The sequence below is a fragment of the Cajanus cajan genome, chromosome 8, assembly GCF_000230855.2.
Source record: "Cajanus cajan strain Asha chromosome 8, NIPB_CcT2T_4, whole genome shotgun sequence".
Taxonomy (NCBI): domain Eukaryota; kingdom Viridiplantae; phylum Streptophyta; class Magnoliopsida; order Fabales; family Fabaceae; genus Cajanus; species Cajanus cajan.
This window is the reverse complement of record NC_138524.1, coordinates 12,386,595-12,458,683: the sequence shown is the minus strand read 5'-3', so window position 1 is coordinate 12,458,683 and position 72,089 is coordinate 12,386,595. Positions and strand designations below refer to the sequence as shown.

The following is a 72,089-nucleotide window of genomic DNA, read 5'->3' as shown; positions in this document are numbered from 1 at the left end:
AAAATAATTTATATATTTTAAAAAAATTTATATATACAAATTTTAAATATAATTTATATATCTAAATGTATTATTTATTATAAATTTTAGTTATATATAATAAAGATTTAGAAGGTATAACTAATAATAAAATAAATTATGATAGAAAATCTTAATTATAAATGGGAAAAAATTGAGAGACTCGATGATAGCTAGAAGGAATAAAAAAAAACGAAATTACATGATTCCGATAAAGAGTAAAATATAATAAAAAAGTATAGATTCACATTTATGAGGTGTTAATTGAAGTGAGAAATTATATTAATTTTGATAAAGTGTAGATGTAAGTAATGCAGGTATAAGCGTAGGGGTTTTATAGGAGGAGTAGCCATCACATAGATTCCACGCTCCGTGATTAGTGTCAACTTGGCATAAAGACTAAAGAGATAAAGATGGCTAACCTTTTTTGCTTATTTTTTCTCCGTTGCTTCTTCCTTTTCAATTTTCATAACATAATAACGGTCACTTCCTACCAATTTGACTTCCTCATTCATCTTCCAACGTAATCAAATTATTATTATTATTATTATTATTATTCCTCCCACGTAATAATGACGTGGAAATTCTGCTTATACTTATCGTTTTTCATTGCTACTTGCTGCCAACGAATACTCACTATTTCATGAAAACAAACAGGAAAGTGACAAAATAACACCATTGTTTTTTAGCAGAAAATTAAATGAAACTATGGACTACCCAAACAAATGTATCAGATTCAATTAAGAATATAGTGTTAAATATATAAATTATGTTACAATTAAAATAATTTATATTATACTGTAAACTTACTTTTAATTACTAATATAATTAGTTCTCTTAAGATCATATTTATGTCATTATGTTTTCATAATTCAAAATCATATACTATCTTGATTAATGTGGTCTCTGTCCCTTTCTGGCATGTTCCCTGACACTATTTTCTCATATTCTATCATTGTTTTCAGGAAAATCAATGGTTATTGAAACTCAAAAGCCTTCGAGTTGAAAGCTTAAACGCAGTTGCTTATACGGTTTGTTTTACTATATTAATTACTCCAACAATTATCTTTATACATATCCATAAAAAATAAGAGGATGAATTCTTAAAAAAAACAAAGACTATCATAAATAAGTTGTCATATAAATATATAATGATTAAATTCAGTATCGAACCAATTATAGAAGTGGATATTCATAAAATTCAGTGGGCTTTTAAATTAGGCATCACGAAACCCATAACAATCATTCAATACTGCACGTGAAACTCTCTTTCAGAAACTGACGGCTCTCACAGTTTTACTTTCAAGATAGAGGATCAATTATTAAACATTTATTGTTTTGTTATTGCTTTCAAGTAAATGTTGTTTACTTTTATTTATTTTTTCGACAAACTATTATTATTAGAAATTATTTTACATATAATTAAATTTTAAAGTAATTATTACAAATATTAATAATTTTAATTATATGATCATTTATAATCAAACAATAGTGTGAAAATTTGTACATTATCTGAATATTTTAATTATTTTTTTATATTAATTATAATAATTAGTCTTGTATTACTTTTCAAAAATATTTTTCATATGATTTGCGTATTAAAATAAAATAGATATATGTAATTTTTATAGAACAAGTGTCAAGATATAAAAGTTAATACATACAACAAGAAAAGTATTTTAAAAATATAATATTAATTTGTGAAGATTTGAATTTTACTATCTTCTTTGATTGTTGGCATTTTTGTAAAGGAAAATTAAATATTATTAATTTACTTATTAAATTAAAGAAAGAGTATATAAATTATAGTTTCAATAGATAATAAAATAATTACAGTTTGGCAAATTACATAGTTTAATTATTCTAATAAATTGCAGCATCACGCCACGCGCAGCTGCAGCAAGTGAAAACTCTCCACCACGAGGACGCACGCAACAATCATCTGTGTTGTACTTACTTAACGCGGCTGCATACACAAGGTAAGATTCGAACTCCTGACCTTGCTCAAAGGGTGGGATAGCTGGCCCCAAGATTTAACCGGCTGCATATGCAAGGTAGGATTCGAACCCCTGACCTTGCTTAAGCGTGGATCAACCCCTACCGCTGAACCACACGCTTGGGGTTAAATGGATATGCTCACTATTGTTTACGTAAATCACATATTACATATTTGCATATTTCTTTCAGGTTTCATGTTTATATTATAAGATTATTAAATCCATCACTCCGATAATATTATAAGGTTTATAGGTGGAGAAATAAACTAATTATTACTCAACTTCATGTGTGCTAATTGAACTAGTGTGACATTTTTCTGTAATTTTACGACGATAATTTCTTATTTTGAACTGTAATTTAAGATATCTTAACTTTTAATGGAGTAGAGTACTATTTCGAAAGAAACGGTACATTATAAACTGCTAATATAACCAATCTGATTCATCTACAATTTTTTAGAAAACGTGATCTCATCCACATTCAATGTTTAAATCTATGACAAAATAAAAACCACAAATATAGTTTATTAAATGTCAATCATTTAATGTCTGTGTTTGTAAGCTTAATTTTAAATTATATCCTGATTTCATAAAATAAATTTTGATCAAAATTAAGTCTATAGAGTGATGTAATTTAATTTTAAAAATAAAGTAAAAATTAATAAAAGTTAATATAAAGCTGAGAAGTAACCAGTTTCTTGTGGAATTTATAGATAAATAAAATAAATTAAAAAGAACAGTTATTATTATTAATTTTATGACAATATATATCCAGAGTGTGATAATTTATATTTTATGGGTGAGAATATATACTAATTTGAAGAAGCAACTGACTTGTGCTATGACGAAGCAGATAAAAAGGTTGGAATCAAATTACCTTTTTCTCATGTCTTGTTCAAGGTTGGAATAATTTCCAACGACACAACACAAAGTCACACCATTAATGGGGAACATGTACATATATACACGTATTCCATGACAGAAGTGAAGCAAGAAACAAGTATTTATAAGAATTTAAGATTATGATTACAAATATCTTAAATTCTATCTATTCATGGAATGAAAATGCACGCGCCAACGAGGGCGCGTGGGAACGATAACTGGCATTCTGAAAAAAACTTTACAGGGTAGATAGATATATATGACTTGACTTCGTTTCTTGCACACCCTTTTCTTTTGTTTATAGAAAGAGAGAGAAATATAACAGTGAGACACAGCAGAGAGAGAGAGAGAGAGAGAGTTTCAGACAATCTCTTAATCTTCGTCATTGTACCTTTCCAAATTTGCCTTTGCCTTTTCTTTGTTCCCAGCTTCTTCTTTTACAAAGGTTAGGGTTCTATGCAAGTCTCAATTACTTTAATAATAATCACTGTTATTATTATTATAGCCAAATTCCCTTTTTTGATGCAATGCGATGTGTGCTTACGTTCCCTTCTCTTCCCACTCCTTTTATCATCACTCTTTTACGCCAAGTTTATTTTTCTTCAGCACTCCACCAACAACTGTAACTTATTCTTATTAGTACAATCTCAAAATAATTTCTCAGCATTTGCCAACTTTGTTATGCTTTTAATTTAATTTTTCTACAAGTAAGTTCATTTCAGTATTTTATTATGTTTTCAGATTTTATCATAGTGGTCATGTTTAATGCTTGAAATCAACGTGTTTTTAATTTTTTTTTAATCTTGGGGTGTGTTTTGGCATGTTTTTGGTGTCTGTGGAATCATGGGGTGTGCATTATTTTTTTGCGTTGGATTTTTGGATTTATTGAGGTGGTGATAGTAGCTTCAAGGGAGTTGACCTGATTCTTCTTTGTTAGGAGGATGCTTCTGTGATTGGGTTCACTGAGAGGAGTGTGCTGAAGATTAAGGTTGAGGTGGAGATCAATGGGTTGGAAGAGATCTGCTTTGGAGTGCGGGAGAGTAGAGATCTATGGACAAGTTCTATTGGGATTTTTGTTGATCTGCACAATTCAGATTTCAAGTGCAGTCACTGATCCCACTGATGGTAAGGATTCCAACTCTTTTGCCTTCTGCATTTTGCTTGGTCTCCCTCGTGAATGACTCAAGAGTCTGAGGTCACCCAAGTGTAGTGGTTAGCTGATAGTGCAATCTTCTGGGGCTTCTTTTTTAATATTATATTTTGTTTGTGTTTCTCAATGGTGGTTGAAGGCTATGTGCTTCTCTCATATCTACTGGCAATCAAACAGGATTTCACGTGTTCTATGATAATACTTTGGGCTTAATAGCCTACTTCCCCTTTAAAACTGAAGCATTGCAATTTGTTGCTGTCCCTATTTAGTCTACAGTTAACTGTTATGTTTGAAATGTCCCTGGTTTAATATTATAATTATACTATTTGCCCTGTTTTTTCATGTCTAACCGATCTGTTGATCTTAAACCGAGCTGAATGGTGTTGTGTGATTCATGTAGCCGATGTCACCTAGTGGGAAAAGACTTTTGTGGTTTGTTTTGTATGTCTTGTTGGACTGTTATTGAATGTTGGTAGTTCTATATTTAGAATGTTTTGTTTTGTCGTGATTGATGTGTGGAGGGTTACTTAATTGAGTGGCTGTGAACTAGAACAGAAGATTTATGAATTACTACTTTCAACATTTATCATGTTATGTATCTGAAGTCTATAGGAGTTCTAAAATTTCCTAATTGTATCAGTTGCTGCAATTAATAACTTGTATATCTCATTGGGATCCCCTGTTCTCCCTGGGTGGGTTGCTAGTGGAGGGGATCCATGTGGACAAGGGTGGCAAGGCATTCAGTGTAATGGATCATTCATACAAAAAATGTATGTAATATTGTTATCCCTTTGGTTTGACTCTTAATATTGATTTATTGATTGACATCTCTCAAATTAGATGAAGTTTTCTTTTCATCTTATTTTTGACAGAGTTCTAAATGCTGCAAATTTGGGAGGAGAACTGGGTGATACACTGTCAACTTTTGTTTCAATCTCTGTAATGTAAATATAATTTCCTTTCTCTTTCTCTGTGCATTTATCTGTGTGTGTGCATGCACATATGCATGAACTTGTGCATGTCTGTGCATCCATTGCATTTTCCTCAGCTCATGAATTTCAGTGGTCATTCTTCTCATAGTACAAACAAATTTCTTCTGCATCCTCTTTACTGTTTGCAATGTATTCTGGATGTAGTGATCTAAGCAACAACAACATTGGAGGAAATATTCCATCCAATTTGCCAGTGACCTTGAAAAACTTGTATGTAATAACCCAACTCTGTGATACTAGCTATTTCCAACGATTTGTGCAAAAAGGCATGATGGATTGTATTTGCAGTTTTCTTTCAGCCAACCAGTTCACTGGAAGCATTCCGATCTCTTTATCCACTTTGACTGGACTGACAGACATGTGAGTTTGTTGCTTCTCCTGTTCAATTAAATTTGTATGGTAGCTGATGTTAAATTTATGCAAGTTCATCCAAACTATATTTGAATCTTCTCCTTTCAGGTCTCTTAACAACAATCTTTTAAGTGGAGAATTACCAGATGCTTTTCAGTCACTTACACAATTGATCAATCTGTACGGCCCCATTTTAAATATTTATTTTAGACAATTGGGATGAAGATTCTTTGCTTCATTATACATTAAAAATATTTGATGGAGGCATTAACTGTTGTGCAGAGATTTATCTCATAATAATTTGAGCGGGGAATTGCCTCCTTCTATGGATAGCTTGTCGTCTCTGACCACCCTGTTAGTATTTTGTCTCAGTAAGATCAAGTTCTGACCTTCTATTTTCTATATCACACAAACTCACTATTTCCTTGTTGGCAGACGCTTACAGAACAATCAGTTGTCTGGGACACTTGATGTGTTACAAGACCTTCCTCTGAAAGATTTGTACTTCTCTTATTCTTTCATAATATATTATTTATATAATTGTTTTCATTATGGTCTGGAGTCCTATATGCATTCTAAAAGCTCTCCAAATTTGGAGAGCTTTTAGAATGCATATAGGATTAGACTCTATCTTTCTAATGTTAATACTACTTGATTCTCCGTTAAATTTATGATTTTCCCGCCTGTTTGAGCAGGAATGTTGAGAACAATCAGTTTGCTGGCCCAATACCTCCAAAGTTACTAAGCATCCCTAACTTCAGGTAAGTATGAAAATCAAGGACTTTATGTATTTTTTTCTTAATGCTTAAATGGGAGGATATCTTGAATTAGAAAATGTGAAGATGGACATGGAACTAGTTGGTTCGAACTGTCTTGTCTTGAAAAAATTTATGATTTTGTTAATTTCAGATTTTTGTGGTGTTGCACTTAAGCAAAATTAGGGACATATAAGGCTGAAAGACAATAAATGATATTTTGACATAGATATTTCTGCAGAATTTCAGAAGCACAGCAACTCTGTTAAATAACCAATTAGATGTTCCCTCTAGTTAATTGGCCACGAAAAAGAAACATGTTATTTATGATAAGTCTCAAGAGTCATGATTATACATAATTTCCAATTTGTAATATTCATTGTGCAATAGATAAGATACATTTCTTTTGCACCCTGGTTGATTGAGGTATTAGCTTGTGTGGTGTATACTGGTGCTTTAAATTTGGGATTCTGGGTCTGCTAAATTACATATGGTGTGAACTTCATAGTTTAAATTATACCGAAGAAGGATAATAATATTTAGCAATTGGAAATAAAAGGATAATGCTAATGCAAAGGTACATTTAAAAAAGTGGCGATCAGACTATTGTCCGATTGGCAATAGCAGGACTTAAGGTGGTGTTTTGGGTTATTTTATGTGGCTGAGTTGTGTTTGAGTTTGTTATTATGTTATATTTTCTGGCTATCTTGTAGCTTGCTATTATCTTGCAACTATTGAGAAAATTGATGTGTTCATTCCTTGTTTAAAGTTTTTTCATTCGTTATTAATTGATTTTGGTCACATCAGAAATTTGAATTTGAAGAACATATAGTTATTTTGTAGCTTTAGTTATTAAAGATGATATTTGTAATGCAGACAAGCTGGAAACCCATTTAATGTTAATGGTACTACAACTCCTGCTTCTTCACCTCGCTCCCCAGCAATAGTACCACCAGGATCTCCGGCTTCTGGGGCACCGACAGGAACTCCGGCTTCTGGGACACCATCTTCTGGCGGCCGTGTACCTACTAAACAAGCTGATGGACCAACTGCAGCAAATGAATCACATACCGGGAAATCCAAAAAAACCACAAAAAGGGTGGTTTGGATATCTATTGGTAGTGTATTGGGATTCATTATTTTGTTACTAGGATTCATTCTCTTTATTCCAAGATGTAGCAGAAGAGAACGGGATGACAGAAGGTCCAAGCGACATCAAATTGGTACATATGGTGGTGAAAGACAAAGTGCTAGGGATTACGGGACTGCAGTCCAACCGCCTAGTCAAATGGAAAAAGGCAAATATACCTTGGTTCTTCGTTTAATCATTTACCCAACATTTATTTATTCATTAGAAGGGATTATCCAATTTAAACGTTTAATTTTTAAAATTATAATTTATTATAAATAACAGCACCAGTAGCGGGTGTTTCAAGGCCAAAAGAGAATCATCAAGCAGAGACCAGGAGAGTTGGGGTTAATCCAAATCCACAGGGTGATCAAAAGAAGGATGTGCAGAGAATGGAGGCAATACCAAAGCCAAGAGATCATGAGATAGATATGAGTGCACTAGAAGTATATTCAGTGCCTCCTCCTCCACCCCCACCTCCACCTCCACCTCCACCTCCACCTCCACCTCCACCTCCGCCTCCCCCACCTCCACCACCTCCTACTACTGAGAGGGTGATTGTGGGGCCAGCCACATCCCGCAGAGAGACTAATGCCAATCCATCCATAAGAAGTTCAGTTCCTCCTCCCACTTTTGCAAAATTTTTCACCATTGCATCCCTTCAACAGTTTACAAATAGTTTTTCTCAAGAAAATCTTATAGGAGGAGGCATGCTGGGTAGTGTGTATAGAGCAGAGCTTCCTAACGGCAAGGTAGGACTGTTGCTTATTAATTACATTAAGTATGTTATGTCTGTCTTAATTTTCTATCACCCTTTAATAGCCAATAATGGTTACATTAATGTGATTGATGCTGTCTTTTCTTTTTTCTTTTTTGTCTGGTCATCTCTCAAATGTTCTTTCAGCTGAACAGATGATATTCATTTTGTCATCTTATATGTTCTTGTTTCTAGTCTGTGATATCAAATATAGTGTAGAAAGCATGGAAATTTTTTATTGGTGCAGTTTGTAGTTTCTTTTCTGATGATTATTCTTGCATGATAATGTGTTTTTCACACATTAGAACTTTTTTCTCTTAAAATCTTATATGAGAATGTGTCTTCCTGACATGAAGTATATATGTATCCATGGATCCATGGCTCCCTCTTCTTTTTGCTGACACAATACAATTGCTTAGGTCTCTGTTAGGTCCATGATTCTTGAACAACTTTAAGCTATGTAAGACTGTTTATTCAATAATTTGTGAGATATTTCTTGGATGACATGGTAAATGACTAAATACATATATTGATCTATCAAATCTTGATTCTATCTCTGTTTCTCTTTCACCTGCTAAAATAATCTTGGTGCTATCACTTGATTGGATTCATATTTGACACAAGCCTCCTCCTTTATAAACTGTTAGTTTCTAGCTGTGAAGAAACTGGACAAGAGAGCCTCTGATCATCAGAAGGATGATGATTTTCTTGAATTGGTAAATAGTATTGACAGAATACGCCATGCAAATGTTGTTGAGCTTGTTGGATACTGTTCAGAGCACGGTCAAAGGCTTCTGATCTATGAGTACTGCAGTAATGGGTCACTGTATGATGCACTCCACTCAGATGATGACTTCAAAACAAGACTCTCATGGAATGCTCGTATTCGGATAGCACTTGGAGCAGCTAGAGCTTTAGAGTAAGTCAAGTAATCATTATCATTTAGAAAAAAGAATTGCTCAAGCTTTTTATTGTAGCTTACAAGTTCAAAGTTTATTTATTTTATTATTATTTTTTTTAATTCTAGTTTGTCCTGCCTAAAATTTTCAATTTTCCTCAATGAATTCGTTTGATGCTTAAAGTATTTTTGAGAAAACTTGATCATTAATGAGGTAACCATGTTCCAACCTTACTAGAATTTTGTGAAGTATAAATTGGTAAAACATCATGTTTAGTTGCTTACCCTCAAATATCAATGCTTCTTGATGTAGATCTTACAGTTATTCAAAATACATTATGCTCTGTTCTCTGTATGAAAGAGATAATGAATAATTAAACACCACTTCAAGCCCCAATTGAACCAAAAGCACAAGCTATCGGTGGCGACCAAATATTGATTTATCTAACAATAAGAGATCTCTTGTTCAGTCTCTTTAGAGAGCTATAGGATTTTCTAGACAAATAAATGAAGCTTTTGCAAAAACATAATTGGAAGTTGAGGGGTGGAACCTTTTTCTTTACTTCTAAGATATTAAAAGATACAAGATTTGAAGGTTCTGAATCTAATACTCCTTGTCCTTTAACAAGATATCTGCACGAGCTATGTCAGCCACCTGTAGTACATAGAAATTTGAAGTCTGCCAATGTTCTCCTTGATGATGATCTATCTGTGCGAGTCTCTGATTGCGGTTTAGCTCCATTAATAGCTTCGGGATCTGTCAGTCAGGTAAGACATTATTTGTTGTTGTAAAAGCTGTTTTCAACATAATGAGGGAAATGAAATTTTTTTTATTGGGTTGATGCACCTCATGCTGTTGTTGAAGATTAATTGTTAAACAGTGTATCATTAAATAAGTATGTCAATGTAGTTTGCATTATAATTCTGCTAATGTTCTGTGCATTGTTAGCTCTCGGGGAACCTTCTCACTGCTTATGGCTATGGAGCTCCTGAATTTGAGTCTGGAATTTACACGTATCAAAGTGATGTGTACAGCTTTGGAGTGATCATGTTAGAACTTATGACTGGTCGTCAGTCCCATGATAGGTGAGAATACAGAATAAGCTAAGTACTTCACTAATCTTTTGGCTTTTTCTCCAGTTAATTCACTATTTGGAACATATTGGACAGGACGCGTCCACGAGGGGAGCAATTTCTGGTCAGATGGGCAGTTCCCCAACTTCATGATATTGATGCATTATCAAGAATGGTTGATCCTTCTTTAAATGGAGATTACCCGGCAAAATCATTGTCAAATTTTGCAGACATTATTTCTAGATGCCTTCAGGTAACACTCTTTGTCTGTGTGAACTCAAATCCCAGCTATAACGAATCTTTATTTCATGGAATTGATTTTTTGCCTTGAATGTATGTAAATGCAGTCCGAGCCAGAATTTAGGCCAGCAATGTCCGAGGTCGTCCTATACTTGCTAAATATGATAAGGAGGGACTCTTAGCAAAGTGAATCAAATGAAAAATGAGAATGGTAGAGATAATTTTTTGTGAATTAAATCATAATATGCGGAGATTCACTTGCTGAATATCGACTAGTAGAGACATCATGTCATCTGAGGGGAGCCCAATTTGTTGTCTCCACATGCTTCATTATTTCCTACTAACCGATTCAACATTCTCATGCCAAGTTCTTCCAAGAATTTTTGTCCAATCAATGTAAGAAGAGATTGAATTGTAGTGACCAAAACTCGAATTTGTAGTCGTATCATATCTGATAATTTCGTAGTTGATTAAACCATGCCATGTCAGTATCGTAGAGGCGTGTTAACTAACCCATTTATTTAATAATTGTTTCCTAATTCTTGATAATGATGTAATTCCTTTGTGGGCATTCTTGTGATTTTTAGGTTCATCCTTCATGATATAAGTTTGTTGATCATTTGTACTAAATCACAGACAAACATTGTAATTTGATATTGATTGTTCTTTGTACACTACAAAAAAGATATCTCTTGTTTCCTTGATTAGTGTACGTTCGGTCTATATTTTTGATTGAGAACATTGTATGTGAACCCTAAATTAATTCTTACCATCATTGAGTGTGTTTAGGAAGCGTGAATCCTTGTTTTGGTCAATGGAAGATCCGGATTTGGACATTTAGGTCCAAAATATTTTCTTTCGAGCTCTCTGAATCTTTAATTTGTTAGTAAAAGAAATGGTAGCCATACTTTATAATATTTAACATTCATTTTGAGAATTTGTTTTATTGATTAAAATTTATTAAAAATTACAACTTATTAAATTATTATTTTTAGGTCTTAACTTTTTTCACGCTCAGTAATCACAATGATACGATAAAAGAAGATCTTTCATTATAATAATAACCTGGCAAATGGCTACTAAACTTTGCTTTGATTTTTCTTTCAAGGATTTTCTTTCTCTAGACTAGCACTTCTCTCTCTCAAGACTCTTTGTAACCAGGAAGATACGTATAACACACATAATCTGGCTGGTAATCAGTGGGAAATTTCTAGGTGGGTCCTTGGGGACAGGTGGACAACACCCATCCACAGCATGATGGCCTCGCCAATGGGATGTATGGGCAGTACCTCTCAAGCACACAGTACCAGAATCCTGTGTATAAAATCCACTCAAAGGCCAACCACTGTTTGCTACTGCCAAGGGGTGAGTTTCAGCAGTGCTGCACTCTCCACACCAATGATCCCAAAACTAACGGAGAATGTGTGTGTTAGTAGCAAAGCCACACTTCGGATTCCTCTTACACTCCTTCCTTTTGCTACATCGTCTTCTCCTTTTACTTTTCATGAAAAATGCAAGTTTTTCACAAGAAATAACGTTAACTTATGTTTCTTTTTTCAAATTTTTTGAGAAATTTTCTGGAAACGAGATAATGGGGTGTTGAAATTAAGGACAAATGCTAATATCCCCTAAACACAAAATTTCTGTCAAAAAGCTTTTAAGTTATTAAAATCTATTTTAAATAATTAATTATTTGATGTCATTTTTTTAAAATAATTCATGAGAAGTTTAAACTGATGGGTATAGATTTCAGCATCAAAGGAAAATTGGCTGACGGTTTATGCAAGGTGTTGCATGATTAAACATGGAGGGAAAGAATGTCTGGTACGTGACGTTTCATGCTAAATCGAATTGACAGGTCCCTTATGCACCGAAAGGCTGATCTTACCAATTCTGGCCCACAAACAAATAATTGAGTATTTCCACTCATGGTTCGCAAGAGCTCTCTTTTTGTTTGAATACGATATAGAGCCAAAAAGTTAACCTTGGTTAACAAATTTCAGGGGGTGAACAATTTCCCTTTCATTGCCACTTTTACAAGATTTTTGCACCAAAAATCTACCATTTTTAGCATAAAATATATAAATATCATTTATGGAGTATTAACTATACTCTTTCAATCTTACACAAGAAAATAATCTATTTGACAAAAATCTCGTGTTTATCTTTATTTGATGTAAAAAAAAAAGCATTAAATTAGTGTCATTCATAATATCTTAAATGAGATTAGTTTCTGATTTAATGAATTAAAGATATTTATTATAAGGAAAAAATACTATTTCTTGTACAATTTTATTATTGATTAAAATTATAAAATATTATAAAATAAAATTGAATTAAAAAAATATACTTTCTTAATAAATTATAGTATATAGCTAAAAACTTAAAGTGTGTTAAAAAGTCCTTTTTAATAAATAAATTTTTAAAAACACTTATAAACTTGTATTTAAATAAGTTCATGCAACTAACATTTCTTGTTCTTAATTTAGACTTCAACCTAGATGAATTAAACTTATGAAGATCGACCTTTTAGAAAAATAAAGACTAATATCACAATAAATAAAAAATTTTAATTTTTAATGTTGGTGTAAAAAATTATATTTATGAATTCTAAAATTAAATTTTAAAACCAATAGACTTATTTTACATAATAATTTGTGATGGAATACTAATTAAATCCATAATTAAAAAGAATAGGCAAATCTTAAGTGAAGAACATATAAAAACTGGGTGTAAAAAAACGTATATAAGAACTGAAGGTAAGGAGTAAGGACCAAATCTCACATGCATAAAAATAGACTAATATTAAACAGATAATTATAAAAACTAAATTGTGTATGTTTATATTATACAAATCAAAATGCTATTCTTTAAAAAAGAAAAAAAAACTCAACAGGAAATTAAAGAAATGGTTTTTCTTTCAAAGGGCCATTATTAATATTTAAACCTGTCCACCCTCAATCTAAATCAATTTGACAAAATTTGTGTCTTTCTTAAACTTTTTAAATACTTTATGGAAAATCATTCTCAAGTTAATTAAGTATTATTTTAGAACGCCGTGAGTTATAACAATTATATGTCGGGAATTATGATAAAAAATAAATAAAATAACTACACCAAACTGCTGCCCTCTCTACATGCTAACGGTTATTACAATCTGACATTTGTTTTACTGATTTTTATATCGAGAAAATTTGAAGAATTAAAAATAAAAATAAAAATAAAATTCTAGAGAGAAAAAGAATTTATTATATTAACTAATGAGAAAAAAGTATTACGTGTTTATGTTAAAAAAGATAGAAAATATTAAAATTATTGTTATAATTGGTATCATTATTAGAAATTATGTATAATTTTCAAGGATAAAATGGAGAAGATAAAAGTGGACGTGAAATGAGATAATCTCTCTTGTTATTAGTATATTTAATGGTCCATTAGACCCCTATACTTAAGGTTAAACGACCATTGTAGTATACTTTTACAAACAAAATATCAAAATGGGACTGTTTTGAAACATTTTACACCTTTGGGGTAGTTTTCATGGGTGTCGTTATGGGCCATAGCGACACCCATAACACGTGGCTTTTTTTTTTTTTTGGCTTGGTGGGCTGGACCGGGCTGGACCACTGTCGCTATAGGCTGAAGCACCACACCTGATGGGCTAAAAAAAATTATATAGCCCATAGCGACACTAAGCAAAGAAAAAAAAAATACGAAATTAATAATAATGTAGAATAAATATAATAAACTGAAAGTTATTATTATATAATTATAAAAAGAAAACAAATTTTTATAAAAAAGTAATTTTAAATAAATAATATGTATTTTTTTAAACTAAAATAGCGCCCCAAATTTTTTTTTATTCGTTTTTAAATAATTTTTTATACATTATTTACTTCTTTTTTCAAATTTACATTATTTATTATTTGAATTATTTTATTCCCTTTTATCTGTTAATTTTTTATAAATTTGTAAACAATTTTTGTATTTATAAAATAATATATATAATTTCCTTAACTGGCGCTATGGGCCACAGCGCCTGAGTGGAGCTGTGGCCCACAACACCCCAAATTTTTATTTTTATTTTTTCATTTTTGAATTATTTTTTTACATTATATTACTTATTTTTTCAAATTTACATTTTATATTATATGAATTAATTTTTTCCTTTTATCCGTTGATTTTTGATAAATTTGTAAACAATTTTTGTATTTATAAAATAATATATATATTTTCCTTAACTGGCACTATGGGCCACAGCGCCTGAGTGGAGCTGTGGCCCATAGCGTCCCAAATTTTATTTATTTATTTTTCGTTTAGGAATTATTTTTTTACATTATATTACTTTTTTTTTAATTTACATTTTATATTAAATGAATTTTTATTTTCCCTTTTATCTGTTAATTTTTGATAAATTTGTAAACAATTTTTGTATTTATAAAATAATATATATATTTTCCTTAACTGGCGCTATGGGCCACAGTGCCTGAGTGGAGCTGTGGCCCATAGCGCCCCAAATTTTTTTTTTTTTTTTCGTTTAGGAATTATTTTTTTACATTATATTACTTTTTTTTTTAAATTTACATTTTATATTAAATGAATTTTTATTTTCCCTTTTATCTGTTAATTTTTGATAAATTTGTAAATAATTTTTGTATTTATAAAATAATATATATATTTTCCTTAACTGGCGTTATGGGCCACAGCGCCTGAGTGAAGCTGTGGCCCATAGCGCCCCAAATTTTTTTTTTTTCGTTTAGGAATTATTTTTTTACATTATATTACTTTTTTTTAAAAATTTACATTTTATATTAAATGAATTTTTATTTTCCCTTTTATCTGTTAATTTTTGATAAATTTGTAAACAATTTTTGTATTTATAAAATAATATATATATTTTCCTTAACTGGCGCTATGGGCCACAGCGCCTGAGTGGAGCTGTGGCCCATAGCGCCTCAAATTTTAATTTTTTTTTTCGTTTATGAATTATTTTTTTACATTATATTACTTATTTTTTGAAATTTACATTTTATATTATATGAATTTTTTATTTTCCCTTTTATCTGTTAATTTTTTTATAAATTTGTAAACAATTTTTGTATTTATAAAATAATATATATATATTTTTTAACTGGAGCTATGGCCCATAACGACTTAAAATTTTTAAATTTTTATTAAATAATTTATGCAGATGTCGCTATAGGTGATGGAGACTCTTGTAGTATATATACCCCCCTTCCGTTCTATTTAATCACATCGAAATCTCTACTTCATTTGTTGTTTTTGTTACTGTATTTGTTATTTATCCACTAAATCAGTCTGGTTGGTTCTTTGCTCCTGTTAAGTTGAGTTTTAAAATGTTATTTATGATTGAAATATTTTGTAGTTTAAATAAGTTGTATGTATTTGTACTAATATTTTAATTTTTCTGCAAATATTATGGATCAAATTATCGCTTATATTTACACTGGAAGGATGTATGACAGTCCAGAATGTGGTGTAACATTTGAGGGACCAAAAAAAGGGATGTATATTAAACGAGGTTTAACTTTGGATATATTAAAGAGAAGGATTCACAACAAATTTCATCTTAAGTCAAATCAAGTTATATTATCTATAACTTACAGATTTGTTGTTTCACAGCATGGTGAGAGCAGATATTCTTCATTGGAATTGAGTGACGATGATGATGTACAATGCATGATAGAAGCTTTTATGAGTCAGAATGTGATGCCAATAATGGAATTACATGCTGAAATAGGTAACTTAGAATCTTCAACAATTTCGTTAGAAAATTTGTCAATTCAACGATCACCGGTGATGACAAGAGACGAAGATGAAGATGACGAAGATGATGAAGACTATCATGTTTCATTGTCATATGAAAGCAATGATGAATCAAATGAAGATGAAATCGATAATTGTGAAGTATCTGATAGTGACGTGGAGTCAAATGCTATTGTTGAAAGTCCAATGGTTGAACCAATTTCAATGTATCCATCTACTGAAGGTAACATTTGAAAATTAAATTTGTCAACAATTTGTGTTATTTGTTTAAAAAATTTTGTTTAAATTAGGTGGAAGTGAATTTTGGGGTAATTTACCTCACTATACTAATATCAATTGGAGTCATCCCGATGAAGAAGAAATCCCAGGGATGGATGTGGCTAATAATTGGTCTATTGGCGAAGATTTATATGTTGGATTGGAGTTTGAGAATAAAGATGCAGTAAAAAATGCAGTAAAGCAAAACGCAATGAGAATGCATCAGAGTTTTTATGTAGTTGAATCGAAAACGACAAAGTGGGTTGTTAGATGTCCAAATGCGCATGATGGATGTCCATGGTACATGAGAGCTATTGAGTCAAAGAAATCTGACAAGTGGAAAGTGACTCAATGAGGTGGACGTCATACATGTTTGAACATGTCTTTGTCACAAGATCATAATAAGTTGGATTCTGAGCTAATTGCATCATTTATACAAGGTAAGTTTTGCAACTGCAACTTATGATATTATATTAATAATAATTTATATCACCGATTTTGAATATTTAATATGTAGGAATGGTTAACCAAGATCCAGCAACCAAGATTAGCCTTATCCAAGAAAGAATAACATCTCAAACTGGGTTTAAGATATCATATAAGAAGGCTTGGATGGCTAAACAAAAAGCAATTGTTAAAATATTTGGTGATTGGGAAGAATCTTATGCTTTTTTACCCCGGTGGCTTAAATACATGAAGGAAATTGCGCCTGGATCTTTTTATGATCTGTGTCATGATGAGTTTTTCGTTGGTAATCGTTGTCACCGTGGTTATCGTCAGTTTCACAGGTTATTTTGGACATTCAAGCCGTGTTGTGATGCATTTGATTATTGTAAACCCCTGATACAAGTTGATGGCACTCATCTGTATGGGAAGTATCGAGGCACACTGCTTATTGCCACAACACAGGATGGTAATAACAATGTTCTTCCTCTGGCATTTGCTGTGGTGGAAGGAGAAACATTACTTGCGTGGTCGTGGTTTTTGGCTCATTTGCGGCTACATGTTACAAATAAACAAGGAATATGCTTAATTTCTGATCGACATCGTAGCATTAAATCGGCCATTGACAACGAGGCACTTGGTTGGAGACCGCCAAATGCATATCACAAGTACTGCATTAGGCACATAGCAAGTAATTTTAATACTCGATTCAAGGATGCCAAGCTAAAACAACAACTTGTGAAGTTAGGTAAGGAAAATTATTTTAAAATTATTCGTAATTTCATTATTCTAATTGTGCATCATTCATAATTTGTATGCAGGGTATACACCATGTAAACACATTTTTGATCGTAATCTGGAAAAGTTTTGTCAATCTAGCCTTGATGTTCAAAGGTGGATAGGAGAAGTATCAAAAGAAAAATGGAGCATGGCATACGATGCAGATGGTCGGAGATACGGTCACATGACAACAAATTTGTCTGAATGTGTTAATAAAGTTTTAAAGGACTGTAGAAATCTGCCTATCACTGCATTAGTGCGATCGACTTATACGAGGTGCGCTGAGTATTTCAGTACTCGTGGTAGTCGTGCTTTATCTGAAGTTTCATCAGGGAAAGTTTTCGTTTCTAAATTGGTTGAGGCTTTGCAAAAAAATCAAGAAGAGGCTTGTTCCCACCAAGTTTGTAGATATGACATTCAAGCTTCAAAATTTGAGGTTGAAGAGGCATTTGATCCAGTAAGACAAACAGGGGGAAAGAAATGGGTAGTTAATCTAAACGAACGATACTGTCAATGCGGAAAGTTTACAGCATTTCACTATCCTTGTTCTCATGTTATAGCTGCATGTGGTGTCGTTAGCATTGATTACTACCAGTTTATAGATCCAGTTTATACAACTGATTATGTTTTAAGAGCCTATTCTGGTCTTTGGGAACCAATCAAAAATGAAGACTTAATCCCTCCAAGTGATGAGGACTGGATACTTGTCCCAGATCCAACATCTGTGCGTGGGAAAGGCCGACCAAAATCAACCAGAATTAGAAACGAAATGGACTGGGTTGAAAGCTCAACGCGACGACAAAAATGTGGTATATGTAAACAAGAAGGTCACAACAGGCGCAATTGTCCGAGAATATGTAACCATGATGAATAGTTTAATTTTTTTTCGATGATTACAATTTTTTAAAGTTAATCAAATAGTTCATAAATATACAATGTCTAATCATCATCCTCCTCATCCTCCTCATCTTCCTCCTCATGATGACCAACACCTCTAACAGTACCAGGAGTGAGAATGCATCGTCGTCGTCTTTCTCTTGCCGCCCTTTGAGGATTTCTACGAACATGTCGCTCCGATGGTGGATGACTAGCCTCAGCTGAAAACTGTGGTCGCAAATCAACCCCTGTAACATCAAATTTAAAATACAAATTTAAATTATTAATAATAAATAAAAGAATAAAATAATAGACAAATTAATTAAATTTTATATTACCTGATGTATAAGCATGAGTGATATAAGCATCATCATATGGAATATGATATGGGGCTTGCTGACTATGCTGCGTGTCATCCTGTGGCCCACTTGGTTGTGGAGTTGCAAAAGGAGATTGCCCAAATATGGCCATCATTTCTGACGAAATGAAGGGCTCGGGTGATGCTGCGGGCCTGTGCTTAGGTGATCCTGTGGGCGACTCTTCTAAACCAAGTGTTTGACAAATATCTGTCGTCGTCATCGGAACCGATGTCTCAAAACCTGGTGGGCGCGGTGGATGGTACCAATATGTGTTCTGGGAGACGGAAGGATAAGTGAAATCCTGTGAAGGAACATAATAAATCCCTTCCGGTCTGTCTGGCACGGCAGGGTATATCTGGTCCACAGCCTCAATTGGCGTTCTTCGTCGTCCTAATCCTGCTGCCTCCCTAGAGGATGGAGGAACATTGAATGTCCCCATCTCATATGACTCTGAAGGAGGGGGTGCTTCCTCAGCTGGCTCAACGACACGGGCGAGATAGTCATCAGATATCGATAAAAATCGATTAGTTTGCTCTGTGACTGCCTCCAATGAAAAGTCATCTCTGCCAGCAGGGGAAGTCAAGTATGCCAGACATTCAACTACATCTCCCTACATATACAACAAATGTCATAACAACTTTATATTTAGACAAAATATTGTATTCAAATATAATTACTAAACAGCACATACCAGAACTGACTCTTTAACTTCATCTGGATCAATGTGCGGCTTCCCTTTCCTCCGGTACCATCTCATATATTCTGAATTCGGACCTAATAGTCCGACATGTGGAGGAGTAGGTGTGAAGTGATATTCATATCGATGACCCCAATGTTGTAATGCTGGACTTAATATTGTAGCCCAGTCATCGTCTACCTTGCCGCGTAAGGTCAATGCATGCACATTTGCAGGAGTCATTGGAGGATGTGGAATTGGTTGTTGGTAACCAAATTGCCTCATCACCCTGTCCGGCTGATGCCATTCACAAATACACAGACAAAGTAAGGGGATTACAGAACCCCAAATCTGCATCCCCTGTGTGTAGTCAGCGGGCATCTGTTCAGAAGGGGGATATGGCTGCCAAATTATCTGTAAAATAAAGTTTTTAATTAGAAAATTAAAATACAATAAATATTTATAAAGTTTTTTTTAAAAGTACAAAACGTTAATTACTTACCGATTTCCTAGTACTACGATCAAAGTATTTGCGATAATATTTTATATCATCGCTCATACTTATTTTGGCCCCTGTGTTTGACCACCTGAAAAAACATATTATAAATAATTAAATAATGTTTTAATAAATGATTAATTGTCAAAATACAAAGTTCCAAATTTGCTCGTACCTTAAACCAATTGGACTGGCTGGAGGAATAGGTGGAAATGGTGAAGACATAATGGTTGGGAATCGTTCCCATGCCCATAACTGTAATAAAAGAGTAAACCCACCACAGGTTGGGGTTTTGTAATCGGTAGAGGTGCATAAATTCCGATACAAATATCCAAGCACAGCTGCACCCCATGCATAACTCCTAATAATGTCAAAATCGCGCAAAAACAGCAACCATCGTAAGGACACATACGCTGAAGATCTATCGGGAACAAGCACTCCTCCTAGATAACGTAATATCCAGGCTCTAGCATAACGAGCCAAGACATGTACATCATCTATGTCATCAGCAATGTCCCCAAAGACTGCTGCCAACCAAGATAGCCTAACGCGATGTCCTTTTATTTCAGACTGTGGTGGAACAACCCCTAACAGCTCGTCAGCTGCATAAAATCAAACCACAAAATTAACTATTATTAGTATTAACAATATACTATAAATTTACGAATAATTTAAAGTCAACTTATAATTACCTAATTCCAATATATTTGGATCGCCTCGAGATACTATTGGTTCACCGTCAACCGGAAGACCAACAAGCATGCCAACGTCTTGAAGAGTAATTGTGCACTCTCCGAAAGGCATGTGAAATGTATGTGTCTCTGGTCTCCATCGCTCTACCAAAGCCATTAGCAAACCTGGACTAACTTTGATATAATTCAGACGTGCTATCCATCCAAAACCAGCTTCATCTAGCAACGGAATTATTTGTTGTGGAACTCCTGCAATTCCACTGCGCGACGGAGCAGCACGTCGTGCTACTAGTCTCCTGTCTTCATCTCTGTTCCAAACATGCTGTGACACATGCATATTTTGCAACGATAATAAATCATCGTCGACTGGTCCACATGTCACACGCATGCCCGTAGAAGATGATGATGATGATGCCATCTATAACAAAATGTAATAAAATGAATTATTTTAAAAACATATAATTTATTTTGAAAATTTCATCGACATTATTATACCAAAATAATAAATAATAACATACTAACATCATATATAATTTTCAAATAAATGACAATAATTAATCAATTAAATAAATAATTTGATAAAACCTATACCGACTACTTAATTTTAAAAGAAAAACAAATATTCAAACTGAAAATAATAAATACCTGGTAATATTTGAGATGAGGAAATCCACCAATAAATTCAAATTAAATAACAATAATCTGAAAAAAAATAAAAAAGATAACATAAAAAACGTATCTTCAAAAAGGTTTTTAAAGCAATTTAAAATATAAATAAACTTATTTTCTAATTAAATAAAATTAAAACAGAATTAAATTAAATAAATTAAAAAATTTTAAAAAACTTTTTTCTAATTAAATAAAATTAAAACAGAATTAAATGAAATAAATTCAAAATTTAAATAAACTTATTTTTTAATTAAATAAAATTAAAAAAGAATTAAAATAAATAAATTCAATATTTAAGCAGAAATAAATTAAACGTATTTCAAATATAAATCAATTTTTTTTAATTAACATAAATAACACATAATTAAATTAAATCAATTTAGAATTTATATAAATTTAATGACACAGAAATAAATTAAATCATTTATAAATTTGTAATTATTTATTTTTTTAATAAACATAAATTACACAGAAATAAATTATATCAATTTATAATTTCAATATAATTATTTATGAAAAAAATTTAAATTAAGCAGAAATAAATTAAAGGTATTTCAAATATAAATAAATTTTGTTTTTAATTAACATAAATAACACAGAATTAAATTAAATCAATTTAAAATTTATATAAATTAAATGACACAGAAATAAATTAATTCGTTTTTAAATTATTTGTTACAATTTATTACTTATTTTTTAAAATTAACATTTTTAAAAATTTGAATCCTTTTTTTCCCTTTTATTCGTAATTTTTTTTCAAATTTCTATATAAATTTGATATTTAAAAAATATTTGCTATATTTTTCTTGTTGGCGTTATGGGCCATAGCGCCCAAGTGGAGCTATGGGCCATAGCGCCCCAAAGTTTTTTATTTTTTTTTGGTTTTTAAATTATTGTTTTTATTATATTACTTATTTTGTAAATTAATTTAAAAATAAATAATTTTTGAAATTTAAATAAATTATTTAAAATGATACAGGATTTCGTCACTTCACAAACAGAAAATATTAAACTCATAATTACTTTATTACACAGAATTAAATTATAAAATCTAAAATTTAAATAAAATATGTTTTTTAAATATTTTATTTAAGATGATATAGCCCATAGCGACTTTAAAAAAAATTACCCAAAAAAATAGAAAAATAACAAATTAAATTACAATAATTAAAAAAATAAAAAACTAAATAAATAACAAATTAAAATACAATAACTAAATAAATAAATACAAATAATTAAATTACAGAAAATAATCAAAAACAAAATACCTCTGGAGATCTACGAAAATCAAAAAAACAAAATTAACCTGCAATAATAAATATAATATATATACGTTACAAAATATTTATAAAAAAAAATAAACTATAATTAAATTAAAAAACGAAAAAAAATGCTCACCTTAACCAAGTTGGAGGAGCCTCTCACGGTGGGGGTGAAACAAAGAAGTGGGGACCAAAGGTAAAAACTGGTATATATAAAGAGGTTTTTTTATTCATTTTTTACTGTTTAATGCCATGTGTCAAATTACCATTGGTTGAAATCGCGGTAATTTCACATATGGCAACTGGGTAATTAAATTTTCTAACTGCCAACCAAACCGCTATTGGCCATAGCGCCTAACGCTATGGGCCCTAGCGCCCCACTTTTCAAATTTTTTTTTTCGTTTTTTAATTATTTCTCACATTATATTACTTCAGTTTTAAAATTTATTTTTTTAAATTTTCAATTATTATTTTACCTTTTATCAGAAATTTTTGTATAATTTATTTTTAAAATTTTATATTTAAAAATATTAGATATTATTTTAACACAGGCGCTGTGGCCCATAGCGCCTGAGTGGAGCTATGGGCCATAGCGCCCCAAGTAAATTTTTTTTTTTTTCGTTTTTTAATTATTTTTTACATTTTATTACTTATTTTTTAAAATTAACATTTTTTTCTTATTTCAATCTTTTTTTCCCTTTTACTTGTTAGTTTTTTATAAATTTGTAAAAAAATTTTAAATTTTAAAAATATAAGATATATTTTAAAAATATTAGATATATTTTTAACGCAGGCGCTGTGGCCCATAGCGCCTGAGTGGAGCTATGGGCCATAGCGCCTGAAATAATTTTTTTTTTCTTCGTTTTTTAATTATTTTTGACATTTTATTACTTATTTTTTAAAATTAACATTTTTTTCTTATTTCAATCTTTTTTTCCCTTTTACCTGTTAGTTTTTTATAAATTTGTAAAAAAAAATTAAATTTTAAAAATATAAGATATACTTTAAAAATATTAGATATATTTTTAACGCAGGCGCTGTGGCCCATAGCGCCTCAGTGGAGCTATGGGCCATAGCGCCCCAAATAATTTTTTTTTTTTTTCGTTTTTAGCCGATTTGAGTCGCTATAGGCTATAGCGATTCTTTGAAGGTCTCCGCCAGCTACAGCGACTCTACCAATATGGCGTTCATGGCTCATAGTCAGACCAAAAAATGCCACATGTCATGGGTGTCGCTATGGCTCATAGCGACACCCAGTAAAAGAATCCCAAAGGTGTAAAATGTTTTAAAACAGCCCCATTTTCGTAATAAGTTTCTAATAGTACCCCACAATGGTCGTTTAGCCCTATACTTAATGGAATCAATAACTAACAACAAAAAGACAAACTCAACTACTTATGATTAATACATAACAATTTCTAGATATGCAAGATATACTATATACATACATGTGAATACTTGGATATACATATATATATATATATATATATATATATATATATATATATATATAGTAATTATAGTAATCCAAAAATTGTAAAGTGTTAGTCTAGGTTGTCAGTCAAGTAACACCAATACCTATACAATAAGTTACATCAGAGTAACCCAAAAAAATCTGCATCAAGCCGTCTATCAGAATGGCCATATCAACAAGAACCTGTCTCTAGTTAACTCTGCCTCTACTCTCATGTAAACATGATCATCGCAGTCCAACCATCAAAAAATATGCAAGAGTAAGTTAGATTTTCCAAAAGAATAAACATATACAAGTATAGTGGAAATACAAATATACCATTAACAAAAACATGTAAGTCATCTAACATGCACCTCATGAGTTACATCATACAACATCCAACATGACATCAACAAGTTTGAAAGACAAATAGCTCAAGCAAATCAAGCTTACACCACAACCATGTCATACAATCATATAATCACCAAAACATATGAACAACAAGCACATCACACCACATCATATGCATACACCTCGATTAATATGTCGTCATACATTCATCTAGGGAGATCTCTTACAACATGATGAAAAGTCTAAATGGTTTGACCCTATCGAATCAACACGACCTTTTTACACTTGTTAGGTCAACAATCAAAATGAGATACCAATCCCTATAAATATGATTTTAGATGTTGTTACTTAAACTAAGAAGTGTAATATTCATGTCAGGATAGGATAACTTAGGTATAAGCTTATCACAATATTAATTTGCAATCTAAGCCCCTTATGAAATTAGTCAACTGATTACCCTTTAAATACTATGTCCCTCCAGTACTTAATTAGGGACTAAGTCTCCAATGTTGTATTTACACTATTGGTCATTTTACACACGTATGCCTCAACCTTACCCATATATGAATCAACATTGGTCTCTTATAGTCGTAATGCCTAAATTTGACCCACATACTACATCAATTAAGGTCTTAAAGGAGATTCAACAATTTACTCCAAGAGATAACATTTACTCAATGAGGGTTTTCTAGGGCTCATAGAGCACCATACCAATATCTACACGATGTAATATCTAACTTTTTCGAAAACAACATCTCCTCTAGTTCTAAGTCAATCAACATGCCTAAATGTCTATAACATTCTCAACATCAACACCTTAACAAAATTCATTTATATGCATTATCCCATGTCAATGTATATAAATTTATTAACATAAATCAATTTACAATATATCAATGCATTTCAACAAATTCAACCATACAACCATCTATATATATTATCCCAAATCAATATACATAAAAACAATTATCACCAATCAACATACAACATGTCATAGATTTTCCCAACTTATTCATGTTTACCATTTAATCATACAAATAACAAAAATTTTCAAAAGCAACCCTAATGCTACTGTGAATAATCAATTTTATCCAGACTCACAAAAATAATGAAATGCACATCTACTATATGAAGAGGAGGAACTCCCAAAGTATGTAGGCAACACCATATGACAACAAGAAAGTTTGAAAAAAAAAGAAAGTGTTATGTACCCAGAACGGGCCGTTCCACGTTAGAAAAAAACACAACAACCCTAATTTAGAACGGTCATTCCAAGATGGGAATGGGCCGTTCCAAGTCAGTTAAAAGACCTACAACCCTAATCAGGAGCAGGGCATTTCGATCTTAGAACGGGCAGTTATTAATTTAGAACGGGCCGTTCCAATATTGGAACGGGCCGTTCTAAGTGACTGAAAGGGTCTAAAATTCCTTACTCGGAACGAGCCGTTCCAAATTTCAGAACGTCCCGTTGCACGTTTAGAACGGGCCGTTCCAGAGTCATATTTTGCTTGTAACGGTATGATCTAGAACGGGCCGTTCCGATTTCGGAACGGGCCATTCTGGTCTGGTCTAACGTCTATAAATAGACGCGTTGGGCACAGTTTTCAGGACGGAAAAATTTCATCCAGTACTCTTCAGAGCTCGATTTTTTTTTTCTCTCTTCCCTCTCTCCTCTGTATTTCTTGAGATCTCTGTAGTGTGAAAGGTAGCCAAAAAACACCTTCTTGATCATCATATTCAAAGATTCAACTCATTTGGTATCGTTTCTTTTCTTAATTTTATTTATTTATTTATTTTTTATTTTTTTATTTTGTTATTTTTTTGTTTGTTTATTTATTTATTTTTGTTTATTGTTTGTACATAATGAATATGAATTATTGCCTTTAAGATTATTATTTATAAAAATATTTAATATACGACCAATAATAATGTTAATTGAATAACATTTTTATCTTTAACATTATTGGGTCTTAGGAGTTTAATGACTAGTCATTTGCTAGCTTAAACTCTCCTGTACAAAAATTCTTTTTTAAAAAAATAAAGATGTTGCAACCAATAACGTTAATTAAATAGCATTTCTATTTTTAACATTATTGAGGGATTTATTGATTAGCCATTTGCTAACTTTGATCCTTATGCAAAATCTATTTTCTTAGATAAAAATATAAACATAATTTTCCTTATGTACACTTATTTTTATGGTTAATGATATTAATTGAGTAGCACTTCTACCTTTTAATATCAGGTAAATCATAAAAGTTAATATAATAATTATTCATTGTCCTAAGCTTAAAGCATAATTTAGTATCAACAAATAAAAATCAATAACATTGATTGAATAGCAATTCTATCTTTCATGTTATTAGAAGGGTTTATTGATTAGCCATTTGCTAACCCAAATCCCTATAATTTTCTAATAAAAATACAAAAAAAAGGGCATCTCACATAAAAAAAAAAATATACATATATACATTTCTAAGGAGTAAATTAAATATTTATAAATTTATATAATTTTGTGCAATTAAATAAAGGTACTATTTTTACAGGCGTTGTAGGGTGCTAATACCTTCCTTACACGTAATTGACTCCCGAACCCAACTTTAATTTTAAAGATTATCTTTTAAAGGGTTTTCCAATGTTTTTCCCTTAAAATAAAATATTGGTGGCGGCTCCATTGAAAATAAAAATGTGTGTGTCATCCCGTCGTGATCCCGGTTACGACAGCTACATTCCTCGCGCTCGACACCATTGAGGTAGGAAACCCTTTGCCTCGCCTATGCTCGACATCATTCAACCCACGCCTAGCGTGAATTAGGTTGAGGCCCCTAAACCTTCACGCCTAGTGTGGTAAGGTCCCATGCCTGACCTCAAACCAAGTAGAGACGAGTCTCTCTCCTCACATCTGATGTCACTCCTTTGGCACTCGACACCAATCTAGGTAGAGTCAATTATTTCATTTCATGCTTGACGCCATACAAACCATGTGTGGCGCTAGTTCAACCCAAGATAATTTTCTCTCTTTACATTTGACACTACCAATCCTATGTCTGACATGAGCAAGATATAGTCTTTGATTATAATCACACCCAACATCATAAAGACATGTCCAACGTAAATAATGAGTTATACACTTGCAAACTTACAAATTTGACTCAAACCACCTGAAAAACAGGAGATCTCAAATATGAAAAACACCAAACAACATATATACACCACTCATAACCTATATTCCACTAAAAAATCAACATGCAGCCACAAATTTGCTAACATCCTCAAATTCACTTTAACATGTTCCAAAACACCAAAAGTTAAACATTTTCATCATACAATCCAAAATCCATTCACATAAATAAATTTTGATGACAATTAAACAACTTGCAACTCAACAAACTAACAACAAATCATTCATAGCTTCCCTTACCTCATCAAAAAATCCAAATTTGAGACGAGGAAAAAGGAAGAAGAAAAAGGCATGAGCTTCTTTGGAAAACTCTACACGACTCAACAATTATGATTCACAGTGCACTGTCCTGAATCAACAAAACACAACTAAATTAAGATTCTAGGGAAAGAATCACCCTCTAAAGAAAAGGTTTAGAGAAGAAGAGATCTCATGGACCCAAAACACTTCTCTCTGGCTTATCTCTCTAGGTTCTTTGACAAATGAGTTTATGAGGCTCAAATATCGAAAGAAACCTTATATATTTTCTCCTTTTCAAACTGGAGCTTAGTGTAATATCCCTCATATTTGACATTTTAGCAACTCCACTTCACACGACAACACTTCACATGATAACATTTCTCACAACTCCTCACTGATCAGAACCATCCATGAGTAGTCCTTTTTAAGATGTTCGTCTGCTTTTAGGACTAATGACCGACCTCACAAACCAATACAATATTTTTAAGTGTGTTTTTTCCTCACTCACACATCTTTTCAAAAAATTTCCAGAATCCTAAATTGCTTCTAGTTAAGCACGCTTAACTGTGAAGTTCTTAAGTAATGAACTATCGAAAAGTAAATATATCTTGTTTGTATAGATAGTACAAATTAATTTTTTAAGTTATCTTCAATTACATTGTCTCACACCTATACAAATCTATGGATCTCTCTAATTTCAGTATGTTTAAACTATTACACTTAGCCCAAAGGAACTCTAAAATACTTAAAGACTTCTCAATAATCTTTTCACTCATAAAATCTCTTAACATCACATCTTAAAACACCACCACACATAATTGTTACTAAAAGACAATAATTAACAAAACTTACGGTATTTATTATAGTAGAAATAATTAATATGATTATTAAAAGTTATATATACTTATTAAAAATAAAGAAGATAAAAGTGGACTCCAAATAATATTAGTAAAGAAAAAAATATTTATTGCATAAAATATTTTCTATTTTTAACATCTTTAATTTATGCAACTGATGCATAAGATAAAGAAATCATTTTTGGTTTGCAAACTTAAAGACTCATTACATATATTTTTTTATTCTTCTTACGTTGTCTCAATTATTTTTATTTAAAAATTACTATATTGTTAAAATATAAAAATAAATTCCGAATACTATTCACTCATTTTCAAAAGGTACTAATTTTAAAGTAAATATATAGCCTAATCTTAAATAAATGAAAACAAAATAAAAATAAGCAAATAATTTATGCACCAACATTTTTTTTAAAAAATATAGTATTATCTTATTACAAATAATTACATGATATATATATATATTGATATTCACAATAATTATATTAAAAATCATACTTTTAATTAGTCAACAAAGATTAAAATCATATCAACAAAATTAAACTTATAAAAATATGACAAATTAACGATGCAATTAATAACTACATATAGTAAATAAATAACTATTTTTTAAATAAAAATATCCTTTAGTCAAAAGTCAAATATAACTTATCGAAATATTAAGATTTTTTTAAGAGGTTAACTTATTCGACATATATTTTTCTTTACACAAGAAAATAATCTCATAACTACATTTTTAAATGATAAGAGTATCTACTAATTAACTATATTATATTTTATTGGTAATAAGACAACGAATCCTAAAATTTAGCCTAATATATTTTTAGACATAATTAAGATAATTTTATATATTCCAGAATGCATATTACTTTCACGGTTTTAGTTGCATAATATAAAATGGAACTATTTTGTATATTACACCCACTTATAATTATTTTTTATTATCTTACTTATTCTTAAGTGTTTTAACGTCTAAGATAGTCTTTTTCACTCTTTATCTGTCTGCCAATTAATATAAAGAAATATATAACTTTTAAAAATCTTGTACACTTTTTTTCTGAGTAAAACTGAAATTATTATTATACATTTTTTTATTCTTTTAATGTGTTTACTAATACTACTTATTTTAAAAATAAATAACCTTTTATTTTTCTGAAAAAATTACTTTTAAAAACATTGATCTTATAATTACTTTTTAGAATTTTAAACAAGTTGTCTTAATATATATAATCTTAAATTTTTTTTAAAAAGTTAATAAATTTATTTTGTAACAATTTCTAATAGTGTAGTAATTTTTTTTATACATTCCGTGCATTAACTATTTTTTTTTGGTATATGTGCATTAACTATTTTATGGAATAAAGTATTTATGAAGAAAAAAAAAATTGAAAGGGTGAAGGACATGAGGTGGCTATAAAAGGGCGCATGCAGAGTGTATGCAGTTTTTGTCAGAGAAGGAACAAACAGAATCAGAAAGAGAGGAAGCCGTAGATTCCAAGGCATTCTCTCTCATTGCACTAACCACTCCTCTCTGATTCATGAGTCGCTACGATCCCAATCCCTTCGACGATGAGGTCGACGAGGTTAATCCCTTCGCGGTTAGTATTAGTACTCCTTCGATTCGCTTTTTCACTGCTTAATTCATTCTTCGTCATACCTAGATCCGTTTCTGTTACTCCAGATCGTTTCTCGATTCTGTTTCAAACTCTTACTGTGCCTTCTGCATTATATCTCCAATGCGACATGTAATTACTGAACCGAATCGTAGGCATATCTACTCAGAACGTAAAAGTCGAGTAGAGAAATCTTAGCCATATAATCGTACACGGATCGTGGATTTTAATTAATTTTAATTTTAATTTCGATTTCGACCGTTCATTTCAATTGTATGGTTTGGTTACTGGACCTGCCTTATAATAAGGCTGAACATCTAGGAATTTTTTGGTTTTTTTTAATCGTGGAATATTTTTTTCGAACATGATTATTATTGCTGTTTAATTGATTTAGGCGTTTGAAACAAAGAACTATCGTAAACTGTGGCTCATCTCAGGATAACTTTTCGGCCTCGCTAAATAATGTAATTACTTTGTAAATATGTTTGCTAAGTCATGCTTAATTAAAAGAAATTATATCGTTTTTCTCTTTATTAGTAGATTCCCCGATGAAAAATCCATCTATTGTTTAGATTCGATCTAAAATATAGGACAATTTTTAAATGTCATCGTGTGGCCAGAAGAAAACCAAAAATATCTGGCCAACAGCCAAAAGAAAAATCTAGTTGTTAAATCAAATAAAAATGTATACTAATTACTCTGGTAGTTCTCCATCACACAAAAAAAAAAAAAAAAGATTGGAAATGGAAATCTTAGGATAACCGAAAAGGCTAAACTGATGTTTAGGTGCTGATTCGGTCTTCTGGGAGGAAACATACAGTTATTAAGTATGAAATAACATCACGTTTTCTCAATCCGTCATTTTCTTTAGAAGGCAGGGTAGCAGGGGGTTCCTCAATGAATTAGTGTGTATTTGGATTGCTGTTTGAAGCCTGGAAAACGGACATTCACACTTTCTGAGACAGAAAACATAGAGGCAAAAGTGCCCCTTCATTGAGTTAAACGTCCGTTTACGTTGGGGACAACTGGTTTGCAAGCATACTCTTAATAGTTAACAGAGATTGACTTCTTATTTGTTTCTTGTTTTTCTTTATATCTTGGAGATTGGTTCAGTGGTTATTATTAAATGAAAATTTCTCCTCTAATTATGCCATTATTGTTGCCTTTGTTGTTTTGAAATTGCAGATATGCCACCTCTCATATGATGAGTTCTTTTAGTCTTGCTTGCTTATTTAATTATTATTTTTAGAACAAAAATATTTAGTATTTTCATTATTAACATTAGGATGGACCAGCTAAAGGAAGAGGGTCAGGGCAGCCAAGTTACGGTGGAGGTGCATTTTATACTACTGTAAGTTTTCCCTTTCCTCTAATTGAGGCTGTTGAATTAAAATACATCACTTTATGATATAATATTTTAACAAATAAAGGAATCAGTGGTTATTTAGCTGTTGATATATATTCTCTGAATTTTGATTGCACAACAGTGCCAGGGTGATAACTATAATTGATCTTACCATCAGGAATTGATATATTGAAGTTGTGATATTTGCATTTTTTTCCTTTGTAATTAATCTGGAGATTTATATATACTTGATGGATTGGGATGGACCAATTGTTAGTTTGGTACATTTGGTAAAGTTATTCTGGATGAAATGGCTTTATACAAGTTCAGCGAGAGAGGTTGTAGTTGTTATTATGGTAATGGCACATGTTGGTAATTATTGATCGGCATTGTTGAGTTATTGAAGTTGATTGCTTGTTGCAGAATACAAAAAAGCTAGAATGGACACTTTTCTTTTTTCACTTGTGGATTGGGTCAAATTGAGTTTGGCAGCACAAGAATTCAGTGATAATGAAGTTGTCGGGACTTAGGAATTGATGTTTTCTCATTGAGCAAGAGCAAGAGTGGTATTAACGCTGAATAAAATATTTGAAATGATTTCCATATATACATGGACGGCAACTCTATGTTACTACATAGATACTTTTGCAGGGTATGATGATAGGAACATATTTCCTGTGGAGAGGGAAAGTGACATTCAGTTTCACATAGTTACTGTCAAGACATCTCTTCCATTCAAGTGAGGAAACTAGGAATGTGAAACTTTTGAGATTTCGATATAAACGGTGAATAACCATGGAGTTAATTCACCTATTTGCATGATACTGATGATTAGGTTCTAGATGTAAGGATGGGTTTTGTTTTTTGCGAGGGATGGATGTACCAATACCATCAGGCTATAATAGCCTGCAAGATGGGGCTTTTGAAGACAGTCGGGTGGTTCTGGACTCAGGTTCAGTCATCAGCAATGATATAGGAAAAGTGAGGACAGGTTTTACTTTTGGAAGGGCAGACGTTGTATGTATGGAATTTCTTTGAATTGAGATTTACTCTTGATATTTATAGCCTATGATTAGAACTACGAAATAGCAAAAGTATGTGGATAACCAGAATGATTCAATGTTGGGTGTAAGAGAAGTTGGAAGGTAACTGTCCCATAGTTTTAAAAATCGGATCAATCATCAAACTGATTAGGATACTGGGTCAGTGGGTCAAAGGTTGAACTGGTGGGTCACTACCTGAACCACATGACCCGGTTTTTATTAATTTTTTTAAAAAAAATATTCATGTTAAATATATTTTATACTTGTAATTTTCAATAAATTCATATCCTATTTTAAATTTCAATTTCCATCTTATTTAAAATTTTCTTTATTTTTATTTTGTATGAAGAAATACAAAAAAAATTACATGTTAAACTGTATATTAATACAAATTAAAAATATAAATAATATGAACATATATAATATACTTGTAATTGATATCACAAAATAATATATATGTAATATCTACATAGATATTATATTATTAAATATATAATTTAAAATTAATAATATACTATAAAAGTTATTTAAATTGCATATATTACAAACAAATACATTAGAATAAGTAGTCATTGTTATGTTTAATAAGACTCTTTTCTCTTTCATTAACAGGATTCAATTCCCATTGTTATTTTTGTGATTTGTGGTCCCTTAAAAAAATAAAAAAAAATTGTGGTTAAACCCACCGATTCACTGGTCAAACCGGAAAATTGACCAATTCACTCCGGTTTAAAACAGGTCAAATGCATAACCGATCCAACTCAAGGCTCGGACCGATTGGACCACCGGTTCCCGGTTCAACCGGTCTGATCGGCCAGTCTGATTCGGTTTTTAAAACGCTACTCTCAGGTCACTTTTTCCAGCAGTGCAGCCTATTGTTAAGTTAGTGTTGGAGTTGAGGAAGGGTTTTGTTGAGGTGGAGACTGGAAAGAATATGTTCTGTGTGAAGTTTGCTCTAGGGCCTAAGAAGCAAAGTTTACCTAGTTTCCTTGGAAAGCTGTCTTAAGGTTTTCCTGGTTTGGCTAGTCTTTTTTTTTTTTTCTATAGTAAGTAGGTCATACAGTTTTGCAACCTAATGGTCAAGAAGAGCTAAAATTCGGACTTTATGTTATGGTGTTTTTTGTTGTTATGAAATTAGAACCAGTTTATGGTAATGCAATGCTATTAAATTATGGTTTTCATTTTGTTTTGGTATTTTTCTGTTTCTTTTCCTTTAGCATTTGGGGAGGTTACTGGATACAGATTGATGCAATTTTTTGCAAGCTGGTGTGATTAACTTGCTTGTGATTTCAGAACATGTCCTTTTCATATAATTTGTCAAAAGGATGATTTGCTGTCATTTTTATTCCTACTTTCTCTTTGGGACTCATTTCCTAAATCTTTTGTGTTTCCTTTTAAACATAAAATGTAAAAGGAAGAAGAAAAAAAAACTTGTATATTTATTAACTTACTACATATTTGTTTGAATTTGCAGAACTCTGGAAATGTTCCCTCTGCAAACTCAAAGCTCTCACCCCTTCCTCCAGAGCCTTATGATCGTGGAGCAACTATTGACATCCCTCTCGGTAATTCAAAGGTAGATTGGATTATGAAAATGATGAAATAAATATCAAAGCTATCTGCCTCAATGTTGTTGTTGACCAAAGATTTAATTATGTACTTCTTAACATTAGGACATCAAAGCAAAGGAGAAGGAACTTCAAGCTAAAGAGGCTGAACTGAAAAAACGGGAACAGGTGAATCATCATGATATATCGTTCATATCTTTAGAACTCAAGCATGGTTGTTAAACTTGTGTTAAATGGTAAACACATATGAGTTTTAGAGCTTACAAACCCATAACGAGACAACTCGCATGCAGACTCGAACTCATGTAATCTCGGATGAAATTGGTGAACTTGGAAACAAACTCATTAAACTCGCGAGTTTGGGTTCCATTTGTAAAAATAATTTGCTGAACTGCCCCCAAATTGACTTGTTATTGAAGTTGTTTTAACCCACCCCCACCCCCCTTAAATTCTCTAATTCCATTCCATTCAATGTAAAATTGTTCTTCCTCCCAAATCATTCTCAAGGCCAAAACACATAAGCAGTGTCCCATTGCTGCTGCCATTCGAGATTGCCCCTGCAACCCTGTTTGCTGTTCGATGAAGGGCAAAGTCTTTTCCATGATGATCTTTGTCTTTTGTGCTCGTGTTAAATTTGATCATTATTACTGACATCTTATGAAATTATGATTTATTTATTTTTGGATAATTTTTACTTATAGTCAGTATAATATTTTGTTCTTCACATTATATAGTATGCATGAAGCTAAAATTTTAGTATTATTTTAATGAGATAAACTCGAGTTTACAAGTTGAGTTTACCGACTCTCAATGAGTTTACTTAAACTCTCGAGTTTAACAACCTTGAATACAAGTACAAAACTTACTTTTATACGAGTTAGAGACTTGGTCTGTCAGATTCAATATTTTATATTGTTATCTTATATAGGTGCAAGTAAATTATAATGGATCTATGGATTCTAAAGCTAACATCAGGACCTAATTGGTAGCAAGAGGGGCCTTGTCAATTCTGTGATATGTGGCCACTTTTTCTTTTTATTATATTAGTAGTAGTAAGTGGAAAAAAACCTTTTGTTGAGAATCTTATTCAGTACATTAATCAAAACTTTCATTTCTGATTTTTAAAGCCACCTTTGTTTACTTTAACCTTGCTATTAATTGACTTGGCCACTATGCTATAATATCATTTGGTGTAGTCAGGAAATTGATTATCTTATAATGTTCTGTAGGAACTAAAACGAAGGGAAGATGCTATATCAAGAGGTATCTGAGTTCATGTATTCTCCTAAAAGTCAACAAGAGTGAGATCTATAGTTTGGTGTTTTAATTTCATTTCTTTTTTCATTTGCAGCTGGAATAGTTATAGAGGAGAAAAATTGGCCACCTTTTTTCCCCATCATTCATCATGACATTGCAAAGGAGATACCAATACATCTTCAAAGGATCCAGTACATTGCATTTACGACATGGCTGGGTATGTTACTGTTAGAGCTCCGAAGAGGACTGAGAGAGAAAGGGAATTATTTGTCCCTGGAATTTTATTGATTGTAAGGAAAATGAGTACACAAAGGAGACTACTCCTTTCACACTGGAATCTGTCCAGTTAAGAAACTAAACCAAAAATGAATATCCCCTCCCCCAGCCTAAACAGGGGCTATTTAAAGAGGATCTAAACTAACTAAATGTTACCGAAAACCTAACTAATAGGTCAAAGGATAAAATAAGTTTAATTCTTATTTGTACCCTTCTTCCTATAATACACTTTTAACTTCCTATTTGTATCTTGTTGTTCCTGTTGCCTAACAATACCTCCCCTCTCTAAAACAACCTTGTCCTCAAGGTGGAAATCTGGAAACTGCGTCTGAATGGTGGCTACATCTTCCCATGTCGCGTCTTCAGGCGTTCTTCCTTGCCAGCAAATGAGAACTTGAGGTATTTGAGTCCCATTGTGGGTGATTACTCTGGTACCCCTCACCTCATTAGGATGACAGGACTCCGGTGGAACTTGTAACTCTGCTGGTAAGGTTGCTTCCACCGTGTGGTTCCCAACAACCTTTTTAAGTTGAGAGACATGAAACACCGGATGTATTCGAGCATCTGTTGGCAACTGTAATTGATATGCCACCACGCCAATTTTTTTTTTGTATTTGGTATGGACCATAATACCTAGCTGACAGTTTGGGGTGTAATTTGCGAGGCATGGATGTTTGGCCATGTGGTCTGATCTTTAAATAGACATAATCTCCGACTTGGAACTCCACCGATTTCCTATGTACATTAGCATATTGCGTCATCTGATCCTGAGCTCGTGTTAAATGAAATTTCAGTTGTGTCAGAGCTTCATCCCTGTCTTTGAGGTCTTGTGCCACCGCCTCGACAAGTGTTTCTCCTGGAATAAATCGTACCAAGGAAGGAGGGGATCTACCGTAAACAACTTCAAAAGGCGAACAATGTGCAGATGCATGAAAGCTTGTATTATACCAATATTCTGCCCACGGAATAAACTCTGCCCACACCTTCTGTTGTTTGGAACTAAAACACCTTAGATAAGTCTCAAGTGTTCTATTTAAAACCTCTGTTTGGCCATCAGTTTCCGGATGGTATGTTGTTGACATTTTTAGGTGGGTACCTTGTCGTGTGAATAATTCTTGCCAAAAATGGCTCATAAAAATAGGGTCCCTATCACTAATAATCGAAATAGGAATCCCATGTAATCGAATAATCTCTTTCACAAACAGGTCAGCAATGGATTTAGCAGAGTAAGGGTGTTTGATCAATATAAAATGCCCATACTTACTTAATCGATCCACCACCACCATGATAGCATCAAACCCTTTTGAACGAGGTAGGCCCACTATGAAATCCATGCTGATTTCTTCCCAGATAGCATTAGGAATGGGTAGTGGTTGCAATAAACCTGCTGGAGAAGAAGCTAGATACTTGTTGCGTTGACACACAGGACATGCTGCAACATATTGTGTTATGGTGTTCTTCATGCCAAGCCAATAAAGGGATTGAGCCACTCGTCGATATGTTCTATAAATTCTGGAGTGTCCTCCTGTAGGAGCAGCGTGAAATTCATGTAATAATTTGGGGATCCATGCGGATGTAGCCGATAACACTAACCTACCCTTGTAGTGCAGTCTATCATTTTCCAAGGTGTAGTGTTTATAAGAATTTGAGTCGTGTAGCAACGCTGTTTTTATTTTTGCTAATTCTGGATCGCTGTGAACCTCCTCATCAATTTCCACTATATCTTGCCAAAAAGGTTTAGAAATCCCCTGTAATTCCTTGTCCTCCTCTAGTCTAGATAATGCATCAGCAACTTTGTTTGAAGCTCCCACTTTATAAACAATGTCAAAATCATACCCGAGCAACTTGGCTAACCAATTTTGTTGGTTTTGAGTCGTAATCCGTTGTTCCAATAGGTATCGCAAGCTCCTTTGATCAGTGAAAACCGTGAATTTCCTTCCTAAAAGATACGGTCGCCAATGCTGAATTGCTAACACCAGGGCCATTAATTCTTTCTCATAAATGGATTTCGTGAGGTTGGAATCAGCGAACCCTTTGCTGAAAAAAGGCAATGGGTTTTTTCTCTTGAGTTAATACTGCCCCGACGCCCTTCCCTGATGCATCGCACTCAATTTCGAAGTGTTTCGAGAAATCTGGCATTGCTCAAACAGGTGCTTCAGTAACAGCTCTCTGTAATTGTTTGAATGCTACAGTACTTTGCTCAACCCAATCAAAATTTCCCTTCTTTAATAATTCTGTCAAAGGCCTAGCAATCTTGCCATAGTCACGAATGAAGCGTCGATAATAGCCTGTAAGACCCAAAAAACCTCTGAGAGCTTTGACATATTTTGGAAGGGGCCATTGTAATATGGAGTCAATCTTTTGAGGATCCATGGATACCCCGTCCTTGGCAATAATGTGACCCAGGTATGCCACCTTTGTTTGGCCAAAGCTGCATTTGTTTTTATTAGCAAACAAACATTGTTCCTGCAGCTTGGTTAAAACCTCTCTCAAGTGTTGTGAATGTTCTTCCCAGGTGCTACTATAAATCAAAATGTTGTCAAAAAATACTAAAACGAACCTACGAAGAAAAGGTTTTAAAGTGGAGTTCATGACCTTTTGAAAGGTAGCTGGTGCATTGGTCAAGCCAAAGGGCATGACCAAGGATTCACAGTGTCCTTGATGAGTGCGGAATGCTGTCTTTGGAATGTCAGGTTCATGCATTCGAATTTGGTGATATCCCGCGCGCAGATTGATTTTTGAAAAATAGGTAGCTCCCTTGAGTTCATCCAGCAATTCTTCAATCATAGGAATAGGGAATTTATCCGGGATTGTGGCTTTATTTAGAGCGCGATAATCCACACAAAATCTCCAGCTTCCATCCTTCTTTTTTACCAAAATAACGGGGCTCGAGTATGGGTTGTTACTTGGCCTGATCAACCCGACAGTCAACATTTCATCCACCTGTTTTTCTATTTCGTTCTTCTGCAGGTAAGGATATCTGTAAGGTCGCACATTGATCGGATCTACCCCCGCTTTAATGGAGATCTTATGGTCAGCATCTCTGTGTGGAGGTAGTGCTTGTGGTATTGAAAAAACTACATGAAATTCCCTCAAAATTTGCTGCAATTGTTCTTCTTGACTGATTGTGAGCTGGTGTGGTGTATCAAGGTGGTTTTCCCCTATCCAGAGTATGGCCATGGATTTCACAGAACGTTGGTGCAGTTTTCTCAAGGCTTTGGTGGTGATCATTTCTTTGGACAGACTTCGGTCCCCCTAGATTGTTATGTTGTTCCCTTGGTGCATAAAATTCATTTGAAGGCTTCCCCAATTTACTTTAACCTCTCCCAGAGTCATCAACCAAGCCACCCCCAAAATAATGTCAATGCCTCCAAGTTCAAAGAGAAAAAATTCTCCTGTCATGGTGTATTCACCTAGTTTGATTTGCACATTGTTACAACTGCCCCGAGTTTGCTTGCGGTTTCCATCCCCTAGCCTTACAATAGATGGTGTTGTTTGATCCACTTTAAGGCCTAACCGTTCCACTAACTTGTGCGATATAAAGTTGTGGCTGGCACCACTGTCAATTAACACCAAAATACTTTGATCCAGTAGTTGGCCGTTGAGTTTCATCGTCTGTGGGGTAGTGAGTCCTCCTGCTGAACATATGGATAAATCTAACCAATTACAATCTGAGTTGATGAGATTATCTTCTTCTACACTTGGATTTTCTGATTCCCCATAGTCATCATCAGCCAATATAATGACTTGTAAATTCTTCTCTGGACAGCGGTGACCCGGAGCGAACGCTAGCCCACAGTGAAAGCATCTATTCTCTTCTCGTCGCTTGATGTATTCTTGATAACTTAGGCTTCTCGTGCCACGATTTCGATCGAGACCTCCTGAATTCGTTCCTATCGAGGTGTTATTGGGACGGGTGCCTCCTTGGGATCCCCGGTTGTTATTGCTGGTCCCTGTGATGTTGTTGGGGGTTTCTATCCGAGAAACGATCCCGTTGTTCCCTTGAAATCTAAATCCTGGTGTGGAGTTTCTTCCCTGTAAATTTCCATAATTGTGAACCTCCTGCATGGCTTCTTCAATGTCGCGCGCGATCTCCATAGCACGATTTAACTCTTTTGGGTCATGGGGACGGACTTGGCCTCTGATGTCAGAACGTAATCCTGCCAAGAAGTATCCCAAGACTTGTTCCTCTGAACTGGGTTTGGCCTGGGCAATCAATAGCTCGAATTCTTGGACATAGTCTTCCACGTTCCCGGTCTGTCTGAGGGCTGCTAGCCGTTCGTATACAGTACCACGACCATTCTCGCCATATCTCTTCAACAAAGCTCGCGTGAAATCTTCCCAAGATGGATGTTTGGCTTGATTACGCCAATATTGAAACCAATGGCAAGCCTTACCTTCCATACTGATAAAAGCGACGCGGAGCCGTTCCGATGACTGAACCTGGTGCACTTCGAAGAATTTTTCTGCGCGAGCAAGCCATCCTAAGGGGTTGCTCCCTTCAAACGCGGGAAGAACGACTTTCTTTAACCAAGAATGGGTTGTGGCAACCCCATCTTGGCCATCATCGTCGGTGAAACTTGGTTTGGTGGTGCTGGAGTGTCCATCATCATCATGGGTAGGTTTCGTAGTGAGACATTCCATAATGAGGCCACGAATTTGGCTTAAATCCGGCATGTTTTCTTTGATGTAAGCAACATCTTTCTGCAATTCTGCCAATTGAACTCCCTGATCTTTGATCTTGTTTTCTGCTATCTGCATACGTGTATCCATCGTGATCAAGGGAGAAGCGGCAGGTCGGACCAATTGTTAGAGCTCCGAAGAGGACTGAGAGAGAAAGGGAATTATTCGTCCCTGGAATTTTATTGATTGTAAGGAAAATGAGTACACAAAGGAGACTACTCCTTTCACGCTGGAATCTGTCCAGTTAAGAAACTAAACCAAAAATGAATATCTCCTCCCCCAGCCTAAACAGGGGCTATTTAAAGAGGATCTAAACTAACTAAATGTTACCGAAAACCTAACTAATAGGTCAAAGGATAAAATAAGTTTAATTCTTATTTGTACCCTTCTTCCTATAATACACTTTTAACTTCCTATTTGTATCTTGTTGTTCCTGTTGCCTAACAGTTACACTCCATAATTGTCTTCTAGAATGTTTTAAGTCGCAACTAGCTACTCACTAATAACAAAATGTAAAATTGTTGTTATGTATAATAATCTGTAGTTCTGTACTCTGATGTTGAGTTGATAAATGAAATGGAAACTTATAGTATAATTAACGAGATGTTACCATATCATGTTCCATGAACTATAGCACTTCACCTCTACATAAAATAGGCATAGCTAATGCAATCAGTTGCAGCAGTTTCTAAATAAATAATCACACAAGTTATTGTAATTGTGAAGCTACCATTGTCTGTCTCACTGATGAAAGTTTCAAGAGATCCGTAAGTATGGTTGAAATTCCCACATATTTCATGCTGAAAGGAGTTTCACTTAAGTAGATTTTGTCCTATCATACCATTCTTGTCTCGAGTATATTTTGTTTCTTTTCATTCATTGATTTTATAGTTTTTTCTTTTTAAATCTAATTGTTTAAAATTTATTCCTATGATTCACAATTGAAGACCTTCAGAAGCTTGTGAAAACTTAGTAGACGTGTGCTCTTCCATTCTCCTCCTTTAAACCAATGAAAACTGAAAAGTGTCTCTTACCCATTTCACTTGAAATGCATAATATATGTTGGTATATTTGAATAATATCTCTTGATATCATTTTTTATCTTTTAATAATTTAGAGGAATTTAGGTAATCCTTTAGGAATGGTTTCCATACATTTCATAATTTGTTGCTTATTTAATTAGGAATTAGGAATTTAGGAGTTTAGTATTAGTATAATCAGGTGTTAATATCTTGTTTTTTGTATCACATCTAATCCATATCAATTATTATTATTGTTATTTAGTAGCTTATTCTCTCTTTTCCTCTTCCTCTATGTAAATCCCATAATTTCAGCAGTGGAAATATTTTTTATCATATTTTATATTTAATTACTGTTTGAGTCTTAGTTTTTCAGCTATGTAATAATCTGCAGGTTTGATTCTGTGTCTTTTATGGAATATTGTGGCAGTTACTACTGCTTGGATCAAAGGAGAAGGTTTGTCTTCCAACTGGATATTGGTGCGTCAATTTTGTCAAATCATGCTTAATTTACTGACTTGTCTCTCATTGTAGGCCCAACCATCTGGTTTCTTGCTATTATCTATCTTATTTCTGCTGTTCCTGGATCCTATGTGTTGTGGTATCGCCCTCTTTATCGTGCCATGAGGTAGTGTTCAATCAAATTTAATGCAAGTTTTTTAGTTTAGCATAGGGATATCTGTTCAGGAGTGTTTCAGCCTATTTTTAAAGCAGGGAAAAAAATAGATCTCGAAGATTATCTACATAGCTAAAAGCTTTAACTCAATTATGAAGCATCAAATATTTTTCGGCTAGATCAGTGTGTGTGTGAACCTGGATAATGTGTGGGAAGAATGTGAGTGATTGGAAGTCAATGTTGTCATTTTGAAGACCAAAAAGTTCCGTGGATTCAGAGTTTACCTTCAGCAATAGGCCAATACCTTTATCTGATTATATTTGAAAGTGGACATCAAAGAAGAGGGGAAAAGAGATGGATGAGGGAGGCAGGTGGAGTCTGTAATGATGCAGAACTACCTTCTTTGAAATTGCATTAAAAAGCATTGATATGTAAATGCTTTTGTAACAATATTTATATTCTGAACAGGAATCACTCTATTATCTGGATTCTTCACGAGTTTATTATTGATTTCATTGCTCCATATCAATTTTGTTTGTTTCATAATCATGTGCCATCTCATGTTACAGGACCGACAGTGCTCTGAAATTTGGCTGGTTTTTCTTGGTTTACATGGCAAGTTTTGTGTATTTTCCTTCTGTAGTCACTAATTCTGTACTAATTTTGTGAAGTGCTCATTTTGTTTTTCCCCTTTTCAACAAGCAGGTGCACATTGCCTTTTGCATTTTCGCTGCAGTTGCTCCACCAATTATCTTCAAAGGAAAGTCTCTCACGTGAGTGTCCTTCTAATTTTGTATTTACTGGATATATTTTGCACGCTGATATTGTTCTGCAACTGGTGACTGGTCTATTACTGATTTGATCTTCTGGAGGTAAGGAAAACACTGGGGTGGGTATGGATGAAGCGTCTCATTATTAAGCTTATTTATTTCTCGACCCGGGTTTCATCCGTAAACTATATAACTGGAGATGCATAAGTTGGAGGCAATATACCCTGCACGATTATTAGTTTTGTATCTAATGAATATAATGATTAAGAACTATCTCATGATCATCAATTTATTGTATTGTTGTGTTAGGGTTGACGGTTATTCTCCCATGATTTTGTTGTAGATCCGTAATATGAAAAATACGTTTGTTGTTTTCGTTATTCCACTTATACTACTACTCAAACTAATGGTTTTATTCTATGTTGTTATGACAGGGGTATTTTACCAGCGATTGATGTGTTGGGCGACAATGCACTGGTTGGGGTACGTTTCAAGTGTTTATAAATTGGCTTCTATAATAATGCCCTAGCTTTTTGGATAATACAAATAGATGAATATAATTATTCTGTACCAGAGGGATGCATTGTCAACTCATAATTTCACACTGAAATGATGTTAATTCTTGTGTTGAATTGCAGATATTCTACTTTATTGGGTTTGGATTTTTCTGTCTCGAGTCCTTGCTGAGCATCTGGGTTATACAGGTTTGTATAATAATATTAACACTGTAACTCGGTATTCAGTTGAAGTTACTTCTTTTTTGTTTAACTTGATTTTATAATTGCAGCAAGTGTATATGTACTTCCGAGGCAGTGGCAAGGCTGCAGTTTTAAAGCGTGAAGCTGCGAGAGGAACAATGATGGCAGCTCTATGACATGACACTTTGCAAATGTTTTTCCAATGGTTATACCCGAAAAATGATTTCATAAGTTACCAGTTCCTTACACACTTTTTGCGCTTTGTTTAATTCTTGGATGTGTTTTCCTAGGTTTTGGGCTAGGGTTGAGTCAAATCAGATAATTAAGATAGAATCTAGCTGTGCATATATAGAAAACATTGTTGGCGATAGCCTATTACAAATGATTTATTTCAGCATTTTATTTTTATATTTTTGTTAACAAAAAACTCCATCTATTCGTATAGGTATTAATCTTAACCGTTCTGTTAGCATAAATTATTGGACGAAAAATGTTAGAAAGTTAAACATTGGATAGCACTCCAATCATGAGTAGGGAACAAGCTATGTACACAATTGAACTTCACAATGTATATTAACTCAAAACCTTAAGGCATTGGATTGATAGGTTTTTCTCATTTATATATTATTCGACATGTTTAACTTAGGCTGATGTGAGATTTTCTTTCACATTTGAACTCCATTACGTTTCAAGTGTGATACTCTTCTACATGGTATGTTTCCCCTTCTAGTGAAAGTCTTTTTCACCCCCTGTATAATCAACGGAGGCCTACTTATATCACTCTTAGCATAGCTCAACAAGACATGTCTTCCAAGCCCTCTAAGAAGATTTTCGATACAAGGTATGATCCCCCGCTCTTGGATTCACTACCAGCACACTTTGACAAGACATGCCTTCCACACTTTAAGAAAATTTTCAATATCGCATTCTTTCAATACTCATGTGAGCTGGATACTAGTTAGTTGGTCCCATCAACTCTAATATTAGAGTTAGGGAGTTAGATATCAAGGAGCACTCCATTTATAGATAGTGAACAAAACAAGTATATAAGTGAGTTGACACTACATCTTAACTAAAATCTCTAAAGCATCATGTTGATGGATTGTTCTCACTTATATATTATTTAACATGTCTAACTCTAACTAATGCGAGACTCTTGTTCATAACTTCAATAAAAATAACCAAAAGAACAAATAAATAACTCATGTAGAAGTGCTTATAGTTTGATATAGATTCTTTTAGGTAAAAGTAAATTGTGATTTAGTTCTAGTTTAAATACAATAACAAATTTGATTTGATTCAATTTAATTAAATATAGTTTAGAATACATTAAATGATTTGGTTTATTGTTTTACTAATTTTATTACTAGAAATTGAAATATTATTTTAATACATCAATGATGATAGATTTGGTTATTTTAAGGATAGTTTTAAAATAATTATTTTTTTTAAAATTTTTATCCTTTATTTGTTTTCAATCTAATAGTTAAAAAATCACTTATTTGTAAAAAAATATTAAATCTCAAGAAAATAAAAGGTGAGTATGAGCAGTAGCATTTTTAAAGCTACTACTGGCTCAATATTGTTTTTCTTTTTTGAATCTTATTATTTTATCATTTCTTTACCAATGGTAGTGATGATAGTAGTAACAATGGTAATGATCAAGATATTTGTAGTAGTGGTGGTGGTGTTGAAGATACTACTATTATTATCATTGTAATTATTGTTGTTATTATCACCTATACTATTATTATCATTACTATTACCACCATTTTTTTGTTGCATATATCGTCATTATTGTTGTTGTTATGATGGTGGTTATGGCAACAACAATAACAATGATGACGATTAGTTGTTTAAGAATTTGTAACAAGAATTATTTTGAGTAGTAATTATCAAAATAGTAAAATAAAACATATGTTTTTTGTTGGACTTGATCCATTTTTTTAATAAATCAAAATTACAATGATGCTATAGGATTGGAACCTAGAAAGCTAGGGTACATTTGTTTTTTCTACAACCTAAAAACTGCATGATGAATCACCATATGACTGCATGTACTTTGCTCCATTTTTATTGGTGGCCTTATGCAACCACAACTGGCAAGTAGGATTTCAAAAACTGCATGATGAGTCGTCATTTGACTGCTTGCATCCAACGATTGAGTTACCATTGTTGCCCATGAATTTAGTGAAGGAGAGCCCGACATATCTCAACTCTCTATCAACCTTCTCCAAATGAATTTCCCCAATCCATTTTTGAATGCTAAAACTTTTGATATCTTGTGAATGGCAATAGTGGAATTGCTCTATTTGTATGATAGGATGTTGAAGTTAATTGAGTAGGTTGTGTTGAATAAATTATAGCAGTTATTCCATTCCTACACATTCACACAAATTCAAAATGAGAGTGTAGAAAAAAAAAACATTTTTGTTGTTATTTAGATGAAGCATGTATTCTTTATTCTACTAAAATTCTTTAATTCTCGTTTTTGGTTTCACGTGTTTTTTTTATTAAATTTATTAAATAATTTTTATATCATTTGAATATCATAATACAAATGTCGTCAGTTATATTCAAATGTATACACTTATAATCAGTGCCGGATCTAAGATGCTAACTCAGTAGAGACAATTTTTTTTAAATATAAAAACTATTAATTATTATTCTGAAAAGGAATAAAATGTGAAGTGAAGTGAAATGTCTAGTTGAATAATACAAAGTATTCTGAAAGCTAAAAATTGAACAAAATATAAGAAAGATATCTAGTCAATGAAAGACAAATTTTAACAATGAAGTTCAAATGCATAAAAATAGAAGGACAAAAATACAAAAAAAAATTATATACATATTTATGATTTTTTCGAAGCCAGGGGGTGCATTTGCACCCCTCAATCCTTAATGAGTCTGTCACTGCTTATAAAGATAATATTTTAAGAAATTATATGTATATAAATGGGTATAATAAAACACATTTATAAATATAAAATTATTTGAATACATATTAATATTTATAATTATTTTCATATATATATATATATATATACACGCAAATTTATGCTTTTTAAAATTAGAAAATGGTTGAAAAATATATTAAAAAGTAACGATATAAAAAGCTGTATATTATAAACTAACACATGGACATGACACGAGTTATTATGTTAAAATTAATAAAAATAGACAAATCCGATGAAACGGTACTACATTTTTTCTTTTCCACTCGAAATACGCTCAAATTCTGTATTTCTTTTAATTTATAAGATACATAATTACAATAAATATATTCCAATTAAATCAATCAGTCTTTTATTAAATTTTGTATGAATTTTGATTTTATAAAGCTATTTTACCATGTGTCATGCACCTATTAAATATTTATTATATATAATAATTTATTAAAAAAATATCATATTTGAATATATAAATTATATTTAAATTTTATATAATAAATATTTATATATATATATATATATATATTATATTTTAAATTTATGATAAATAATTTATACTGTGACATAAAATTATTTTTAATTATTGATAATTTATTTTAAATATATTAAAATTTAATACATAAAAAAATAAAGGTTAAATTAGATTAAAAAAAAAGTCAAAAGAATATTTAAAAACTCTTTTGTTGAAGAAAAATATCCAAAAATACTATCGTTCAAGAATAATTTTTAAAAATTTTCATCATTAATATTTAATATATTAGGGTGAATAATAATTAATTTATCAAATTTCATAAAATGACTTTAAAATTATACTAATCAATTACCAAGTTATTAAAATAATGTATAATTTTAAGAACAAAGAATACTCTTTACTAGGAGTAAGTATATGACTATATGGTCTCAAGCCCGTGGGCTGACCTGTAAAACCCATTAATCGTACTATTAATGACCTAATTTTTTTTATTGGCATAACTAAGGGAAAAAAAAAAAAGGTGAAACCTAAAAACCAAAACGACATCGTATATAAGCTATTTTCTTTTCCGCAAGGGTTAATACAAAAACCCCTTGCGCCTAGGGTTTAAGCGACGAGAGCGAAACCACCCTAAATCTTCCGTCTAAATTCGAAGTCGCCCACTTTTGATTTCGATTTCGTGGCGATAATAGATAGCAATGGCTTGCCAACACGGAAGCGGGTCGTTTATTGACCCGAATCCCATTGGGGTGGAGACATCGATGGCTTCCCAACACGAAAACGGAGCGGATATTTACCTTAATCTTTCTGGGGTGGAGACCCATGATGAGGAGGTTAAAAAGTTCCAGGCTTTGGGTTGTGCTGATCCTATTGAGGAAGACGTGGAGGATATCACTTTAAAGGGTTCATCTCTTGCAATTGAGGAGAACGGTGTTAAGGATGATTGCCAAAGAGAGAGTGAGAGTAGCGAGAGTGAAAGTGCAAATTCAGACTCCGAGAGTTCTTCTGATTCTGATAGAGGAAGTAGTAGCAGCAGTAGTGATAGTGAGGATGATGATGACGTGGAAGTTGAAGAAGGCGAGGTAAATGATTCTGATGAAGAGAAGATGGTTAGTTGGAGCATGGTTGATGATGATGAAGATGGTGATGATGTAGGAGGACCCATCAAGTCAAAGAACGAGCTTCAGGTGTACTTTTATTTTTTGTTTTTTTAATTTTGATTCATAAATTAAATATTTGCTAATTTTGTTGTGTATTCATTGGAAATTAGCATTTAAAAAAAAAAAGTTTTCAACTTTGTGGGTTGAGAAGGTTAATAACTGGAACTAATCTGAGTAACTAAAGGACCTGGGTTGTGCTATTGGAATTTTATTTTGCTTTTCGGGCATTCTTTTGAATGGTTTTAACTTTGTGCAGAATCTGCCTCCTGTTCCTCCGGTTGATGCGACTTTAGAACCACACCATCAAATGCTGCCAGTGGGAATTGTTACATCGGTTAGTTATAGACACCTCCTATCTGCAGTAGGCATTCCATTATCGATTGCTAATTTAGTTTCTTTAGTTACGTAATTGTCTGTTTATTTGTGTAGATTATAAATTAGTAATATGATGACTATAGGAATAGAATAGAAAGGGTATTGATTGGTGTTAGAATCAACTTAAGTTCCTCATTTTGCAGATTGTTGGTGCTCAAGTCATTGTGGAAGGAGTGGAGACGCATGACCCTCTTAATGAAGGTTCTATTCTTTGGTTGACTGAAAGCCGAAAGCCACTAGGTTTAGTTGATGAAATCTTTGGACCAGTCAAGAACCCTTTTTATATTGTGAGATACAATTCTGAAAGTGAAGTCCCTGATGGGATCCATGGGGAAACCTTGGTCTCATTTGTTCCAGAATTTGCTGCTCATGTGCTTAACAACAAGGATCTATATAAGAAAGGCTACGATGCATCTGGCGCAAATGATGAAGAATTGTCCGATGAAATGGAGTTTTCAGATGATGAGCAAGAGGCTGAATACAAGAGGATGCGAGAAATGACCAAGAGAGGTGTAAACGAACAAAATCATATCAATAGAAAAAAAAATAGAAAGAAATTTTTACCAAGAGAGCATAAGGCGCGTGCCACCCCTGCTGCACCATTGCCTGATCATGGAAATTGTCCTCCATCATTTCCATACTTAAACGCAGCTGGCACTGGACAAGGTCTTATGGGGGGAACTACTACAGTTCCATCATTTCCACACTTGAACGTAGTTGGCACTAGACAAGGTCTTATGGGGGGAACTGCTACAGTTCCATCATTTCCACACTTAAATGCAGCGCCTAACTTCACCCCAAACGGAGTTTGGACAAATGGAACAGCATTTCCGCAGCAGCTACAGTCATCTGCCATGCTTCCTAATGGACTTCCTGCAAATGGTATGCCATGGTTCCCACAAAACACTCAAATTTCTCCTCAGTTGCCTATGCAAGGAGTTCCATTTTTTCAACAGCAATTACATCCCAATCAGGGGTCTCTTTCCACAACTATGCAACCTGGGATGCAGTCCAATATGTTTGGTCAATCCATGTATGCAACGGGGCTTGGTCAAAACCAAATGACATTTGGGATGGGGTTACCCTTCTCACAGATGCAACCACCTATATTTGCTGCACAACAGGGTTTTCCATCCACTGAATTGCATTCTAATACTATTCTTGGCGCACGGCCTCAATTTCATCCACGTCCATCTGCTAATCGTGGGAGAAAAACATTTCACGGTGCAGGTAGGAGAGGGGGTCGACCAGCCAACTGAACTTTACTGCACATGAAATCAGTTTGGCCATTTTGCCAGGAATGTACTACAAATGTAAATTTCCTGTAAGCCATTCTTGAATTTTGAAATGAATTGGCATCATTTTTCGTTGCAAGTGTTGTGTATTTGAATAGCTCTGTGCTGATTTTCTTTGTTTATTGAAGGAGCACCTTCCAATGCACTGAACCATATCAATATACTATGTCATTTTTACAAACTCTTCTCTAAGGATCTATTGTAAAGACGAGAAAATTTTCAGAATATCTGCCAAAAATCGTCAATAATATCAAAATGGAGGAATCGGCCCTAATTTTTTTGGTGATATAATATTTTATAGTACAATATATATAGTCCTTGATCTTCGGTAGCTTACTATTGTATATCAAAATGGAGGAATCGGCCCTAATTAGAAGAATGGTTGTAAGCTGTAACTATTGTATCCAACTTCTTTTTAACAAATTCTATAAGCATAATTTTAAGCTAAAACTAGATAGTGCTACATTTCTGTTTATACTTTCTGTAGTATCAATATCATTTGTACTCCTTTAACTACAAACATTACTAGGCTTTTTTCTTGCCTGAACCCTATTATATACTTCGGAGGAAGCAGGAGTGATATCAAGCAACGCAAGCTTACGAAAAGAACAGCAACGGAAGTTTTGAAAGGTTGCGTAAGAAAGAAACGCACAGTTGGTTCTGAGGTAAAAAGATGAAAAAAAACAGATTAACCAACCAGCCCTTGCAAGCTGTAGAAAGCACTCTTTCCCTTGGCTACAACTCGTGGAGCAACATGTGGCTAATATATAAAGTAAGCACACTCATGAAGGACTAACATGTCCAATTCTTTAAAGACTACATTGAAATCATTGAGCACTTATAAAGAGCACATCGACTAAGCAATAATTGTCCAAAACACGGAGCTGTCGGTTACTGTATTACTATGGCTTGGTCACCATCAATTGCTTATAAAATCATTACTGTATTACCATTTTTCAACATTTTTTTTATCATATAAGATATGATATGTAGACAAGAGAAAACAGTCCATACAATTCAAAGAGTTTCTGAAGATATCATTTAATCACAAATTGACATTATAATTTGTTGCTTTTTCAATATTTTAAAATTCATGCAAACTTTTTGTCCTCCTAATTTTGATAATTCACAATTTTAGTCTCTATTATAAAATAGAGATATTTAATTTTTTTATTATCATCAAAACTACCTAATTTTAATATCAATTAATTGTTATATTTTAGTATTTATTCTTGTCAAATGATGTGACATATAATCACAAGATATTAAAAAATATAAAAACTAAAAATTTGTAAATAAAATTTATTTACAAAATAAATATTAATCATTCATTAAAATAAACACAAACAAATATTTTGTAATTATTTTTAAAATTTTTAATTTTACATATTATGTCATTATATATCACGTCATTTAAATAATTAAATGTTAAAATTTAATGATTAATAAATAAATATTAAATTAATAATAAATTAGTTTAAATATGTTTTTAGTCTCTCAAATTTAGGATAAATTTATTTTTGATTTTTTAAATTTAAAATTGATGTTTATTCTCTATAATTTTAAAAAAAAAATCTTATTTTAATCCTTATATTCAAATTTTGTTAAGAAATTTATCAAATATTATTGCATAAAATCTATCTATTTGTCTTTATTGGTAAAAATATCATATTATCCAATAAATATTACATAATCATCTTAATTTATTACTTTCAAATATATTATTAAAAATTACAGGGAATAAAAATAATTTTAAATTTGAAGAACCAAAAATAAATTTATCTTAAATTTAAAAAACTAAAAACATATTTAAATCTAATAAATTTAATATTTAATATTTTTATATATAAAAAAAGGAATAAGGGCATGTTTGATTCCACATCAACCATTTAAAATTAATTCCATTACATTTAAAATAACCAAATTATATTTGTAACATATTTGACTATTACAAAAATTGATTTTAAGATATGAAATTTTACATCTATTTAAAAGCAACTATTAATAATTTCTACGACAAACTATCAATTTTAAGACTATTTATCTAAATTTATAATTATACACTTAAAATCAATTTTGATAAGAAATTTTCAAACAATATTCAATATAAAAATCAAATTTATATTTCTTAGTATTCAATCAAAAATTAAGTTACTTTTAACTTTCTTTTACTCGATCAATACTGAAAATTCACGTCAATTTAAAATTAATTATATCAACAATATCCAAACACACTAAATATCACTCACTATTTTACTAAATATCACTATTTTAAAATAGGAGACTAAGACCAAAAATGCAATTTGTTCAACGGTACTACTCAATGCATATAAAGAAACATATGGAGAGAAATTATAAACATTGGGAAAGAGAATAAATTGCTAAGATTGAAATTTATGATCCAGTCACAGCGAGAACAATGAATGGTGAACTCAGTCAGACTGGTAACGTGCAATTAGGAAATTAAATTAAACATTCTTATAGGGAGGCATAAATATAGCCCAAATGAAGAAGTGGGGAAATAACAGAATGTAGAGAGGGAGTCAAGCTTTGGCATTGTTTGTAAAGTCAGCACAAGTCTGGCAGCTGCAATCTGAAAAGCGGCAGATATCACACCCAAAGCACACACAAGAAGTGCAACCTTTGCATGTTGGAGATCGAGTGCATCCCCTGTAAACTCTACGACTTGCTCTTTCTTCTTCATCATCACAAGCAATTCTGAAAAGGGTTACCATTAATAATTGTTCCAACAAATGTATAATATAGTTTTAGTACAGGTGAACATACAACATAAACAAGCAAATACTGTCTAATGGGCCAATTTAATAAATGGTAATGTTGGATATGAAATAAAAGTACCATTCCATGTACTTGAGTACTTTCAGTTTTACCTAACATAAGCTTTCAGATAATTATTTGTAATAGATACCCATCATCAGCCCCTTGTCCCTCGCCCCCAAAGTGGGGGCAACGACCAATCCATTTTCATTGGTAGCAAAGCTGATGCAAAGTATCTTTTACTATTAAAATGAAAAAGGTGATAGTGATCAGTCAGAAGAAGGGTAGGAGATAATGGACACAGTGCACTGATAACTGGAAATATCGTGTAATGGCTGAGCAAAGTGATGGTATGGTATACATTAAAGTCAACAAATAATGAAGTTCTAGAAGCTATCAACTATGATAATAGAACAAGCAACAGTGCCTGTTAAGACAATTGAAACTAGATATCAGTGCAGAAGGGCATAATAGTCTTGAGCAGTAAGTAGCATCAGCAATGGTGATAAAGATGGAGGATGAACATGTGGGCAAAATAGTTCTAAAGCTACGTTAAAATGATTACTAATTTACATTCAGAAATGCCAGGGGGCGTTTGGTTCAAGAAAAAGTTTTATTTTTTCACTTTTTTAATTATAAAAATGTCACTTTGGATTTATTTTATTTCCTGCTTTAAAAAAAATTGTATAAAAATATGATTTTCTTTCTATAATCACTGTTTCTTGTACAAACTTCAGAAAACATTAAAAAGTAAAAATAAGGTGATATTATTGTAATTAAAATGAAGAGAGTTTTTTCCCTCAAATCAAAAGGCCAAGGTTTTCAAATAGTTGCGTTCTAAATTCATGAGAAAAGGAAATAACGGGAAAAATAAGACTCGTGGGAAAATAAGACTACCTGAATATACTTTACTCCATACAGCATCACTCCCATTAACCACACTTAGACCTAGTATTTCTCTACTACATTTCCACCACTAAATCGTGTCATACTGCCCTGGAAGATAGTCTTCTTCATCTAATAATCGCCAAAATATGATTTACTAAAATAGGCTATTCAATCGTATTACAAGCAACATATCACTTGACAATTGAAGGCTCTTATATCATGCATAGCTACTGCACTCATCATTCCCTTGATATTAACTTTTCAAATGCCAATTCGGTATATTTTTTTCCCTCTTCTATTTGAATTCCTGAATAATTCCAGAATACACAGATTCTGGCCAAATTGAAATATTGGTACTGATGTACTTGTAACAACAGAAGTCTGTTTAAGGAATTCAACTAACTCGTGAACACATTACCTCCAAACGCTCAGTAAAAATTACTGAAAATTTTGCTTCATTAATCTAAGTTAATCACTAAGATGCTACCAAATTTCAGAACCAGGTCTGGTTATGTCCTTCCAGCTTGAGACATGCATGATATCCTCACCAAGGCCTTTAGGAATTAATTTACAGACACGTACCAAAATTATTATTATCTCAAAGAAAATAGTATTTGAGATACATAATTGTTTTAACAATTATTTTTGTAGTTCCAGTTACTTAGTAACATTAATAGCCCATTGTAGTTGGACAATGCATTAAAAGTCCGCATCAATCTTACATAAATGCTCAACCATAAAACAGTTAAATGATATGCCTACTGGATTTTATAAACTAATCTGATCCAATCAAGGATCAAGCAGTGATACTATAGTAAGGTGAGGAACAGCAACAACAAGATATCCTTAATTAAGACCGTATTCAGTGGCTTGCACGGCACTCAAATTAGCAAGGATTGGCATCCATAACTTCAAATATAACCCAAGGTTAAAAAAGATAAGATCAAAGTTATTGGCTCAACTGGAGAACTGGCAAGGCAATACTATTTCCATCAATATAAAATATAATAACTAAATGGTTCTATTTAGCATATATATAAATTTAGCACATATATAAATGCATTCAAAGCATGGTGAATTCATTAACATCAACCCAATAGATTATAACACCAAGCCACCAGCACTTTAAACATGACTTGCTCATTGATATTTTTCTTAGTAAAAGTGTACTAAAAGAGAAAAAAAACATACTTGTCATATGGAAGATCTGAACATTTCCAATTTGCATCTGCCAAAGCATCATGGTGAATGCGGCATTCCTCTTTTGTCCTCAGACGAAACCTACGCTCTTTATTGCACCTAGTGCAGCGAACAAACTCATCACGGTGACAAGCTCGGCCATTTTGGGATCTATGGGATCCATTTGCAGCTTTTGACACTTGATTGTAGTATTTGAGCAGCACTGTTTTACACAGTGGAACCTTCTCACCATTTACTATTACCCAGACATTATTCTTCCATTTCCTGGCTGTCTCCCTTCCAGAGTGTTTCTCAAATGCAGAAGGAGTCAATTTGTCTAACAATAAAACAACATTAACGTAAATAAAATGGTCATTAAGCAAAAAAACATTATCATCAATAAAAAAAAATGCAACACTACATAGCATGCCAAGTCCAGAATCAAAATCAGAAAAAGCTTTTTTACTTCACTAATGCATAAAGCATAATTAAAATAAACAATAGAAGTACAAAGCTCCTGTCATAATATATCAAACTGTAACCAAAACAACAATTTATAAAATTGCCTTGAGAATATTGAAGTAATACTAATAAAATTACTAGCGAGAGAAATAAGTGACTCGTCTACCCACATTGCCCACCACATTCAAGAATTAGATTATGAGAGTTTACTCTTCCCCCTCAAAACTCCACCAGAGAGCTCAAGAAATCCTTTTTCCTTTCTTTTTGTGGGTGAAATTAAAAATAATTCATCCATGCTTAATCACGTGATCTCTTCTCTATTTGCTGATCTCTTGGAGATTTCGAATTCAAGTCATATTGGCATGGTATAACATTACTCTATGAAAAGTTATTTTCTCAAGTCAGTATTTCATGTATAATTTGTAGAAACAATTGCTTAAACAAATTTCATGCGGTCCTATGATAGCATCCTGCCATATGGCAAACAAGATTTCCAAAGTAATTGTCACAACTTTTTTTCGTTTTCCTTTAAATCATTAATCAGCAGAGGCATTAGTCCTTCTCCCTCCACAGATACCACATTAAGTTCTACTTATATATATTCCATTGGGTAAGCAAAATAACAAAGACATAGGACACACGGAAAAAGTACAACTTAACAATGCATATACATAGTGACTGAGAGAATTAGATTCTAAATGTTTGGGTGTTGAACCTCTGCCGAAGGCACTCATTCATCTCAGTCCCCAACAATTAAAATCTACTCAAGTGTCAAGGACGGCCCATGCCAAATACAAATAGCAATCAATCACATTCACACATAACATGAGGGAATATATATGCCACCAAAAACAAGAACCAAACATATGAGCAAAACTCAACATATATAATAGACAATACCATTGAATAACACAAACAGTCTACTCTGCCAAAAAAACTTGGATCACTTTCAACAAACATAGAGTAACGATATAATATAATGGTTATGTCACGATACTAAATACAAACAACAAAAAGGTCTCCTTCATCAAGAAACAAGCCTCGTCTAAACTCACAAAAAGACACCGTAAGACCGTGTCATTCAAAAATCACACACAACAAAAACAAACAGCCTTGCAGCTCGATCGCGTGGTATACCAAACAAAACCAACGACTTCACTGAGACAAATCAACATACACTTCAACTGTGAACCCACCATCACAAACTCACAATCCAAAGCAGATCAAACCAACCCCGTAACAACACCCATCAACGTCAAAAAGAAAAAGAAAAGAAAAGAAAAACTCACACCTGAACACAAACTATAAACATGCACACACACACAAAACAAAACAACAAAGAAAAACACAAAACCCTCATCTCTAGAGAGAGGAAGAGACCTTCCTGACACCCAGGGGTGCATTCACAAGTGATTTCAAGGTACCCATTAACGAAAACCCTAAGTCTTCCAACAGCGTCACCATATCTATGGCTCGTGCACCCGCACGTGACTTCAACATAGTCCCCAACACGCTTCACCCCACTCACCTCCCTCAGCTCCTCTTCGCTGAACAACGTCAACCCACTTTCTCTCTCTAACCCGTTCGCCATTTTCCCCCCAAAAGACTCTGTTTTTGGCCACAAAACGATGCGGGCGCAAAATCGAATATCAAGGGTAACGCGATGGCGAAGAAGACCCCAACACCACGTTCAACCTTGAGATCTGACAGAGGAACGTTGAAACGTTTTAGGAGAGAGAGAGAGAGAGAGTGAGGGAGAGAGAGAGAGTGAGGGAGAGAGAGAGAGTGAGGGGTTGGTGATGGGGTTGAATGAATATAATGAATGAGCTGGCGTAGCGAAACAAATGTTGTGAAGTGAAGGGGTTAAAGCCTTAGCATTAGGGTGCTACTTGCAATGCATGATATGACATGAGATGAGTGAGGATATGATATTATAGAGAGAGAAGAGAGAGAGAGAGAGGAAAAAGTTTATAGGAAATCCTCTCATGAAACCAGACTAGGTTTTTGATAGTCGTGTGTATGTGTATGTGTTTGTTTTTTTTTTTCTTTTTTTTTTATTTTGACCGCAAGGATTTTTTTGGGGGCGGTTACTTGTTTTTATGATATGATCTTGCATTAAATAATGGAACAAATTTAGTTAGAATTAAAAGGACACTTTTTTATAAAATAAAAAAAAAGGAAATAAAAAATAAAGTGGGCTTTTGCCGTTTTGGATGGAGAATTTGATTCGCTTCTGCATAAACTGCAATTCGTTTTACGATATGATGGATGCGAGTTAATTTCACGAGTTTGTTAAATGGTAAGCACAAACTCATTAACGACCACCAAAAGGGGTTGAGTTAAACTTTAAGTGGTTTTAATTTAATGTGATGTAATGCAACACTAGTATATAATATAGAGCTAAATGTTTAACTGATATTATTATTTGGACTAATTTGGTCATATTTATGTACATGTTTATGATTTTACGTTCCAACCTTGATATGAATTCAGAATTTAAAACGATCCCCTATTTGTTGTTGTTGTCATCACTTTACAATAAAGGGGGCATGAAGTGTGATTACTTAGAGAAGATGTACAACGACCAAGAATAAATAAAGGGACGAGTTTATTATACCAAGGAAGGTGACTACATAACTCATATCCATTGAACACGAAAGCAATTGAAAATTTTCCCATTTTGTTTTAATTACTACATCAGACGCCACAACAACCATGGTGATAATATTGGTATGTACGTTCAAAACTTGTAACAAGACAAGGTGATGAAGAGGAGAATTGATTCTATTTCTATCTCCATATATGGCAGAAGACTTTCTGAAGCCCAACAGTGCACGTAATAGTGTGTGGAAATTTCATTTAAGACAAAATTGGTAAAGTCTATTTTTGAGAACTTGCTACAGACACACTGAATAAAGCTCTCAACTCTTTACCGGGACTCGATCAAAATGGCGTGATAGTTTATCAAAGGAATATACCTTTCCCTTAATCAGGTACATGAAAACCATCCCCCAGAAAAACAAAGTTAAAAAATATTCTATTGATTTTTCACTAGAGTACAAACTACTAATATATATCTTAGTTGCTGCAAACTGTCAGGACTAATGCTATTAAAGCTCTGAATTTGTTTTAGTTGCCATTTCAATAACAAGTTTTTTGTCCTATTATTCCTTGAAAATGTTACCATTTTAGTTAAAATGTTCCATGACCACATCATCGAAGTTTTTGGATTCTATGCAGGTAATTGCAACTATGTCAGTTACACTTGTACACAATTTCTCACATCATTAAAGATTATGATAGGATTACCAATGTGATTGTAATTTAAAACATGTTAGTCTTGCTATTGGTTGTTCCACTAATACATATTAATCTTTAATTTTTAACTTTTGAAATACTACATGAATTATGTCAAATGGACCAGAAAAAAATTAAAATATGCAAGCCAACACAAGCATTTTTAAAGACTCACAACTATGCCATTTTTAATTTCCTAAAATGCACACCATTGTCCACTAGTTACCCAAAGCCAATGCACATCATGTTACCACCAAGAAACCAATTAATATTCATATATATGGCCTCCACATACGTCCTAAGAACCACAACTTTGAAGCCGCAACTTAGGCAGACAAATTGCAAATACTAGGTGACTGGTCTGGTCTCCTACCACTCTATCCAGCTAATCCCATACATGTCTGTTCTGCAACTAAAAGTGTAGGCAAAGTTTGCCATTCTTTAGATTTGATTCTGGAGAATATTTAGCAATTAGAGAAGCCGTTGATTAAGATATCTATGTCTGGTCTAGCTGCTATTATTTCACTCTTCATATTTTGTCTCAACTCAACCACAAAAGATTTTTGCTCCTGAGTATAATAATTGTATAAGTACTTCTTTCATTAAAATCATTACATTTTCCATTGTTTGAACTAAAGTCTTAAAAGTTCCACATAGTTTGCCTCAATTACTGGGACGTGGTTTACATCTTGTAGAATAATTTTGTTTATTGCTAACTAGCTAGTTTGAAGATTGAATCTAACATGATAACAAAGTGTCTAGCCTGTTTGTGTTTGTGTAAAGGAAATATCAATCATTTTTAACTTGACTTAATGTTAATTGGTTTATGTATTTTTTCTGTCCCCATCCACAAAGTGATTGATCATTGATCAGAGATGAGATTAGATTACAGAGGGACATCTTTATCTTTGAAAGGAACTTGTGCATTTGGGTTTGTAGCTCTCGATTACATAACTTACATTTGCGTGCTAGTTGATTGGGCCCCCAAATAGGTTAATTAGGGGGGACGCATGAACTTGTGTTGGTGCCCGAAGCTGCTATAATACCATCATCATGATTTTACCAAAGTGCACAAGATATGTATGGATTCCATTGTCTCATCTTTTATTATGGGATGTGGAATAGGCCATAATAGGAAACAAAAGGCAAAAAGGATATTTTTTACCGTGTCTTATTTTCAAGTATATGATATGTGAAATGGGCCATTTTGGGAATGAAAAAGGTAAAAATAGGTATTTTTTACTGTGGCATGCAGTCGTGGCTAAGGCATTGAAACGAAGCCACCAAACTCTCTGGTGCTTGCCTTCAAACAGTTGTATGCACAAACCAACCCAACTATAGTACTATACTATTCCAATAAGTGCAGTGCAGATAATCTCCCATATGACTTTTACAACTTATGAAATGTTCTGAACTATTATTATTTGTATTTTTCAACGACAAAGTACTGATTATAATGATGGCAGACTTTCCCACTTTAATGATCAAACACTGTTAGGACTGTGTATGAGAGTGTCTCCATGAGTACTTTTGTAACATCACATGAGAGATTCCATTGGGTACTGGCTGTGGCTCATGAGTTAAATTGTTAAAGTCGAAGCAATGTGGATTTACATATACACGCCTAGGATTCTCCATCTTGATAAAATATGGTTTTGACAACTTGGTGTGCCAGTTTGAAACGCATATCTGATCCACGTGTAACTCTTGTATCATGTACTCCTTGACAAGTAACAAAATACAATTCTATTATTTTGATGAAGGGTATCTATTACGTACACAGTTTCTCTTCAATCTCGTATTTCACCTAATTTTCTTCTCTTTTTTTTCTTACTCATATAACTTCTTATCACATCTTTTTACTTACTGTTGCAATATCCTATCAACCATTGATGAATATATATATATATATATATATATATATATATATATATATATAAAATAATTTTTCTTATAAATTAATTTTATAAGATTAAATTAAATTCCTAATTAACATTTTATAAATTTTCGGTTACAATAACTAATTTTTAAGATGATATTCTCTTAAAAGTTCTTCTTAGAGGTCACAAAGTTTGGTCTTATAAGAACTTATTGAGCCAAAGTATAAAATTAAATTAAGTTGGGTGGATCCAAATTTCCTTGATATAGAGATTTTAATGATTTAGTTTAGTCTTATACTAAGTTGGTAGTTAACAAAAAAGTAATTAAATAATTTTTTATAATTACAATATTAGTATAAAATATGTTAATTAATTGACTATTCTCTATTGAAGATCAAATAAATATTTAATATAAAAATTTCTAATATTTTATTAATATATATAATTAAAATGGTGTAAAATTGATATTAATAGACATGATTAATTTAAAAACTCAAGCTAGCCTAATTAAATTTCAGGTGGCCTAAGTCAATCTATCAAGTTAGGTTTGGATTGACAAACTTTAATTCTTATTTTTAATTCTTATTGATTGATATCAAAAGTCTTTCATTAGATTTTAGTTGTAAATGTAAAGTATGATTTTTTTTTACTATAATATTGGTAGGAATATCGATTGACTTCGTCTAAAACTAGTCTCTCTCAAGATCCAGAATATATTAAAATTATCCTATTAATATCATTTTTTTTATTAAACTCAATATTTGAACTTGAGGCTTTGAGGTTTAAGCACCAACCGTAATACTAATCAAACCAATGAAGAAATGTGAAATATGAATATTAACATTGATATTGCAATATTCGTCTAGAACTAATCAAATGATAGGTGCACAATCAACCCAAACAGGTACAAAAGTTATAAAATGTGATAAGATGTTAAGATTCAATTTAAGACATCAAATTTGAATTTCACATTGACACTTCATATTATTTGTCATCTAAAAAGATAAGTGGATGTAGAATATGATATAATATAATGGTAAAAATAGAAAGAGATAAACTATGGGTTATTAAATAGGTATATGAAAAACGGTTGAAATTTAGATGTAACATATTTTTATTTATATATTGTCCTACACTATTATGATGAAGAAAATAGCTGGCTAAGAAAAAGTGTTAGGTCGTTATACCAATCTACTATATTGAGTTGAAAGGTTTTATACATGGTGGGGTGGAATCCAATGAAAGAAATGAGATGTGAAATTGAAATAAGTGAGAGTGTGCCTACACCTACACGACACGCGACGTTTGGTCGGTGAGCGGCGTGACCTATCGCAACTACCTTCTGCCGAAAGGACAGCCTAAATAGCTGCTCCAAAACTTTGTAGCATAGCAGTGGCAGTCACAGTAGCACCATCAATTTTCTAGTATGTCCTCTCACAACATGTTTCATATCACTTCACCCCATCTATATATGACTATAACATCCCAATTCCATTACTCTCTCTTTCCCTGCCACAAATAATCTTTCCTAGCTCTTTCAAATCATTATGTTTTGTGCTCACATTTCTTTAGAAATTCAAATTTTTCCTCATGCAACATCGTCCATGTCTTAAATAAAATAACACCTCATAATCAAATGACAAAAATGATTCAAATATGTTTAAGTGTTGGATTAGGATTTTAAAGGACTTTTTTAGTTAAAAAAAATCCTGCAAATTTTAAAAGACTTTGCAGGATTTTCATAACTTTTAAAATTTTGCAGGATTCTATAAGAATTAAAATAAGGATTTTAATAGATTCTGCAAGACTTTTAAATCAGGATTTTAATGGATTCTGTGAGATTTTGTGGAGTTTTGACATTTGATAAGATTTAAAAAAAAATTCACATTCAAATTTAAAAAGAGTCAAAGACAAAAATAATTAAAAAATAATAATAATGTCTAGATAAATAATAATAATAATTCTCCATAATATCCTATCATCTTTTTATAGCATCCACTATCAATTGTAACAATTCATCATAATCCTCCTTGGTCAAAACTTCATGGTTTTCTTTCTCTTTTCCTTTTTCTTTATTATTTCCTTGTGAATCTCCCATTTGAATTACTAAAACAATATATGTTAAAAACTAGTTATATAAATAATTATGGATAAGAGACAAAATCAATAAAATTATATTATTATTTTTAGAAGCACACCAATCATACAAGATCGAATATATCTTGGCTATCCAAATGGATCAAATACCTCAGTCATTATAAAAAAAATGTAAAAACGAAAATATAGAAACATAAGATAATTTTTTATATAAAAAAATAGTATATTCGAAAATTAGAAAATATTTAAATATATAATTTTTTATATACACGGAAGTATTTAGATATAGATAATATATATATATATATATATATATTATTTTAGTTATATATTATATGATAATTTTTAACGATATTTATAAATGTAAATTATTCTAACAAATATTTTAACAATATTTTCTTTTTAAAAAATAAGCTAATGAAGACATAAATCCTAAACCCTAAAAAATTAGATACTGCAATGTCTTATGTTAATTTTTTTTTAATATAAAAAAATCTTAATTTCACAATATAAAAAGAAAAAGAAAAATTCCTAGTAAATAAAATAAAATAATTGTTGAGTCATAAAAGGAGGAGGGATAAGAGTAACAAATCCAAGGGAATGAGAGAGTTCGCAGTTTTTATGCTGAGAGGGTTCTTCCCCCAACTAAGATCTATTTTCATCTCATTCTACTCACAGAAACCCTAACAAATCCATCTTTTATATATATATATATATATATATATATATATATATATATATATATATATATATATATATATATATATATATATTGTAGAGATTATGATATCAATTTCATCTTTCACCTTTTTCTTTTCTTGACGTGTGTTATAAAAAAAATTATCACTTAAAAGTTGAAATTTCAAGCATTTTTTTGTGTTATATAAAGGAACAAATTCAACTACATGGAATAAAATAAAACAAGTCAATTAAAAAGAACGAACAGAAAAATATAGCAAGTCAATGACACTATCATTTACATATCAGAGTTTCACAAAATAGGGGAATGGTATGAGAACAGTACTACAATATTATATATGAGCAATGAATAATAGTATAATATTATTGGTAGAGAAAAAATGGAGAAGACAGGAGCATAGAAAAAAAAGATGAAAAACTCATTTAAAAAATCTTGAAACACTTGAAAAATCACTTCAAACAATCCTTCAAAATCTGATGGGTTTGAATGAAATTGTTTTATGAATCTGGTATTTATAGATAACACTAGAAAGTCCTTCAAAATTCCTCTCACACAACAATCCTTTAAAATCCTTATATTTTTGAATACCAATGGATTATTTTTAAGTTATAAAAAATCTCAAATGAATACCAGTGAATTTTAATGGACTCTTTAAAAAATCTTGAAAATCCATATTGAATACCATTGGATTGTTTTTAAGTGACATAAAATCCTGATTGAATACCAATGAACTTTTTTACTCAAAAAAAGTTTTTTAAAATCCTACGAAATTCTAAACCAATACACCCCCTAAGATAATTTAGATTTTGAATATATAAATTTGGTCAATTCTATCAAATTTAAATTTAAATTTGACCTATTATCTATTATAAATATTTTTAGAGATTTGATTGACTTTTTTAAAGTTTGATTTAATTTATTAATTTATTTAAAAATCTATTTTATATTAATGATATTAATTAGGTTAATAAGCATAATTTTTTAAAATTAATAAATTTATTGTTAAATATGTTATTATAAGTTATTTTTAAATTTGCATAATAAAAAATATTTTTTTTTAATATTATTAAAATTTATTTTAAAAAAAATGTATACAATGTCATAAAAAGAGAAAAAGTGAAAAAAGGTAATCTTATTTTTATTCAAAATTTTAAAAATATTTTTTATATTTTATTTGGCATAAACTAAAATAGTTATGGTAACAAACTAAAAAAAATACCTATTGTACATGAAGTAATCTAAAAGCTACATATACAATGGTACAAAAAAGGAATCAATTTTTTTATTAAAGAGACACTCCATATACACTCATGTATAATGACATATATTCATATATAATGATATACATTAAATGCGGTTGCTAAGGTTTATATTTGTGATATTTTGACTTTGTATAAATAGAATCTGTAAAATATTTAAGTGGAGTAATAAAAAATATTGATAATCTTTTATAATTTTTTATATTATTAATAATATATGTATATTAATTTTTTGTTATATTATACATATAAAATGGGTAGCCTAATAAGTTTAACAAATATTTTTATAAGTCTAAGTCTATTTTTTTTTAAATAAATAGATTTTTTTTAAAATTTATACATGACCTTTCTATTAAATAGACTAAGTTTTAAAGAAGCTATAAGTTCTTGTTTAATATTTGACCTATTCTCATCCCTAACCATATATTATGTTGCATGTAAGTCTAAAAAAATTTATAAGCATGTTTTTTTTTTTTTTTTTTCAAACATTGTATTCCTTCTCTTGAATTTCTTAAATACCGAATTTCATTTTAATTATTATTGTTCAGGACATATAAAATCTTAATGTAATCAAATTTAGAAAAACAAAGTAAAATGCACAAAGATATAAATATTAATCTAAAATTTAATAATTATTAATGCAATATTATTCTAAATATATGAATAAATAAAATTTCTTAAATAATATTATTTATTGTATTTATTAAATATGAATTATTTATAAAAATAAAAGATAAAATCATTAATTAGTTTCTTATATAATATTGATTAATGTACTTATTAAATAATATAATTAGCTTTGGTAATATTAATATTATTAAATATTATATTAATAGAAATAATATATTTATTAAATTTAAAATAACATATAAAATGTATTCATTAATTATATTGTTTATGGAAAATAAAATAAATTCATTAATCACTTTCTTATATAATATTGATTAATGTATTTATTAAATAATAGATATTTTTTTCTAGTATAATATGAATATATATTGCATCTGAAAAATATAATATAGTATTTACAAAAATAAAAAATAAAATAACTTCTTCATTGTATAATATTAATTCTCCTAATTCATAGTGACTATAGTTTTAACATTTGAAAAAGATATATTGGTATTCTCAATTTTTTAATATGAACTATTTTTTTCTTAATTTGTCCTTTTAAAAAATCTCCAACTATCACAATTAGCAATGTATTTATTCAGAGAATATGACTTTTTTTTATAAATTATATAAAAAATGATATATTTATTATTGTTTTTTATCTATATGTAAAAAATTTAAACTATAACCATTTTAAGGAATAATTCTTATAAATTTTATTGCTTAAAAACAAACTACCACATATATGGATTATTAAGGTCAGCCAAATGATGAAAAGTTAGAATAGTATATACAAGGTTCTAAGTTCAAAAATTTACCAACAAACATTCACAAGGTCTTAAGGTATATAGATAGTATAATTTGGAAGTTTTAAGTGCCTCCTAAAGTGAAGATAATTATTTGGAAGGCTTGTAGAGATATTATACCAACATGTAATAAATTGTAAAGTGGAGATATACCTTGTCCCGCTTCTTACATATTTTGTTCTAATGAAGTCAAAAATTATTGACATAGTTTGATAGCATGTTTACAAAGTTTTGAAGTTCGATAGAGATGTGAATTGTGGTCACAAATTGATCACGTTTTATTGAACTGTGAATCATTTAAGGATTTGTTTTTTTTTTTAATTAAATGGACTGTTATTGAATGATTAATTTCAGCTTTTGGTTATAACTATGTGAAGTATTTGGAGGAGAAGAAATGAAGTAGTGATGAATAAAGCGAAATTTGCTCTCATAGACTGGTTAAAAAAATGTTGAATGTTGATGAACAACAAGCAGATCTTGTACAGGTTATCGAATCTCCATTAAATGCATGGATTCCTCTCCCATTAAATGTGTGAATTTTTTCCCCATTAAACAAATTAAAGTGTATTTGATTATCGAATCAGATTACAAATTGATAGTTGATTTGATTCATAGTAATGAACTTTTTTTTTTTAGTATGACATAATTCTTAATCAAATTAGATAGATTATGATATATTCTCCTTCTATTATTATTTAATATGAGAAAATAAAATAATTAAACAACTCATCTTTTAACTAGAATATAATTTATCATTATGATGAAATTTCTCATTATATTCTAAATATTATTTCAATTGAAAGAATATGATTTTGTTGGTATAAAAAAACAAACGCTTAACAACTCATTACTTATACTTTTTTATAATAACATGTGAATTACTCTTAAAAATATATATATAAAAACTAGTTCTTAAGTTCTATCTAAAAACATTTTTTTTTTATATTTATAAGATGTATAAAATTTAAAAAGTTTAAATGAGTTGCAATAACACTTTTTTTTTATACCAAGAATCCAAATGTAACGACCTGCCATGACCGTCACACTACGAACAACCTTACACTACTGAAATATATATATTAAAAGAGTATAATAAAATATTTTTACAACACAAGTTGTTAATCAAGCAACCAATAACAACCAATTATATACAACAAAATATGCTACCATAAAGTAGCCTACAAAAAAATCTATCTCCAGGCACCTCCTGTGGCCTCTAGCAGCTATCTCCAGTCTATCCCTGCCCTGCTCCCATACAACGTATGATCATTGCAGTCCAAACCACATGGAAACATGCAAGGGTAAGCTAGAGATAATAAACAACTCATAATAATTTAATATGCAACATAACAACTATAAAATCATCTTCGCATTCGACGCATGAGATAAGCAACATATATACTATATATCTTAACATCATTTCAACTTACAACACAATCACAACTTAACAACACAACAACGAATATACAACTCATATCAACAACAAATCAACTCATCAACAACTTATGCGTCATCACGCATTTTGACTCGGAAATCTCCTACAACATGATAAGTAGTCTAAGTGGCTAGGTCCTACCAAACCGACAACACAACAAATTTGGATATCAATCCACAACACAATAATGGTTTCTCAGACTTGGCCACTTAAACAAGGAAGTATAGTACTCGGTTAAGAACTAAGTTCTCGACTTTGTACTTTACTCAAATTGGTCACTTGTAATCGATATAGGTCGACCTGGCCCCTATACCGTGGTCGCTTTGTAATCGGTATACCTCGACCTTGCTCCTATACCGTGGTCGCTTTATAATCGGTATAGCTCGACCTTGCCCCTATACCGTGGTCGCTTTATAATCGGTATAGCTCGACCTTGCCCCTATATCGTGGTCACTTTATACATGTGTGCCTCGACCTTGCCCACACATGGGATCAACTAAGTCCTAGAGGAGAATAGCACAACGACCACTCCAAGGGACAACTTCCCAAGGAGGGTTTTATAATAAATTGGGCTCTCAGAGCACCACAACTATCTCAATCCACACAATGGGATGAGCAACTTTGAAAACATCTCCCCTAGTCCTAGTGATCAACAACTTATCATCACAGCTTAATCAGCTTACAACTCAACAACACAGCTTTACAGCAATAGGCATCACAACAACTTTACAACAATAGGCATCTTAACAACTTTACAGCAATAAGCAACTTAACAACTTTACAACAATAGACAACTTAACAACTTTACAACAATAGACAACTATAGTCATCAATCTCAACTTTTAACAACTTTAAACAACATAGCAACTTTCAACTCTATACTCAACATGCATCTCTATGTAATTATACAACTATACAACCTTAATAATTTTAACAACATGCAAACAACTTAATTAAACAACTATAGTCATTAAAATATCAAATTAATGCAATTTAACAACTTTAAACAACTTCAACAATATCATAAATCAACACAACTTGTAAACAACTTCACAACTTAACTACAACATGCATTTTGCAATAACATCATTAATAAATATTTAATCAAATATTAGCAACCAACAATATTTTCATCACATAACACAACTCATACTAATCAACCTAAGTACCCAAAAGAGTTCCCAACTCACATACAACCAACAACTTTACAATCTAGCTTCCCTTGCCTGAAGATTGACTCAGAATAGCTAAGAAGCGAAATTCCCTTTTCCGAAGCTCAACCCGGAACTTCAATCCACCCAAAGCAAGTTTCCTTGTCTAGAGTCCTTCTCTCTAAAACCTCTCTCTAAAAACCTTCATTCCTCTTCCACCCTCCAACTCTATTTATAGACATTCAGGAGTGGCCAGAATGGCCTGTACCGAAACGGAATGGCCCGTTCTGTACTCCCTCAACACGTACAAAAACCACATGCAGAACGGCCCGTTCTGAAATCAGAACGGCCCGTTCTCCATCCAGAATGGCCCGTACTCCCTCCGGAACGGCCCGTACTCCCTCCGGAACGGCCCGTTCTCCCTCCAGAACGGCCCGTCTCAACTACGATTTTCAGTTCAATTTAATAGCTTGGAACGGCTCGTTCCAGATTGGGAACGACTCGTTCTGGGTTACTAAATCAGTCACATTTTTTTTCTACGTTACTATACCTCCCAACAAATAGGAATTTTTATCCCCGAAAATAGGCTTACCTGAAAAGAGAAATGGATACTGTTTCTTGAACTGACTCTCCACCTCCTAGGTAGCCTCACCAGTAGTTGCATCCCAAAGAATCTTCACCAAGCTGATGGACTTGCCACGAAGCTTCTTCAACTTGTGATCAACCACAACTATCGGTCTCTTCTCATAGGTCAAGTTCTCTCTAACTTCCACCTCATCTATCTCTACCACTTGACTCGGGTCTTTGATGTAGTTCCTCAACTGTGAAACGTGACACACATGTTCCCCCTCAGCAAACTCCAAAGGCTTTCGCCTTTTATCAGCATATGACTTCTATCTACTCTAGGCAGTCTTCATACTCTCTTGAATCAACTTAACTTTCTCAGTAGTCTGTAGGACTAACTCCGGCACCACAATCACTGATTCACTATCTTGGTACCAACACAGAGGAGTCCTACACCTCCTACCATACAGGATTTCAAACGATGCAATCCCGATACTAGCATGAAAGTTATTGTTATACATGAACTCTACCAGTAGTAAGACTTCCTCCCAACTCTCCAAGTGGTCTAGTATACAAGCTCTCAGCAAAACCTCCAAGGACCGAATTGTCCTCTCTGACTAACCATCTGCCTGTAGATGATAAGCAGAACTCAACCTCAACCTCGTGCCTAAGGCTTGGTGTAGACTCCGCCAAAAGTCTAGAAGTGGAAATTGGATCCCTATCTAAAATAATACAAGGCACCTCGTACACTATTTCCTTCACATACACTATGTCAACTTATACAAGGACCACCTGATATTAACAAGCAAGAAAAGTGCACACTTGGCCAATCTGTCAATCACAACTCAAATAGCATCACTATTCCTAGTCGACTTAGGCAACCCATCAATGAAATTCATAGTGATACTATCCAACTTCCATTACCGGATCTCCATCATTAACAACAAACCACTAGACTTCTGGTGCTCATCTTTAGCCCTCTGACAGATCAGACAGGCCGCCATATATTCAATAATGTCTCTCTATACTTAGAATCTTGAGGTAGGCAAATTCTGCCCTTAAACCTCAAATCCCATCTTCACCCATCTCATAGCCAAATGCTTCCTCTGTATCCAACAAATTAAGAACCTTCACAACTTTCGAATCTTACAACTACTTCATACCAACTTGTTACAAGAACTCACTAGTAATGGTAATCATGCCACAACAAATGTGGTCTTGAGCCAACTCCACATACAGATTCAAATCTCTGAATTTCTCAACCAGTTCCAACTCCTTCACCACTAAACTAGACATGTGGATGGACTTCCTACTCAAAGCGTCTGCCACTACATTGGCCTTCATAGGGTGATACATCAACTGAAATTCATAATCTTATAAAATGTTTCATCCACTGTCTCTGTCTCATAAGTTCAACTCCTTCTGATCAAGCAAGTACTTCAACTCTTGTAATCACCAAAGATGTTAAATCCTGCACTATGAAAATAGTGCATCCATACCTTTAAGGCAAAACAACTGCTGCCAACTCTAAGTCATGAGTAGGGTAATTCCTCTCATGATTCTCCAATTGCCTTAAAGCATATGCAACTACTCTCCTATTCTACATCAACACACACCTCAACCCTAGGTGAGAAACATTACAACACACCTCAAATGACTCATTAGGATTAGGCAACACCAACATAGGAGAAGTAGTCAATCTTTCCCTTTAACTCTTCCACCTGACACTTCAATTCAACCAACTCTATCGGGGCCATCCTATAGGGAGCAACCAACACTGGTCCTACACCAGGGACCAGATCAATACTAATCTTAATCTCCCTAAAAGGAGGTAACCCAAACACCTCATCCAAAAACACCTTCAGAAATTCCCTCACAACTCCTACCTATTGATCACCTTCTCAGTTTCCACACTCACAACAACAAATAGAATACAACACTCTGCTCCATCTCTCAACATCACTTCAGCTTGGCTAGCTGAAATCGACAATTCATCCTCCCTCTAAGGGAAAAACCAACTCCATATTGGCATAGTCTATAAGAATGTGATTGGTAAATAACCAATCTATCCCTAAGATTATGTCAATATCCACTAAAGGCAAACAGATCAAGTTCACCTTATACTTCCTATCACACATCTCCAAGGGACAACCAACACACATCTTAGAGGCAACAATAGAAACAGAAGCATGCGCAGACACAAGCAATCTCAACTCCAAATTACGTACAAGCAAACCCAACTTTTCAACACATGTATATAAAATAAATGAATGGGAGACCCTGAGTTAAATAACATCATCACAACCTTACCAGTATCTTTACCCTTCCCCTTCACTAAATCAGATGAAGTGGAAGCTTCGACTTTAGTCAAGGCAAACACCCTTCCAACTATAGAAGATCTTTCACCTCTAGGGGGCACTCCTGGTCTGTCTGGCACCTACAGGACAACTAGTCGACATGTGACCCATCTGGCCACACCTAAAGCACTTGCTCTTGGTATGAAGCAATCACGAATGAAGTGAGGTCCACCACATCTGTAACATCTGAGAGTAGCAACTCCACTCTAATCCCCACTCCTAGCTGTGTCAATAGGTTTTCTTGTGACAGGACCCCCTTGTTGTGATTGGGGCCTATCATAAGGCTTCCTCTGAGAACCACCACCACTCTTGGACCCTTCTGGTCCACCAACAATCTTCGTCGACTTGCCGACGCTCTCTAGCCGCTCTATAACCTTCGTCTTCTCTACCAAGGCTGGAAACTTCGTGATGGTCATAGGCACCACCACTTTCCTCAAATCATACTTCAATCTTTCAACAAACTTCCTACACTTCCAAGCCTCAGAGGTGGTTTGGGTGTAGAAGTGTGCCAAGTGTTCGAATCTCACGCATACTCGGTCACCAACATTCTCCTTTGCTATAATCTCATAAACTCTGCCTCCCTTATCAACATATACACTGCATAGCTGAGCTTTTCGCTCCTCTGAACAACCTAAAACTGAAAATATCATCTCCAACTCGCAAAACCAGTGGTCAGCCACCTCCAGATCTGCATCACCTCTGAACTAAGGGGGGACTACACGTGTGTCTCGATCTTAACAACTTTATAACAATAAGCAACTTAACAACTTTACAACAATAAGCAACTTAACAACTTTACAACAATAGACAACTTAACAACTTTACAGTAATAGACAACTATAGTCATCAATCTCAACTTTTA

The 72,089-nt window shown here is 32.5% G+C and overlaps 5 protein-coding genes across 5 annotated transcripts; 4 read left to right on the top strand and 1 right to left on the bottom strand.

Moving 5' to 3' along the window:
* The first annotated feature begins 3,179 nt into the window (after window positions 1-3,179).
* LOC109798499 (protein STRUBBELIG-RECEPTOR FAMILY 3) lies at window positions 3,180-10,950 on the top strand. Its single transcript, XM_020358815.3, has 17 exons — window positions 3,180-3,342; window positions 3,835-4,022; window positions 4,688-4,817; window positions 4,920-4,991; window positions 5,184-5,249; window positions 5,328-5,399; window positions 5,499-5,570; window positions 5,673-5,744; window positions 5,826-5,891; window positions 6,086-6,151; window positions 7,022-7,443; window positions 7,560-8,026; window positions 8,679-8,950; window positions 9,559-9,697; window positions 9,879-10,015; window positions 10,100-10,256; window positions 10,351-10,950. Exons 2-17 carry the CDS (start codon window positions 3,902-3,904, stop codon window positions 10,423-10,425), a joined length of 2,406 nt encoding a protein of 801 aa, XP_020214404.1. The 5' UTR covers window positions 3,180-3,342; window positions 3,835-3,901; the 3' UTR covers window positions 10,426-10,950.
* A 5,857-nt stretch (window positions 10,951-16,807) lies between these two features.
* On the top strand, window positions 16,808-18,386 carry LOC145950248 (uncharacterized). Its single transcript, XM_083061310.1, has 2 exons — window positions 16,808-17,480; window positions 17,554-18,386. The coding sequence occupies exons 1-2, from the start codon at window positions 16,808-16,810 to the stop codon at window positions 18,384-18,386; spliced, it is 1,506 nt and encodes a 501-aa protein (XP_082917436.1).
* Window positions 18,387-30,052: 11,666 nt separating this feature from the next.
* LOC109798386 (secretory carrier-associated membrane protein 1) lies at window positions 30,053-43,917 on the top strand. The gene is made up of 13 exons (XM_020358632.3): window positions 30,053-30,219; window positions 31,520-31,585; window positions 34,097-34,198; window positions 34,296-34,358; window positions 35,420-35,453; window positions 35,542-35,664; window positions 41,820-41,882; window positions 41,960-42,053; window positions 42,611-42,656; window positions 42,747-42,814; window positions 43,246-43,294; window positions 43,450-43,515; window positions 43,599-43,917. Exons 1-13 carry the CDS (start codon window positions 30,160-30,162, stop codon window positions 43,683-43,685), a joined length of 921 nt encoding a protein of 306 aa, XP_020214221.1. The 5' UTR covers window positions 30,053-30,159; the 3' UTR covers window positions 43,686-43,917.
* Window positions 43,918-47,505: 3,588 nt separating this feature from the next.
* Window positions 47,506-49,943, top strand: LOC109798385 (uncharacterized). The gene is made up of 3 exons (XM_020358630.2): window positions 47,506-48,119; window positions 48,349-48,426; window positions 48,611-49,943. Exons 1-3 carry the CDS (start codon window positions 47,631-47,633, stop codon window positions 49,724-49,726), a joined length of 1,683 nt encoding a protein of 560 aa, XP_020214219.1. The 5' UTR covers window positions 47,506-47,630; the 3' UTR covers window positions 49,727-49,943.
* A 2,171-nt stretch (window positions 49,944-52,114) lies between these two features.
* LOC109798652 (protein ULTRAPETALA 1) lies at window positions 52,115-57,036 on the bottom strand. Its single transcript, XM_020358997.3, has 3 exons — window positions 56,450-57,036; window positions 54,620-54,944; window positions 52,115-52,480 (listed from the first exon to the last, which is right to left on the bottom strand). The coding sequence occupies exons 1-3, from the start codon at window positions 56,658-56,660 to the stop codon at window positions 52,306-52,308; spliced, it is 711 nt and encodes a 236-aa protein (XP_020214586.1). The 5' UTR covers window positions 56,661-57,036; the 3' UTR covers window positions 52,115-52,305.
* Between the last annotated feature and the right edge of the window lie 15,053 nt (window positions 57,037-72,089).

Coding starts and splice junctions, on each gene's coding strand:
- LOC109798652 (XM_020358997.3), bottom strand. CDS start 56,660: ATGGCGAACGGGTTAGAGAGAGAAAGTGGGTTGACGTTGTTCAGCGAA. Junction 54,945..56,449: donor CACCCCTGGGTGTCAGGAAG/GTCTCTTCCTCT, acceptor TTTTATTGTTAG/ACAAATTGACTCCTTCTGCA. Junction 52,481..54,619: donor TCAGATCTTCCATATGACAA/GTATGTTTTTTT, acceptor AACCCTTTTCAG/AATTGCTTGTGATGATGAAG.
- LOC145950248 (XM_083061310.1), top strand. CDS start 16,808: ATGGTTAACCAAGATCCAGCAACCAAGATTAGCCTTATCCAAGAAAGA. Junction 17,481..17,553: donor ACAACAACTTGTGAAGTTAG/GTAAGGAAAATT, acceptor ATTTGTATGCAG/GGTATACACCATGTAAACAC.
- LOC109798499 (XM_020358815.3), top strand. CDS start 3,902: ATGGGTTGGAAGAGATCTGCTTTGGAGTGCGGGAGAGTAGAGATCTAT. Junction 4,992..5,183: donor TTTGTTTCAATCTCTGTAAT/GTAAATATAATT, acceptor TTCTGGATGTAG/TGATCTAAGCAACAACAACA. Junction 5,400..5,498: donor TTGACTGGACTGACAGACAT/GTGAGTTTGTTG, acceptor TTCTCCTTTCAG/GTCTCTTAACAACAATCTTT.
- LOC109798386 (XM_020358632.3), top strand. CDS start 30,160: ATGAGTCGCTACGATCCCAATCCCTTCGACGATGAGGTCGACGAGGTT. Junction 34,199..34,295: donor TCCCTCTCGGTAATTCAAAG/GTAGATTGGATT, acceptor TCTTAACATTAG/GACATCAAAGCAAAGGAGAA. Junction 41,883..41,959: donor TGCTTGGATCAAAGGAGAAG/GTTTGTCTTCCA, acceptor CTCTCATTGTAG/GCCCAACCATCTGGTTTCTT.
- LOC109798385 (XM_020358630.2), top strand. CDS start 47,631: ATGGCTTGCCAACACGGAAGCGGGTCGTTTATTGACCCGAATCCCATT. Junction 48,120..48,348: donor AGTCAAAGAACGAGCTTCAG/GTGTACTTTTAT, acceptor AACTTTGTGCAG/AATCTGCCTCCTGTTCCTCC. Junction 48,427..48,610: donor CAGTGGGAATTGTTACATCG/GTTAGTTATAGA, acceptor CTCATTTTGCAG/ATTGTTGGTGCTCAAGTCAT.